Source organism: Trachurus japonicus, chromosome 8 (genome assembly GCF_045865225.1).
Source record: "Trachurus japonicus isolate A0001 chromosome 8, Traja_1.0".
NCBI classification, from domain to species: domain Eukaryota; kingdom Metazoa; phylum Chordata; class Actinopteri; order Carangiformes; family Carangidae; genus Trachurus; species Trachurus japonicus.
In genome coordinates this window covers 21,472,417-21,536,659 of record NC_140914.1, presented here as the reverse complement: position 1 = coordinate 21,536,659, position 64,243 = coordinate 21,472,417, and the positions used below count along the sequence as shown (strand labels likewise).

Below are 64,243 nucleotides of genomic sequence, written 5' to 3'. Positions count from 1 at the left end.
TTTTATTCTGGTTATGTAGAGAACCTTAGTGGAACTAAACTCTTCCTGCTATGTTGGGCGGACAGGATAAGCCAGAGCAAGCCTAAGCCGAGCTGATTGAGAGAGTGAGAAAGAAAGAGAAGCTTGGACTTTCTGAAGCAAACAGACACAGTTTAAACCATTATCAGCTACATAATCTTTGATTCTTAAACTATTTTAAAATCAGGATGCATGAAAAAGCAACTAAATTTCACCACACTCTGTAGTGAAAGTAAGTAGAAAGTTAATGGGGATATGATAGGTTGTCACCAACTTCCAGGAAATAGACGGTTACCTAGTTATTACTCCTTATTAAGTCAAGACCTTCACCAAATAGGATTTAATTCAATTGTAGCTATACTGATAGTTTTTTTTTTTAACTTACACCATGGTCTCCTTTTGCACTGAGACTTTACCGTTGCTCCTTACTTGTAAGTCACATTGAAGAATCTGCATAACTGACTCATCGCACAAGATTACATTAAAAAGTATAAACACATTACAATAGTCAATATTTAGGTCTGATTTGATCCTCTTTAAAGGACAGGATTATACAACCAAGTGTTCTTGGCCAACAACACTAGCGATGACAACTGGAATTCCGCAAACAAGTGTGATAAGCAATGTCATCAGAGGCAACTCTGAATGTGAAGTTCAAGGGCAGTTCAGTCCTCAATATTTTTGCAAAGCACACATTCATTAATATTCAAAAAATGTGACCTTGGCTTGGCATATTAAACCAGTTTACTAACTTGTTATCAATTCATCCCACAATGGGGTTGTGCTTACCCTGTCTGCTTTAGTGTTATCCCTCTTGTGTTAAAGTCTTGCTTCAGTTCTTTATCAGGTCCATTCAAGCCTGTGTAAACATGAACTGTGTTACTCGACTCAATACAAAAACACTTTAATTGCGTGTGATTGCTTTACAGAGAAACATGCCGTTGGAAGGCTCCTGCATCAGATCCCGTCCTCCTCCTGCAGGTCCAGTTTCAGCCAGTAGAGGTCAGCAGTTGTTCATTTTTCATGCGTTGTAATGTGTCGGGTACTTTGGGAGGTCTGTCTAACTGAGCCCCTGCAGCTATGTGTGTCCTTTAATATGTGCCTAGCACTGGTGACCCTTGATTTAAAAAGTCATTATAGCTAATTAACATTAAACTCCACATCCCGCCTGCTTTCATGTAATTCCTCCCATTTACAAAGCTCATCTCCTCTTGGAGACTCATTTAGCCTGTAGATTTCCCTCAACCTTAAATCTAATGCTGTTCCTATAGTCAAACAGAACAAAGCCACTTACACAGGTCTGGTTGACTAGCTAAACACAAAGTGGTCTAATTTTCAACTCCCTGGTCTTATTTTACAGTCATTTCTCTATACATGAAGGAAAGTGACATCATTGTTTTCGGGTGTTTATTTTGAATCACTGTCACTAAAATATACAAATCAAGCCAGAAATCTTGGACACATGGACTTGTGTAAATTTCAGCCACATTAGGACGATTAAAACTGCTACCCATTAACAATCATGTAGACCTCACAGGTCATCGGGAGAGGTTTAATGCATAAAGCAGCCTTTAGTCTGTCTGCTCCCCATGTGTGGAACAATCCTCTTGCTGAAACCATTCGCACAATGAACCAGGGATTAAATATTATCACAATATGCTGGATTTACTAATAAATTACAAATGTAATATCTTGTTAATCCTGTGTCAACAGAGATTACAGCCCCACAACCCCACCACAGCTCTCATCTTTTTAATCTTTAAGTCCTTGACTTATTGCTTTATCTGTGGATTGTTTTTAATGTATTTTATTACTGCAACACTTCCTAAAAAAATGCTAATGCAAGTAATGACGTCAATGTGTGGTTGATCAATTGGAAGCAAAGGCAGATTCATGTTTTACTAGTTGTACTAAAACCCCACAGTGAGAGAGAGTGCATCCCAAGGGAAGCTACTGTACTGTGTCGTGGCTATAAGAGGTTGTGATTAAAAGCTGTGGTTCACGTGTGTCCAGCTGAGATGCCAACAGAAGAGAGTAGTCAGTCAAAAAACAAGTTTTTGTCTTAAACAGAAAGTTTCCAGATTGATTTTATATGGAATCATGGTATATCTAATTTGTTCAAATTGGTTTTAAATCCCTGTCTGAGTGTTGCTATCTAAATACACTTGTGGAAACATATTGCCAAATGCTGCATGTGCTTCCCAACCTAAAATTGGCAGAGAACTGAGCAGTGTTTGCACAGGACATTTTCTGAAACCAATCTCGTTCTCCCTCAATTTCAATATGCATTAGTTTCAACAAATACTGTTACTGGTCACCACCATGTCCCAAGATGTCAACGCTCTCAGCCAAGTGTTTGACTGCACATACATTATCCTTCCCGTGTCTTGAAGGCTTATTTACCTCAGCTGGTCCAAACATTTTCCATTTTTCTCATGAATTAGCATCAGGCATTTGACAACATGACAGACATTTATCCTCTACCGTTTCCTTTTCAAACTTGAATTATAAAGAATCATTATGGTCAAAATAACAGAAACACCAGAGAATGTATTAGAGTCGTCTCTGCCAGAGAATTGTTTTCCATATCTCATCCACATTATATAACTGCGCAGTGTTTATCACACACCAGCAATTCAGGCATCCGCCACAGTAAACCGCAGACACAATGGCAGCGTCACATGTGACTCATATTAATTTGAATAGCATTCAGCGCCGTGTGTGTGAACAAACAGGGTCACATCAGGAACCTGACAGATGTGCAAAGAGGCCCGACAGTCGCTGCACGAACAACCGGCGCATCAGTTTCGAAACCTACAAAGTTACGTAATGTAGAAAGGGGAGGTGAAGGCCTGCAGGATTCAGTCTTTGGCCTGCAGTGGCACACGTGGTTCCGGACGGAGCCCGCCATCAGCAGAAAAGCAAGCGACGACAGAAAGCATGAAACAGGATCACGTATAAAACTTGCCACTCCTGCCAGCTTATTAGCTAAATCTTTTCATATATGCAAATTGCATTATGCTCGCTGGGGGCTGGTGTTGAGTCTATACCTGAAGAAGGTGAGCAAGGAGAAAAAGTGCTTGGCAGCTTTAACAGTTGATATTTACACTTGCAGACACCTGGAGGGAGTTCACTTTTGAGATTTTAACTTTTTAATTACCAACATATAGATGTTTTTCAGTTTCTAATGTTATTTTAGTGGTAGCCAGACACAATTATATCTTGAAGTCTATAATTCATTTACATTCAGGGCATCAGATTTGCCTCTATGTCAGCGGACATTAAGCGGTGATCCTTTGAACAAACTCTCTGACGGGATCACACACACACACCACAAAACAATGTGTGTGATGTGATCTGAGCCAACAGTTATAGAGAGGGGACATTAATAATATAGCGTTAGTCTTACTCTGCCACAAAGAACTATATTAACTCAAACAGACACCTTTCTGCATAACTTGATGCCAAATTTAAGTTTTTATGTTTAATTCACTGGGAAGTACAAAAGCAAAAGACAGTGATGTTTAATTTAGAATTCGAAACTTTTTTTGTACAAGATTTCTCACAGTTTTGCACCCACCATGGTTTCTGTTTCACTGCTGCCAACGCCTTCATCCTTGTGAAACTGCTGCAGACAGAGTTGAAACATGAGTGATCATGAGTGTCATGATAAACATGAGTGTGGAGGGGAGAGAGAGGCGTGGATGTTTTCAAATCTGATTTCTTTGCAGCCAATCAGTGAAAGAAGAGGGCAAGAAGAAAGAGAGAGAGAAAAAGAAAGTGTCACAGGGACGATACAGCGTAAGGAGAATGAGAGGAGGAAGAGAAGAAGTGGACAGAGACAGCTGACTTTTTTTCAGATCATGGTGGCAGGGAAAAAAAAGGAAAGACATATTGAGAGCAAACTGATGGAAAACTGGGCTTCAGACTAAACAGATGGAGAGAGGCAGTGTTGTCATCGCCTTTGAAGGGAAGTTGAGAGACTTTGTGCCCACCTGCTTTTCCGCTGTTGCCCACTTGCTTCCGCTGACACACACACACACATACACACACACACTCCTTCATACTCTCTGCATCAGTGCCCCTGACAACACGAAATGTTAGTGTCACTCAGGCAGAACAGCACAGATGTACCTCTGTGTTGTGTGTAACATAATAATAGTTGTGCTGAATTTGTTGAAAACTGGCAATGAGAAAAAAAATGACACAATAGTTTATGGAAAGACTCCACGCCATTATTAGAAAATGTGTCACTGATATAACGCTGTGATAAGAAAGTACTTGCTGTTGAAAACATCCGGTGCTGGCCTTTCCTGGAAGTGATGTAACTGCATCAGCTGAGTGGACTCAACACAAGATAAGGATGTGAGCTGTTGTCAACAACTGTGGCTCAGCGGACAAAGAACAGAACCAGAATTGGGACAAACAGAAAATCCGATGGAAAAACCTTAAAGTATCGCCCACACAGTCTGACAAGTGAGGCCGGCAGAGACTGATCGACTGGCTCTTATTTTCAACATAAAACGCAGAAGGTCAAAAGTAAAGGGCCAGATTGTGCGTCGGCCCCTGAGCTGAAAGCCAGTTCCCCTTCCTTTCCTCCTCTTCCTCTTCTATTGTCCCATCATCACATATCCAGCCCTCCTCTCTTCCTCCCTCAATCCTTCTCATGGCTGAGTCAAAGCGAGCAGCTGACTGGGGATTTCCTGCACAGGTCATGCTATTGAAACCACAGTCTCTTCTATAAATGATGTCCTGCTGTACCGCTCTGACCACTTCTGTTCTGTTCGTTTTCCTCTGAAGTTTCTTCTCTCACTGCTCGCTGCCTCAGCTGGTGTCTGTCCCGAGGTGTGCTTGATAATGTGGTAATTATCTGCTGGTCATGTTTTGCTAAAACGTTGGGCAGTTTCTGGGCTGAATTCACACCGTACGCACCACCAGGCAAACCACGTTCCTACACTTGCTGCCTGTCAGCATTTGTGATCTAAACCTAAACTAGACCCTCAAATCTCTGACCAGTCTAGACTTAAATACATTTTAATCAAATGTACATTTTTTAAAGGTTTGGAGCTGCAGAATATTTGATAAAGAATAAAAACACAAAAGTCAGGATTTTGAATGGCTACAAGACAGCTGTAACATTTCCCATTAGAAATTCTGACAAGGCAAAGGGGCGACTGCTTTCTCACTCTGTGGCAGCTTTTGGCCTCAGAGCATTTTGGAAAATTCAGACCATATAAACAATGGGACCTGTCCTCCTGTAAAAAAAAAAAAAAAAAAGGAGCACATAGGTTGTTTGTTCAGCAGCTTTTTAAGGCCCATAATTAAGTTATTTTTAAAGGTGACATCAAGTGGCTGTACTTGATGCTGTAGTAATCACAACAAGATCAGAGGGAAGAGTGCAGCACCAAAGATCAAGGGATCTTGGGATGGATGGCTTGGTCACTTAAGCACAAGACTTTAACAGAAGAGAGTTTAATTCCCACATAAAACTAGCAGTTAAAGCCCCTACACCCACAGGGAACTTAAAGTTTGTGTTGATTTTGGTGGTCCCTGTGGACAAAGCCGTAGCGTTTTGCCGGAATAAAGACTGCATTTCCCATGAGCTTTAGCGCGTATTGTCGTAAAGACGCTTATCTGGCTCACGCGTCAGGGCTCCAGACTATAACTTTTTTGTGAGCAGTTTTAGGTAAATTACTTTGGAAATGCACTTACAGTAAAATACTTTAGAGCAGCCTCTAGCAGGACAGCGGAGCAGACTGACGTTATAGCCCAGGACGGGTTCTCTGTGGGTGAGAGGAGCAGAGAGACTCGGCTGGCTGGAGCATAAACCAGCCGCCTCGCTTTCACTTGCCGGGTGTTTGAAACTCGGGGCCGAGGAGGAGAACCGAGTCTCGGTCAGCCGGCTGTGTCGTCTGATCGGCCAAGACAGACTGTCTCCGGTGCAGAGGAGCTTCTCACTCCGTGGCTGCAGCTGTGGCACGACACGGTAGTCTGCAGGAGTCTCTTGCTGCAAGAAGTTGCGCACTGTTTGTCTAGTGACAGTGATAACTGCATTTTCAGTGAAAAAACAAACAAACTTTGTCCCGACTGTGCCCCGGGGTTATTAACTAATAAAAACATCTTTTACGGGGACGGTCTTGAGCCCTGCCGCGCGTGCCGTCTCCGGTCTGAATACCGTAAATTGTTTCGTCCATGGTCCGACCCGACCACTGCCTCCCGGTTTCACTATTTAGAAATAGCTTATCTTCACACCGATGGCCTCATTTGCTGTTGTAGGTCACACATAGACATCAGCAGAAACTAGAGACTTTTTCAGATCCTGTTAAAAGTTCCATGTAGAGGCTTTAAGTTGCTCTCAACAAAGTTGTGTGTTGAGGAAGTGCAGCACTTATTTTGACCTGACCAAGTAATTTGTGTACCAACACCCTAACCATGACCGTTACTATAATATACTATCAGTATGCTTTTCTTATAAAATGCTGTATTTATTGTGGTACCCATGACAACACAACCATAGCCCAGCATGTATGCCACTGTAGGTGTGCTACTGCATGAGTGCTAATTGCAGCATTAGGGCAAACTCACAACATTCAGGGGAATAGGTGACACAAAATCCTAATTGATGTTCCTCACAAGATGTAAACAGGAGCCAGGTTGTGATTTTTAGTTTAGCAGCAGATTCCTGATTTGTTCTCAACTCTAACAGTTTCTCACTGCATTTCCGATACTCGTGACAGGAGGGAATATGAGACTATTATGTTCCATGGCTGCATTTCCGTTCTGTCACCCGCTGCCGTTAAAGGCAGTGAACTCAAAGTTTGCAGAGGAAATGGTTTGGTGGCTGGATGTTTGTTAGTTCAAAGGAAATAAGTCAGTCTACCTGTTTGTAGTTTGCTTCATGTTGGTTTTCACTCTTAAAAATCTCTGCGGGCATCAGCAACCCACCCTGACCAATCAGTGTATGTGCATCTCCAAAGTCATCTTAGCCCTGATGCGGTACATACTTCATGAAGCACCTCCAGCGATCCACAGGCTGGCCACCACTGAAGTAACTGTTGTATTTTACACACATTATTAATCTTCATATAAAAATCTATCAATAATTATCAACATGTTTATGGTTGTTCTCAGGATAGAGTCAAAGGCACTGTAAATTATTAATCCGACATGTTCAAATGTGTTAGAGGATGGAAATTAAGAAAAGGGAAGTGGCGCTTCTGTTTTAGCTGCAGCAGCTTCTGACTAAATCTGAAATAGAAGATAGTCATCATCTTGCCATGTGCCAACCTGACGCACCGGACGGTTTGTTTAACGCACAGATCCAGCACAACTTCATGCTTCATCAGTAGATAAACATAATGTATAGTATATTCTCACATGTGAGTGAGTTGTTCCTTTATTTCTCACCCTCTCCTCCTGACCTCACCTTAAAGTTTCAGTCTTAAAACTCTGACAAGGGAGAGCAGGGGTAAACGTGAGCTCACTTTTCTCATGCATGTGAAGGTGTGAAAACAACACTTCAGAGCAGTTTTGCACAGTGAAAGAGGTGCAACGACAAACCACACTGAATACGGAATCCACAGAAGCCACATTGAGTGTATGAGACGAATATATACACAGGAAGTGCCTCCCACTCCTATGCCTCTCTCTCTGTGTGTCTCTCTCTCTCTCTCTCTCTCTAAGCATTACTCATGGCAGTGTGTTGCTGAGCAGCAGCCAGTCGTGTTTTTCCCCTCACCGAGCTCACTCTCTCGCTCTCATCCTCTGCTCTGACTCTCTCGTGCGCTCTTTGCCTCGGCGGACGCACAGGACCTTTTTCTCTTCTTCTCTGTCTTCTCTTCCTGTCTCTTCTTTCATTGTATCATCTTCCTTCATCTGTTTTATTCATTTAAAAGAAATAGACATTTTTTTCCCTTTTTCTCCCCCACCCCCCTACTCCCCGTGCCAGGGAGGTTAGTGGGGGTCCCTGAAGTGTGTGTTTGAGAGTGTGTGAGTGTGAGTGTTGGGGGTTTCAGCATGGAAGCAGTGGCACTGTACACGTTTCGTGCCACTGAGGGCGATGAACTCAGTTTCAACAAGGGGGACTTGCTCAAGGTAAGACATCTATCTATCTATCTATCTATCTATCTATCTATCTATCTATCTATCTATCTATCTATCTATCTATCTATCTATCTATCTATCTATCTATCTATCTATCTATCTATCTATCTATCTATCTATCTATCTTCACACATTACTCATACTTGGACCAACAAATCAACCACCTCTCTCTCTCTCTCTCTCTCACCGCCTCTGCTGTGATAATTACAACAATTATAACTTTAGCATGTACAGCTCTTGACACTCTGTATCCATGTGCTGCTGTTGTTCACTAAAGAAAGATCTGGATGAAAAAGAAAAAACTAACCACTGTATCAGTGGCGTGAACTTGTTTTGACTGTTACAAACACTGAACATTTTCCATTGAGAAAGAGATTTGATGCAGCTGGAAGCTGAGAAGTGCCGAGATGTGTTTTTATTTTATCTAAACAGTACTTGCTTTTTCTTAAAAATGCTTTTTTTTCCTTTAACTGCAAAAAAAATTTTTGACTAGTGTTATTGATTGATTGATTGATTGATTGATTGATTGATTGATTGATTGATTGATTGATTGATTGATTGATTGATTGATTGATTGATTGACTGATTGATAATTTGGGGTAGCAGCTAGCTAGTTTACCTTAGCATAACAGAGCGAAGGGACACCAGATCAGAAACTGGTGGCAACATCTGTCAAACCAACAAATTTAGAGCTCACTGATTAATGAGCCATATCTTGTTTGTTTAATTAATACAACAACCCAAATGTCCTTTTGCAGAAATTTTACAGACATAATGCAACAGACCATATCTTGACTGGGAGTAGTAACTTCCTGGACTTTCTGTTTTGCCTTGCCCAGAAACTGGTCCTGGCCAAGTATAGTCTGATACATAACCTCTTGTAAAATGGCATATTCGTCATTATTGTGTTTTCAGCTAGCTGTCCCACCCTAGTTTTCACAGTGCGAGGCTAAGATGGCCACCTCAGGGCCGTAACGTCATATTTTGTGTCTTAACAGACCGTCCCAAAATGAAAAGCTGTTCCGATTTCTTAAGCAGTTTTTGCGTTTAGATGCAAATCAAATATTCTTTTAAGATGCTGCTTTTGTATTTCTTCAATGGCTAACAGGCGAAACCCAGAGCAGAGATAGTTTCATACAGCTAGAAGTTATTGTCGTAGAATATCGTTCCTTTAAGTCATCAGCAGTGAACCTCGTAATTAAAGAGTAAGAGCTTCTTTCTTGACTTAGCACCTTATTCCACAGTCATAAGCTAGAAGACACAGTGAAATAAATTACTCCTTTAGATTTAGCTTCAGTGGACTACAATGCTGCTGGCAAAAAGATTTATTTTTTCTATTTATATTATTACTCTAGCATATGAATATAGTATTGTCATCTATACTATCTCTATGGCCACTTGTACTAATTTGCCACCATTCTCCATGAGTTTTCCTATTTTGAGAAATGTAAGAAACCACTTCAGGATGATGAGGTAGGAAGATGGAACCATTTCACATCAGATATACAAAATAACCCATGACATGTAATTGGTGACATCTAATAGGATAGTTATGCTAGAGGGAGGAATTCATCTGTTGTGTGCCATAGCCTGCAATATTATTCATCCCAGACTCAGTTCCAATATTGGACAACAGATGAATAGAGCAGCTCCTCATTTCCTGTGTCTGCTAAATCTTTATTTATGTGTTTAATTCAGTATGAGTGTCAGTATGGAGCCAGTGGCATTTAGTTAATGTTGCTGTCAGTGTGTGGTTATAGTGTAGCCTATTATGTGATTTTTGTTATTGCGTGCAGTTTTTTATGCCCAGATACAACTTGGTAAATTATTATTTTGGGCTTGTGATTTGAAAATCCTTTTTTTTATTTTACTTTTTTTTCTCTAAATAATCCATTTGTGAATCCTGATGTATTTAGCTGTAGGGTTTTATCAGAAGACTGGAAAAAAAGTCTCCTTTTAAGCTGAGGGCTAAGTCAACAGCATCAAAGTCCCAATGACGTTTATTTATTGTAACTAAAATGGGACTCGCTTAAAACGCTGTTCACTTTATGTGCCATGTTTTCTTTCCTCCCACTGGGATAAACTGCTCTCTTGACTCAGCCAAACAGCTCTGGTTCACACTTAGGTCAGAGTTTTAAATAATTCTTCACATTTGCTCTTTCCCGCCTGCAGCACAGATGGCCTGAACTTTACAAAATCACAACATTTAATTTACTATTATGTAAAATGTCCATCATTTAAAAAGACTCCAAACTGACTGTCAGACACCTATTGTGCCAAACCTACTTTTCTATATAACCTGCTGTATTTTGCTCCCAGAGCTGCTCTTGATGATCACATGGATGAAAGCTTGTTTTTTTTTGAGAGTGTTATTCTTTTGGAGTAGCATTGTTTCATTGTTTCATGCCCTGTTGTGCAGTATAACCATGTGATAAATACATGATCAATCAGTCTGAGGCGAGCAGATAGTTGTGAAGAAATGATAAAAATAGACTCTCGGTTCAATAAAAAAGTAGCTGCTCTGACATTCTATTTCAAGCCAGAAGACAGCATGGACAAGGTTGACACAGGGGACACACACAAAAGTGGGGCGTTTCTTTTGTTCCACAACCGAATGTGACAATCATGTCACTCCTCTATCAGGGAGTGGCACAACTAAAATCATGTAATCATGTAGTAGAATGGGCGCTCTCATCACCTAATGATAAACATTTCAAAACTGTACTCACTTAAATAAAAAATCCTTGGGGACAAAGTTTTTTATTGTTGGACTTCCTGTGCCAACAAAAAAGGACCTAAGCACAGTCTGTCTTTATGTGAGCAAGTGAGGCACGCACATACAGATGAGATATTTAGTGTATGTCTGTGAATATTCTCATTCATACAGGTCATCGTTATCTCTGGGCAACAAATTGAATCGAAGGCAACTGGACTTGTATTTGTCTGACTAGTCCTCACTAGTCTGACAAAGTGAGGACTAGTCAGACCGATGCGTCACAAACTGCTGAAGCCCCTTGGATAATTTGTCTTCCGAGACAAATTCAAGTCCAGTTGCCTTCGATTCAATTTTTTTTGCCCAGAGGTATGTCTAATTTCTAAGTTTAATATTTTGTGTCATCCCATCATTTACATAATTATGTACTAATGACATAATATTATATTATAATATTGAACATAACATAATACTTTACGGTCCAGAAGGATGTGCGTCAGTCACAACTCGGATCTGAGGACGCTGTTAATAAAAGAGCAAGAGCCACAGTTTCTAGTAACAATGTAGATGTAGTCATAAAGCATGGGAAGGTTGAGAGGAAGAAATTATGAATAGGTTTGGCTGATTACAGACTCACTGCGTTCTCTCCAATGATGAGCAACAAAAAAAAATAACAACCGGGGATTTAGAACGCTTCAGTGATCCAGGATTCGACAAAGCTTTAGGACTCATATAACTTTTGATTATTGTTTTATGGTGGAGGGTGACGGTGAAGTGTCCTGTCTGCGAGAGGTCGAGAGGAAAAAGAGAGGAAAAGCTGCTTTTATCGCAGAGTGAAGTGCTTCAGATGGATCTGTAATGAGGCCCCTGGGAAAGTGGAATTAAGATGCAAAATCAAAAAGGACAGCGAGAGGGGGAGGGGGTCATGAGAGGTGGGGGAAATTTTAGTTTCGAAAAGTTAATGTGTGGGTTGCAGAGTCAGAGTGATGAATGAACCGAGGCTGTGGCTCGGTGGGTTGAGTCAGTGACTGCAGTGCGGAGGGAGAGAAAACATCCAGTTGAGCTTATGTGGATGTGATATTCTTTCAACAGTGCAACATGACATTTAACCCACTTAACAATACAACAAAGTGTTGTTTAAGTGGGACTTCTTTTTCAAGTCATATATAACCTCTGTCTTATGGGCCATCATTGAAACTGATCATTCTGAGGACAATCACTTAGCTCTGTGAGTGAATAAGTCATTCTACAGCCTGCAACACATTTTAAAATGCCCATACAAATGTGCAGTGTAACCATTAGAATAGCTGGTGCATGAAATAAAGTTCCTGAAGGGAGAGAAGGAAACGGGGCAGTGTCTTGACATATGGGCAACATCGGCCAGGGAGTTCTCCATCCATGAATGCTTACTGGCAGGATGCATTTCATCTGTACCGTTCTTTACTACCTATATGCTGCACTTTACCTGTTTGGCTTCACTGATAAAATGCAGGGGGCTATGTGTGAAAAAAAGTGATGACAAAGTGACCTGAGGTCTGCAGGGAGATAAAGAAAGAGGGTATATGAAATGTGTCTCTGCAGGCAGCCGAGCAGAGCAAACAAAACAGCAGCTTAAAAAATCAACATGACAAGGAATGTCACAACAGGATTAGAATACTGAAAGAGATATAGCACTGGAAAAAGAAACAGACCAGAACAAAGAAATGCGAAATGCGAGTGGATAAAACAGCTACTGTCTACATATTAAACAGATGACAATGTGTCTCGCTCACAATTAAAGGCTGTCCTCCACCGCCCTTCACTACTTTGTTGTCTCTGAGCTCGTCTAAAACAGACTGTCAAAATAATATCAATGATGAAAATAGAAACGGTTTACCATGGCCTATCGCTGCTCTATTCAAAATGAAGCTAAGTTCTGGAGAGAACAACAATCACCTGAGGGATGAGTTGGTCACTTGCTTCAATCATCTTCTGTCTGGAGAAAATGATTTGAAAACCAATGTACTTGCAAATATATCTGCGTCTTATTTGTTTGCGACGTACGTATACACAATGCAACTGCATGCAGGACGTAGAGGCACTCACTGTTTTTCTTGGCTGACATGAATGCCCCTTCCTTGTTTATTAGTTTTTTATAAATCTGACATAATGTGACTGTGGAAACTGCCCCTGAGAGCAAATTTGTAGGTGTAAATTCATTACTGGTAGATCTTAATCAAAGGCTTAAAGCAAAATTGTGAATCTTTGGTTAAACAGTGGTCACTGCAGCCACTCACTCTGACATGCGTGTCTTGTTTCCTGTGGCTTGCTATAGTGTCATAAGACAGTAGGGCTGCAAACTAACGATCATTTTCATTATCGATTAATCTGTCGATTATTTAACACGATTAATCGATTAGTTGTTTGGTCACAAACCACAAAATGACGTCCTCAAATGTCTTGTTTTGTCCACAAACCAAAGAGATACTCAGTATATTGTCATAAAGCAACAAAGAAACCAGAAATATTCACATTTAAGAAGCAGAAATCAGAGAATTTTAACTTTCTTTTCTTCACAAACTACTCAAACCGATTATTCAATTATCAAAATAGTTGATGATTAATTTAATAATTGATTATTGTTCGATTAATTGTTGCGGTTCTATAAGACAGCAGCGCATATAGTCAGTGAACTTACTGTCATGTCGGTTTCGAAGTCTGTTATGAGCAGTAAAATCTCAGTGTGCTCAATTGAGAGGAGTCGGGTTTGAATGTGTATGAACTTTGATTTGTCAGGGGAGGAGTGTATTATTATAACACAAAGCCCAATTTTAAATGGTCCGTGTGAACTGATCCTGCAGTGAGAGAAAACGCTTGAAAACACTTGAAATGAAGCTTATACCGTGACATTATGATGAAATTTCTGGGTTAATGCAGAGCAGGCCAGATCTGTTGGCTGCCCCTCCAAGTGTGTGTTATGACAAAGGTCTTCATGTGACATTTTGAACTTGCCAATAATATTATGTGCTTTGGAATTTGTGTGAATCACGAGTTCACACAAATATGGATAAAAGCCACTGTGGAGGATAATAGAAGAAGAGAAGCCTGGCGAGGAGAGTGAAATAGTGGCCTAGCCTATAATAACATCATTATGGGCAGTATTACATCTGTGTGTGTCTGTGTGTGTGTGTGCGTGCTAAATCCTAGATCACCAACATGGAGGATGATCCTAACTGGTACACAGCTGAGCTCCACAACAGAAAAGGCTTTGTGCCAAAAAACTACATCAACCTGCGACCACACGCGTAAGTACACAGTCACACACACATGCATCTTCAACTTGATCTAGTAAAGCAGATGAATGCATTTCACACGTCCAGCACTAGTCTATCTAAACAGCTCATCAGTGAGCGTGTGCACCTCTGGGCGTTTTCTGCTCCGCTTTGGACATCTGCACTCTGGCATAAGGCAGCCTACCCATAGGGACACACTCACTGGCTGCCTTACGTAATCACGCAAAATACAGCCGTAGCTATGTGTGCGTGTGTGTGCCAGAGTGTGTGTGTTTTCATAGTGAAGCTGCTGGTACACCCTGAATCTCCATCAGATGGTCATACACCAGCTGGGTTCTACTTTTCACAGTGACAAACACTAAACTGACAGCGCAGCCATTACAGCAGCTCTGGCTCATTAATGAACACTGATATACGTCCCACTTAAAAACTTGCATGTTGTCAGTTGGGAAATGTGTGTGTGAGTGTTTTTAGCTCATCCATATGTCTTCACAGCGTCATGAAATTATAATTTAAAAAAAAAAGAAAAGAAAGAAAACTGGGAACGCTGACCCTTTCACCTGAACTGAGAGACCTGAACTCAATCTGAGTCATCAGATGAGGAGAACAGGTTCATGAAAGCAGAGCACCACTTATGCAAGCCTCCCATCAAAGCAAACTGCTCTACTAAGCAAAACTAATGAGAAAAAAAAAACATGAAAAATGACATTATTACTACCGCTCCACTGCTGACAACTGAAATCTGGCATTTTGGGATTTGTGTTGCGTGCATATTTAGCAGCATGTTTAAAAATACTTTCAGCGATGTGCTAGTTTTATTCTTTTTGTTCACCCCGCTCTCAACCTCTCTTTTATCTGTCAGCACTGATCTGTACTGTGCGCCTAAAATACAAACAACTGAACACACTCCCTCCTCAGGTTCATGTGCTAAATCGTATAGTGGCTGCTCATTAATCTGAACACAGATCGTAGTCATAAAGCAGTGGCATCGCTGACTGCCTCTTTTTCTTTATGTTCTCTTCTCTCTGGCCTGCAGCTGGTTTGCAGGTCGTATATCTCGCGGCGTGGCAGAAAGCCGACTCAGACACAGGGAGTGTGGAGCGTTTCTGGTCAGAGAGAGTGAGAGCGCTCCCGGAGAGTTCTCCATGTCCGTCAGGTAGGTGATAATTCATAATCAAATGTTTCGCACTCTTAACTTTTCCCCCTAAAATTCACATAGGTTCCTACAACCAACTTTGATCCATGTTTTTCCTTCTCCATTACACATCTATCCATTTATTAATGCAAAAATTAGTCCTGTTTCTCCACAGGGTTGATTAAAGTTTCATCCCACCTCATCTAATGCAATCACATTTAATTAGCAGATCTACGCATGTGTCAGCATTGTGTTACGCCAGGAACACTGACTCACACTTAAAGGAGCCTCCTCTTGTGTGGCAGAGGCTGTATTACTCCTTTCAGTCAGGTTTCCACAAACTACACCCAACAGAAACCGCTCTTCTAAAAGTCACCAATGTGTTCTCGTTTACAGCAGAGTATGTATTTTCTGCGCAGACATGTTTTTATTTTACCAGGCAGTATTAGAGAGCTTAGTCCGATATGGGATGACATCCTGGTATGGCAACCTTACTGCAAAACTAAAAGCTAAACTCACTCGTTTGGCGCACACGGCCATGAAGGTGATAGGAAAAAGCGTCTATCAGACCTTTCAGTTTATTTATGAACAATCTGTTCTTAGTCAAGCCCAGAGGATAGTAAATGACCCTTCCCATATTCTTCATTTAGTATACGAGTCCCTCACTGCAAACTCAATCGTTTTAAGAATTCATTTGTTCCAACGTCCATCAAACTCCTTAACAATGCTTGAGGCCGAAGTTTGTGCAATAATTTGTATAGTGCTTATATTATGGTGATCTTTTAGCTTTTAGTATTATTTATGAAGTGTATGTATTTGTTATGTTATGGGATATGTGCAATACTGTTATTTAATTGTCAGTTATGGTATGGCTGAGGATGTATTGTTTGCTGTCATTGTGGCTGTCAAGACATTTATGGCACAGCTGCATAGTCCAAAACAAATTTCCCTGAGCAGGACAATAAAGTATATTGTATTGCCTCGTATGACGGCTGCAGATAACTGTCCTCAATCAAATTCCATATGCATTGTAAAATACTGTTGCTCACCTCTGGAGCATTTTACATGGTTTGCAAGGTCTACTGAGCAAAAATTACTGGTTGTCCCTCAAACCTACTATTAGTCTTGAGGTGACTGTAGGCTGTGGCACCCAAATGCTCTCTCCTTATCCTTGTTATCCATTATTATCCTGTCTTGTGAAGCTATTGAAACTTTTTTTGGGGGGGGTCTGGCTTTTGATTGGTGTGTCTGAATACACCCTGTCCTTTCTTGCTTTTTGAAAAAATGTTATTCCATTGGAAGGTGCTACATAAACACATTTTACTTACTTTTAATTAAACATACACTCTGTGCACACGCCCCCTCCCCACACAGTATAATTGTGCCTTGTTTGTTAATTAATATATTTGGAATATGCAGATGCATGAGTGTGTGTGTGTGTGTGTGTGTGTGTGTGTGTGTGTGTGTGTGTGTGTGTGTGTGTGTGTGTGTGTGTGTGTGTGTGCAGCGTTGATGATGGTGGTGGCAGGGGATCAGAGGAGCAGTCAGAGGAAGAGGGTTTAGAGGATAAGGTGTGGGGTGGAGGGTAAGAGGGAGGATCTGCAACCCCTCTGGCCGGATGTGAGCTAATCTTGTCTGGCACACTGCGGCATCTGGAGCTGCTGATGGGGCCGATCGGTTGTTTTGTTGGGGGATGACGGTCAGAGATGCAGCTGAGGCTTGGTGTTGTTCTCCCAGGGGCTGTGAAGATATTGGAATCGGAGAGGCAGGGTGTGTATGTGTGCGTTTGCCCGGGCGGGAGATTATAGAGTCTGTAATTTGGCGTTAATATAGGCCAGGTCTGGAGCAGAGGGTCACTTACAACTGGGGCTGTGAGATGACTCATGTTAGGGGTTCAGAGTTCTATTTTTGGGGGTGTTCTGTCTTTGTCTCTGAGAGTTTTGAAAGGATCAATACAGGACAGGACAGGACAGGAGAAGAGAAGGAAGGAGAGGAGAGGAGAGGAGAGGAGAGGAGAGGAGAGGAGAGGAGAGGAGAGGAGAGGAGAGGAGAGGAGAGGAGAGGACAGGAGAGGAGAAGAGTGGAGAGGAGAGGAAAAACAGGTTGACTTTGCATCAGGGGAATCAAAATGTAAAATTACAGCAGAGTGAGGGAGTGAAGGGAGGTGCAGTGTGTAAAACAGGATTGCCAAGAGGGGACAGAGAGGATTTTGATGCTACTTGTTTTCTTGGCTGTTTGTTGATGTCTCTCTGGCTGTTGTTGTTGGCTGGATGGTGGAGGAGCTTTAAAATTGGGTCAGGTGTTTGTCTGAGCACGTGTATGTGTGTGTGTGTGTGTTTGTGTGTGTGTTTGTTTGTGTGTGTGTGTGTGTGTGTGTGTGTGTGTGTGTGTGTGTGTGTGGTCCTTGTGTACAGACAGCTCAACTGTCAGTGAAGACGTCCTGACAGGAGTAACTGTGGAGCTGCAGCTCAGCATTGTCCGGCTTTGACGTCACATCAGTCCGTGAAAATCGGATCCATGGACGGGTTCAGGGAAGGGTCTTTGTTTCTTGGTTTACTGGAAAACTGCAGGTGGAGTTTGGAACCACTGTGAATATGGTTTATGAAAATGGATATGTGGCATTTTTAAATAGAAAACAGCATTTATAATTTATTTTTCAATATAACATTGAGTATTTGTTGATATCTTAGAACTAAACTTCAGTTTAACCTCCATCTAATATTACTTGGTGATGTAGGGTTATTATTGCCACCCTAAAATCAAGATGCATACCTGGATTGCCTTTTCACTATTCATTTACTTTTTCCAGACATGTTTCCTTTTCCTATTAGCGAGTTGATCAGTGCCGGTCAAACTCAATATGACTGGTTTGCTCTCCAAACAATCAGAGACCTTGGGATTTTTAGCCTGGTTTTTACAAACGCTCAAAACCTTGGGTGTCACCGAGATGGAAAATTTTTGCAGGTTTTTGAAATCCCCAAAGAAATTGGGACCTCAGTGTCCTCAGTGGTAGATATCATTGTGATTGTGGATCTTCAGTCTGAGGGGTGTGTGGTCTGGAGTAGGAGACAGAGTAGAAGATTAATGTTTTTACAGCATGTTTATAGTAGAATCCTTTTGAAATGTGGGTGTAGAGTATGTGGCAGGGGACGAACAGTGAAACTGTCCCAATGGGTTATTTAGTAGCTTATTTTTGGAAAGTGGAACAAAGTGACGCCAACGTGGACTTTGATGGAGAGATGAAGAATCCATTGTGCTTAGCTGGGCTTTCACAGTTTCTCTTTGACTCAGCAGCAGATGCACCCAAAGGATGTATTTCGTCTTTTCTGAGTCCTCCACAATGGTACAGTATATCGATCTATTGCGAAAAAAGAAAAAAGTTAAGAGAAAGAGCGGAGGCACATTGACACAGTTTTAAATAAAGGCAGCGTGTCGTGTACCTGTGTGGTATTTCACAGATTCTTTTAGAGGTGAGATGTAACTGTCACTTTTTCTCTAATGGAAAAATCTCACTTCCTGATTCATTCTTTGCCACTCTCACTATCAATGTCAGCCCCCCACAACCTGCACCTTCACAGCTGAAAGTAACAACTGTTCTCAGGCGTTATGCGTCATCAACACACATTCTAGGAAATCAGTTGCAAAAGCATGTTTACAATTACATTAGATTGGATTTAATTATAATTACAACACAAAAGAGAGAGGCTCTGTGAATTGATTTTAAGGCTAATTTCATTTTGTCTTTTTCAATTGGTTACCTCTTTTCTGTTAAAACAGTAGGCTACAAGATGTTTCTTTTTCTTTCCCTTAAATTGTACAGGCAGGACGTCACTTTCCACTAGATTGCTGCTCATCTTGTTGTGCGCTCGAGCTCAACGTTGTTTCACCACAGCTACGTCCTGCTTCACGCATTTTAATTGTGAGCACAGAGGTCACCCCATGCACGTGTACACAAAGCTTGCAAACACTGATATGATTTCCCCATGGCCTTTGCCTTTGTTGTTCATCGGTAAAAGACATCTTCTTTGCTTTAGTAGTCAAATGGTTCGTCTGTGCTGGATGGCTGTCACAAATTGTGTGTCTGTGTGATGCGCGTAAGAACATTTGTTTTCTTGTGCCTGATCTAAATTGACGTTTTCAGCCAAAAAAACAAAAATCCTCCTGGCCACCATCTTTGACATGGCTCGATATCACTCATGTTCCAGTAGCTGATGGCTCATACAGTAAGTGCAGGGATGAGCTGTTCGGCCCCCTTGTCATCAGTCATAGTTGGTCACTTATCAGGGCCATTAGTCTAAAGAGGAACTGTTAAAAGAGAAATGACCTTTGGGCTTATAGTACTGATTTTACAGCTACATTGTCTCTGCGTGTTCAGTGTTGTGTGAATGTCATCACTTGGGGTGCAATTTCACACTAAGTGACTCTTGATAACTTCTCAGATTGTAGCTACATTAGTTTAGTTTACTTGGACAAATTAATGCATGGGGGGCGGGGGGGGGTGCATCAAAGACTTGACTCAAGAAGTGACTCATTGAGTTATGTAACACAATTTTGGAATAGTAAATACATGAGGCAGGGAGGAAATAGCTTCAGCTTTTTTTTTCAGGTGAATTTCTCAAAGTTGTGTTCTCGCTTTATGCATCCACAAATCACTGCAGCAAAGTTTTGACTATTTGGGAAGGAGGCAATCAATAATATAACTCGAGGAAGCATACCCAGCAGCCAGTTAGCTTAGCTTAGCGCAAAGCCTCTTAATCTTATTAACATGTTATCTCATTTGTTACCCTGACACAGCCAGGCTAGATGTCTCCTCTCTCTAGTCTTTATGCTAAGCTAAGCTAACCGACTGCAGGCTGTAGCCTCACACAGACATGACAATGGTATCAATCTTCTCAGTTTAGCTCTTGGCAAGAAAAGCGAATAAGCTAACTCTTCCTTTAAAGCTGTTTGCATATGATGAATAAATGGGCGCTGCAGGGATTTGAAAACATCCCTATAGTGAATTCATCCTTCTCAAAATGTGTAGCAACCATAGAAACCATAGAAAGCTGGTGCATTGGTCTTCTTAGGCTTACACCACATCTCAATGGCACATTTTAATACCACAGTTCAGTGACCAAATCACAGCTGAGAGAGGCTCGAGAGAGACAGAGACATAAATACCGAGAGAAATACAGAGGAGTGGGGAAAATATACAGAGAGATGAAGAGAGACAGAGGGAAAGAGCAAGCAGCGACAGCAGATAAAATAGGCAGGAGAGGGAAAAGCTTACAGTGGATGGGGTGGGGGATGGATGGTGGGGGTCTGCTTTAAGTTCTTATTTCTCTATTTTCTCATACTGACAGTAGAGATGAAATAAAACCAGTCAGTCCTCCTCTGGGAGACAAACCCTCCAGAAGGTCTCCTCCTTTCCTTTCTCCATCTCTCTTTTTTTATTCAATTTTTTTTCAGACTTAATTCTATCTTTACCCTGGCCTTTTATCTCTGTCCCTCTCTTCTCTGGATCAACTGCATGGGGAACAAAAAAGTTGAAAACAATCTGTAGCAACTCCAAAAAATATTTGGAGATCTACACTATGCACTTTCTTGATGAGAAATATATGAGAAAACTGAGCAACTAGCACTTAGTTAGCTTAACACAGGACTGGTAGTAAAATAGAAAAAATGGAAAACTCATTAAAACACAGAAAACATTTGAATACAGATTAAAACAAATACAACAATAGCCTATATCAATAAGTAGACCTACTACATGTTAAAAGCAGAGCGGAATAGGTGGGTTTTGAGTAGTGACTTAAATGATGTGGGGTCAGTGGTGTCTCGGATGTGTTTGAGGAGAGAGTTCCAGAGGGTGGGGGTAGCAACAAAGAAGGCTCTGCGCCGCCAGGTTCTGTGCTTGGTCTTAGGGACAGTGAGGAGAATGGCATCAGAAGAGCAGAGGGTACGTGGAGGGATGTAAGGGTGGAGAAGGTCCGAGAGGCCTGGTTGTGGAGTGCTTTATGGGTGAGGAGGAGGATTTTAAATTCTATCCGTTGTGATAATTGAGCCAGTGGAAGTTCTGGAGGACAGGGGTGATGTGGTCACGGGAGCGGGTGTGCGTGAGGAGGCGTGCAGCAGAGTTTTGAATGTACTGGAGTTTATTGAGTTTGGAGGTTGTACCATAGGATTCTGTTGAGTGGGTATGAGACAGATTTGAATTTGGTGGGAGCTAGTTGATCCAGAAAGGAGGAGAGGATGCTGTTGTAGTGGTTAACTAGTTCGTCGGGGTCTTTAGACAGTGGGGAAGGGGAAGTTGACAGAGTGTTGGAAAGGGAGGCTGAGAAGTCCTGGCGGGATAAAGATTTTAAGTTCCTGAAAGATATGGTTCGCTTGTCCTTGGGGAGGGGAGTGGGAAGGTGGATGTCCATGGTGATAGCAGGGACTCAGAGATGTGGAGGTGGATGCTGGAAAGTTGCTGGATGGTGAGACCAGTGGAGCAGACTAGGTCCAGAATGTGGCAGAAATGATGGGTTGGGCTTTGGAGGGCGATAGATAACTGCAATGACCAGGGGAGCAAGACCAGGAAGTTTAAGGGCAATATTTTCAAGCAGGAGGAGTGGATATGGCGATGACTTTGAGGTCTTTTTTATGGGTTGAGGCCACACGGGGTTGGTCAATGTGTGTATCCAGAGGGGGTGGCTTGGTTGAGTGAAAAATAGTCCAAATGTTTGTGCCAGGTTTCAGTGATGCAGAGGAAGTCCAACTTGTTATCAGCGATGAATTTGTTTAGAATAAGTGCTTTGTTGAGTGAACGATTGTTTAGTAGAGGCAGTTTGAGGAAATGATGCTGTGTGATAGGGTGTGAGGAGTGAGGGAGTGGGCGGAGGTTGGGATTTGACTGTTTCCTATTTTTCATTGAAAGGTTGTTTTTTTTGCATAGTTGAGCCTGTTAGGATGGTGGGATCTGGCTGAGATCATAGGCTGAATGGGGAGAGCAGCAGCAGCAGGAGGTGGAAATGACTGATGGTTGGAAGAATGGATGAACAAGTGCGCGTGGTATATAGTCAATCACGTGCGTAACGCAACTGTTAAGTTTGTTAAGTCCACAAAAAATGTAATTATTATGATCATTTTTGAGTAATTTCATTACCCTGGGCAAAGCCTTGTTGTTTACACCAGTTTCAAGAGTCTGTGCTAAGCTAATCTCACAGGCTACGGGCTAGCTTCACATTCATCGATCATGTTTATGTAACCAAACTCTCACCAAACTCTCTGCAAGAAACTTTATAGCCTATTTCCCAACTTGTTTAATTACTCCTTTTAAGAATAGGACTGCTAACTATCTTAAATCGCTACAGGCCAGTTCAACTAATCTCTTGGAGACACTGCAAACCTGCCAGAACAAGTAGGCCTACTTCTTTTTTTTTTTTGTTTAAGTAAATTATCTCTGTGACGTCTTGACTTGAGGGTTTGTGTCACATCACACAGCCAAAAAAACCTGTGGCTCTTTGGCCTCTGTCTGTTGAGAATTATCTCCATGACTTATGATTATTGTATTTCCCTCAGAGCAGCTCTGGCTCTGAGACTCTATTATGTAACTACTCGCATACAGGGATTCCTTTATTACAGTTAAAAGTTGCCTGTTGTTGCTGATATGGACCCAATCTCCTGAAATAACCAGCAGCTCTTAATCATAAATGCGTACCGATCTGTCCTAATTTTCAAGATTTTGTGGTGTGAATTCATTGTATGAGGTGGTTCAAAGTTACACAGACACTGTGTGTTTTCAAAAGCTAAAGACAATTTTTCTTTTCTCTTTTTAAGTATAAATAATGTTTGTTTTCTCCCTGAGAGATAACTGACCTGAGAAGAGGAGAGACTTCTTCTTACTTTACAGTGCTCATATCATTTCTCTGTGAGAGGCTCCTTATTGAGCCGTCAACACACTACACGACTAAATTGCCTACACCAAGCATCTTTTGTCATTCTTCCCCTCATTCGCTCCGTCTCAGCTCCCTAACTGTGCTCACACACACACACACACACTTACTCCCTCCTCATTCATCCACTGTGGCAGGCGGGCCGTGCTTCTTTAATGCTGCAGGAGGAGCTGAACCTCTCACTCTTTCACTGACATGCAAGCATCACACGCATGCAAGGGAATGATACACACTTACTTACAAATTCACATGTGTGCATCAAAAACACACACACACACACCCTGTTCTGGTCACTATGGTCACAGACAAGCTGTCATACATGAGACCTGTAAGCCATGGATGGGCGGTCACACCGTCACACCAACAGACACACACCGATGTGTCGACACAAGATATAATCTGTGATTTGCAGTGAGCATGCATACTGATAACGCCTTGACACGACCATCGGTTACTGACACACGCACGTCGCGCTCAACTGACAGCTGGAGGTGTCAGTGTGTCTGTGTGAAGTATTGCAGACATCTGCAGCAGTTTAGAAACTGAACAGCAGATTAGAGAAGGAGGGGTTGGGGCAGAATGAGAGAACGGCGAGATCAGGGAAGTGAGAATAAACTGGAGGAAGTCTAGAGTGAGAGAGATAGATGGATGACCTTCGCTCATCTTGAATTGTGCTGGCACAGAGTAAAAGTTTTAAAAATAACTCCGCTACTCATCTACAGTATATCTCATCTCGCCGTGTGTTCCATCTCTACAATCTATTTCATTTTCCCTCCTTCAGTCTTTCTCATTCTTGTTCTCTCTTAATCTCCCTCTCTCTCGTTTTTCTTTTACTTGGAAAAAGAACATAATCTCTCAATCGCTGTGGGCCTTAATTACACTGGATCAGGGAGATGACAGGGCACTTGGAGAGTGTTCTTTGTGTGTGTGTGTGTGCGATGAAGTTGAGACAGATGTTGTCTGTGTTGTTAAAGCACACAGGTTCTCTCATGTCTCTGGGTAATAATTAATAAAACCTTCATCATCTGATATTCATCTACGTTATCCTCTTTTTCTTCCTCTTAAAAAACCTTTTACTTTCATAAACCCTTGCTGCTGATAGCTGGAGTGAATTATAGTTTTTAATTGATCGAAATTAGATAGATATAAAAAGCTCCTGAGCTGAGGAAAAGTAAATACAATATAGTTTCTAAAAAAAAATCATTAAGCCTCCATTGTTATTCTATAGCATTTGAATGGATTCTGATCAGCTGTGTGGAGATGGGCAGCAACAGTCCACTGTCTCATCTCTCACAATGTGTAGACTTTTTAAAGTTATTCTTTGGTCATTTAGCCTTTATTTAAACATGTGGATTTTAATTTGAAAAGCAAATTTTTCCCCCCAGATTCTTTTTTATCTTTTTTCTTAAACACATACTCGTACCATTACACATGTATGGAGGGTTTTTCATGAAAGGTCAGACATCAGACAGCTTTTAACATATGCTGTCAGTCCAAAATAGTGGTAACATAGAGTTTCATGTGTGAATATGAAAACCAGCTTTAATATCACACCGTCCCAGACTTTAAAATGGTCATATCAGAGCATGGGGGTGCTAACAACCGCCTTTTAGCTAGTAGGAGACAACATTTCATTTCGAGATGGGCCTGGTGTGACGTCCATAACAAAAAGAAAATGCTAGATGAAGCAAGGTTGCAATTGCATAACACCTGCAGGAAATGTGAGCTGGATGTGGTGAACAGTCACCCAGACACACTTGAAATGTTTTGTTTCCCTTTTCCTTTCCTCAGTATTTGCTATGTAATGTTAATGCATTACATTATTGGTGAATCCCTAGAGGGAAAGTCCTTGCTCCGTCTACATCCTTTCCTTAATCTTTACTCTTCTCTTCACCTTCTTCACTCTGTGGCTCCATAAATCCTCACTTATTAAGGTTTTGGCATGCAGTGCACACACTGGCCCACGCCTTGTTGCCCCCAGACAAACAGCTGGTGGCAGTCACAGAGCCCCGCCAGCAGGGTGCAGCAGAGGGTGCCGGACAACTAGGGACAGCGGTGGGGCTAATGGAGATCGTTCACAGACGGTCAGGATTTTGTGCTCAGTGTGTGTGTGTCAGTGCAGGGCTAAGGCTGAATGGAGTAAGGCAACGTAGACACAATGGTGCTCGTAATTGCAATAGGGAGGGAAAAGTTAGACAGAAATCAGATAATAGAGAGGAGTGAGAACTCAGAAGAATACAAACCCAGAAGCAAAGCAAAATAAAAAAGGGAGACAGATAACACTGCTGCTCAGACAGAATGACTTAATTTTCAAAGAGTACGGAGGCTAGAACTGTGTCAATCCAAAAGTCAGTCAAAAAACTTCACATTTAGATTTAAGTATACGCCGATTTTCTCTTTTTCTTTTTCTCCACAATATGGCCTCATCATTTTTGGGACACTGACTGAGGGTGAGAGAGGAGAAAAATGAGGACATACAGAGTGAAACTGAGAAGGCAGAGAAAGAAGGGCAGGGTGGAGGTGTCGCTGAATGCCATCCAGTCATCAGGGAGTCGGTCCTGCTTGTTCACAGAGCTCGGCGGCTGAATAGAGAAAAGAAATTCTGGGACGAAACAAGCCCATGCTCATTTACTTTCTCTGAGCTTGGAGCGGTGCCCATCAGACTAGATTCAGGAGGAGTTTGGTGAGCTTGAATGCCAAACTGTGCTTGTTCTACGGAAAGATGGATCACTTATAGCAATCTGCCAAAGATGTTTCAATAAAAAAACATCATGATGACATCAACACTGTTTCCAGCACCACTCTATTATCATTTCTTTTTACAAACAGGGGAAATTAGAGTTTTACATCATTAAAGGCTGACACACACACACACACACACCTACTCTGTGATGTGTTTAGAAATATGGGGGAGTTGTATTGACTTCCGTTGCATATTAGGTCCAGTTATATAACAGTGCGATCACGGTGAGATGTCCAGATTTCTAAAGATAAGCTGGCAAGTTACTTAGCAACCACCACGGAGCAGGATAGGGGAGCAGGTTTGATTGCCAATGAACACTGGCCAAACTCTCTTAATCACAGCAACAAGGCACATTCCACTCCAAAAGTGGCTATTTTTATTTGTGCCATTGGCCTCATTTCATTGTATTTCACAGTGTTGTTAAATTATTGTTTCCCAATCAACACGGAATTCATCAAAATCTCTGGTACAATTTTTTTATACAGTGCGAAAAAATGTAAGTCATACACATTTAAATCTTACTTACATTTGTCTGGCATCATCTGCTTTGCACAGACTCCCCAAGACCCACAGTGAAACCCCTGTAAATGTCATCGCCTGCTCTTTTAATTCCAAAATATGACTCACACATACTAAAAAAAGGCTCCACTGATAATCGCCTCTATTCTTCACTAATTCTATTGATTTAGATTTTCAATAGACTTTCCATATTGTGGACTTGTCTTTATAAATCCTGCATCAGCTCAGCTGCCATGGTCTTGCTTTGTATTGTTTTCTTAGTGAGCACAGGCCTAAATTAAGACTTAACTAGTAACACACACAAAAACACAAATCAAAGTAAAAGAAAATAGGAAATAAAAGCTCCTGCAGTATTTTGGAGGAGAAAAATGAACAGGACAGCACTGAACGCAAGCCAGCTCTGACAGCTGACAGCTGTGGAGTTAAAGGGGCGGATGAGAGGACCAAAGGCCAAGAGTGTTGTTATCAACCCAAAGCTGTTCCACATTATTATTGTATGCTAAATGCAGATTGTGATGTGATGTGCTGCACCCAGGGGAGATCAGATGATGACAATGTTGTTTTAATCTTCACTGTTGCTACCCATATGACAATACTTGTTTTTTTCTTTGGTCTGACCAGAGCGCCATCGAACTCAGAGAGGAGTCAAACGTTTTTAACACAACTCCATGAACCCACTAAGAAGATGAGGGAGCTCGTGTCCTTATAAAGTTCTCTCTCTGTATTTGGTTTGCAGCTACGGGGACCATGTTCAGCATTTCAAGGTGCTGCAGGATCGCTGCGGTCAGTACTACGTGTGGGACGAGCTCTTCTCCTCTCTCAACGAGCTGGTGGAGTTCTACCATAGCAACAGCATCGCTAAGGAGAGGACCGTCTTTCTGAGAGACCCCGAGCAATTTGCCAGGGTGAGCATGTGAGCCCTTGTTTGTTTTTTGTTTTTTTTTGTGGGTTTTCTTAATGCCATTCAACTGCCTGAATTCCTTACAACATTTTTTTTCCATATCTCTGTTTACCATAGCAACTACAGCAAATGAGACAAATAACTAATTTTACAAAATAAGCAAACAACAAAATAGGATGACAACATCTATTAGTTAAATAACAGGTTGATCAAGTATCAATAAACAAAGTGATTAGAGAAATTCAAACACTTTCAAACGTAACTGTGAGTGATTCATATTCTAACAATAGAATAAACTTGGTTTTTGGGACCATAAATTACATCAAATCTGATTATCACCCAATTCATTTCTGATTATCTTTACAATTTTCGGTATATATAACATACACAAATATATTAAACACCTGGCAATGTTTTGCTTTTCTTACTTGTTTTTATTCACACTGTAAGTCAGCAGTAAGTGCTGCTGCTTCTATCTCTGAACCGCCTCCTTCTGTCTCACTTTGCAGGGACTCACCTAAGTCCTTATCTCTTGTTTGCACTGTCATTTTACATCTACTCTCCAAACCTTTTAAAACGCACCGCTCTTGTCGTCATCTGTCTCCATCTCTCTCCATTTCCCCTCTCCTATATATGCTGCCAGTGAAACTGCATTTTGACAAATGGGATTTATTTATTTATTTTTTACCAATCTGTTGTAAAATCAGTATGTTAGGACAAATATAACAAGCTACCCAGGTGTTCATATTTCATTTCGTGGTGACTTGAAGGCATAACCAGTTTTTTTAATGGAGCTGACAGCTACGGGAACAGCCCATATGTTGGCCAAATTTCGGGAGCTGAGACTGTTGCAGTGCGGTTTTGCTGTAGAGGTGCAGCTTGTAATGAAAGATCACAGGGCTGCCGCCGGTTAGGAGCACAGCCAAATCAGTCATCTTAGGCCCTGAGCCAGAGGAAGTGAGCACTGCTGTGCTAAAGAAAACATATTTTAAAGGCAATTAGGAGCTTTTTTTTTTTACTTCAGACATGATTTAAGTGTTTCATACGAGGTATGGACAGAATGTTACTTTTAATTTGTTGAGATTAGTCCAGTTTCCCTCAGTAGGTCAGGCTGTCATAGTTTTATTCTCATCTGGCTCTCATGCTCTTGGATAATTAATAACAACATGGTGTATTAGAATATGTTATTTAGATTACTTTAAGTGCACAATAACGCTCTGGAAGGAGTCATCAAAGACAAAGATCACAACAACGACTAACTCTAACCCACCATGGGGGAAGCTGCTGTTGTTAAACTCATTATGCAGACAAGATAACGCTGCATGGTAACTATGCCTGGGAGTGTCAGGGAAGCCAGCCGCACCTGCGGGCAAACATGGCGAACCGGGCCGCCGCAGAGCAATTTGATGCACAGCGATCCTGACGTGGCGGCATGTTTGTATCACTGTTAACACCAGCCACGTGCTAATACTCATCACATCCCACTCACTGCTGTAGCTTGGCACCTGAGAATAGACCACCAGTTGTTTTAGAGAGGAGTTGTGAGAGAAGTGTTAGTGAGGTAAGAAAAAAAGCTGCCTTGTGGAGTGGAGAGCGTATTTGATTTCCAACGGGGAGGCCTAACTCTTATTTAAACGATAAGAAGTTCAACAAAGTGACCCGGGGTTCCCAGGAGTAGGTTAGACTGTGTGCCTTTGGTCTAACTCCTGTTTCCATGGCAATACCCACCCCCCACTCTCCTTTTTTTGATAATGTACAGCCCATACTGCTGAGTATTTAGTGATTTAGTGCAGCAGCATACTGAGCTGCAAAGCATGCTCTGTTTTTAGCAATTGCTAGCTACAGTGCATGACGCCACACTGTGTACTGTTTTAGCTCTTCACTACATCTGTGTTCACTCACGCTAAAGTGCCTCTTTTGCTACTTCCAAACAATGTAATAATACATGATTTAAAATGCTCCTGAGATTTCTTTCAAGGGAAAAGACTGAAATGACTCTTTCAGTCTCTGCCTGGTGTCATCTGGGTTCAGTCTAGTCTCTGTTTTGCTTCTTTTCCCATTCTCTGTGCTTATACAGTATTTTAATTCAGCCAGACTTCCTGTAAAGCTGCTCTCATTAATGTGTTGTTTTTCATGTGCGAAGTAGTCACTAAAACACAACCCATTGAATCACATATTGATCAGCACTGACCTTGTAATCTGAATAGCAAGTCAGATTTCTTTAAAAAAAAAAAAAAGAGTACAAGACTGTTTTGGGGACGTTAAACATCTCAGACTTGTTGTGTTTGTCCTCAGTTGAAAAATCGGTGGCCATCCTAACGGTGTTTGGAAGCTGTTAATGTCCTTTAAAAGGCATCAGCCCAAAGCAACTCTAAAACAGATGAGAACAGCTTCCAGGTTTCTTTGCCCATCATGCTACCATCTGTTTCCCTCCTGCAGATGGGGATCTATTTGTGACCGCTGCTTTGAATCGTCTGGCTCACTTTGCTGCAAAACGGCCCACAGCTTTAAAGCTCACAACTCTGCATACTCTGCAAAAAGACACTATGTGGCCTCTAAGGTGTTGGAGACCAACCACGGCTGCTTTGTGGTTTTCTGAGGTAGTTGGAAAGGAAGTGATATTAGTCTAATGAGACCTTTATGGAAATGACACTTGTGCACACATCCTACTGTGTGGGTGGCCTTTCCCACAGAGGGATTTTTAGAGTTTATTATTATTATTATTATTATTATTATCATTATCATTATTATTATTATTATTATTATTATTATTATTATTAATAATAATAATCATACATTTTATTTGATTAAAGCAGATAACAGCGGCACGGCCGTTTCGGCTAATGCTGTGTTCAAGGCAGGCTTTTGAAACCGTAAGTTACAGCTTCAAGTCACAACTACGACTTGGTAGCGTTCCAGGTAACCCGTAGCTCGTGTTTTTACCGTCCTGTTGTCTGTGAAAGTTCCCTATAACGGCCACTCGTAACTTCCGACCCGTGAACTCGTACCAGATCGAACTGGTATGACTTCACAGGAAGGAAAAACACAAAGTACGAGTTTCCTTGAACGCACCATGAGTTAGCAGCCCCCGCCCTTGTCAGGCATCAATTGGTCCTCGTGCTACGTCACCACATTCACGCGCATCCCTTGGCTGCACACACAGCCCTTCATGCCGTTCTCTCCCCTCATTGGATAACACTTGTATCCCACAAGGAAAATTTTCTCCTCGGGTTACAGCAGAGCAGAGTGACGGAGAGACTCGTGTTTAGGCTGAAATACTTCATGTAAGTGATTGCTGACGGAAAATAGGACTATTTAGGACTTATATTAACAAAAACATTCCACTGATATCTGCTTTAAGCTATTTTTTCAAACACTCAAAGCTGCTTTACAAAGACAAAATTATAAAATAGAACAAAGTTAAAATAAAATAGGTGAAACTTAACAGTACTAGACAAATAGTCATACATTAAAAACGTATTCAAAAATTTGCGTAATGATCATGGATTTTGACTTTTCATTCTGATGTGTTTTCCATTACTTCCTAAAAGCTTGGAGCAATAATGTCTTCATAAATATAAAGTAGAGACCTGGAAGTTTGAGCCACGTATGGTTTAGAAAAACATTATCTTGAATAGTCTCATGCATTTTAAAGAACACAGGAAATAAATAAGCCAACAAATACAGAGATACAGCATCAGTGAAGATGAATAGGATCGTGACCACAAGCGACACTTGAAAATGTGATTGGTTGAAATGTGTTGAGTGCGTAAGCCTGTCTGAACCTCATGGTCTTCTGAAGACAATCCACATGTATTGATCTTTGTGACGTGTGAGCTTTACTTCAATAAGTCTGCTCTTTTTTCCCCTTCATCTACTTGCTGTTATGTAACTGTAACGGAGTAGATTGAAGTTCACTAGCCGGCAGCATTTGAGCTTTTCATCAACTTTTATGTTCTTAAACTTGATTTTATGACTAAGATGGTGTTGTGCTGTGACTTGAAATAGCACGGTTTTATCTGGTAGAGCAGCAGGCTTTCAGATGAAGATGACAGGTTTTTGATCCTAAAAATAGGCTTCTGATTCACACAGCAGCACCTCACAAACCTATTTCTTGTTGAGCAACATCTGTTCTCACAGGTAAATGGTCTCAGGGTGTTTGACAAACTTTTTCCACTGGTAGAACTGGAGCTTCCAGAATTTTAGGAGAAATAGCACAAAATTAGAGCGCCACTTATGCAACACATAATATATACACTGTTGGTCATAAAGTTGGAATCATTTTGTTTTAAGATACATTCCTCTTTTTACTCCTTTTATAAAGGATAATTGTGGGCTATCAAGAATAAATCACATTGTCACAATCATTTTATGAGAAGAGGTAAAACAAAATGTTTTATTCCAACTTCAAGGTTCTTCTAATAAATTAGTCATGTGCTTTTGATTTTAACTGGATGACTTGTGGGTGCTCTGGTAGTAAATTGACAATTTACAGATTATTTTTTAATGTTTCCTGTTTAAAGCAAACACAAACTGTGTCCCAATTCAACGGCCTATGAACTTGTTTCACCTCTTAGCCATTGTGCTAACATGCATATAGGATAGTGAACTGAAATGAGACAACCTTTCAGGTACTGTTGCAAAACAGTGCATGGCTCCTTGTGCTTAGCTATGACAACCCTTAGGTTGCTCAAGGCTTTGTATGGTTTAACTGGTTGGTTTTATTACTGGTGCAGAGTGAATCTTGTGATAGGTTGGGCCATGAAGGATCTACCCGTTTGCATCCTTAATTGCCCAGGATGAAAATGCTGCGTTCTGTATGTTGTAGTTGAAGGAGGCAGCCAATCGGCTTTGAGATGGATCCTCCGAGGTATGCATCCTCAGATAGACAAGCTTTAGTTGACTTTATGTATCTCACGTACACACATAAACGCGTGCTCTTGGATATAAAATTTTGCAGCCCTGACTCCAAAAAACGTTCTGAAGATGTAATTAAATGGTCGCAGTCTGCAGCCCTATAGTTTCATGCATGTTGTAAATCACTGGGGAGTCAATGCAGCTGGAGCAGGTGCAAGCCAGGAATTTAGCTCTAGGGCGTTATGAAGGTAGTTAAATGAAAGATAATAACGGCCATCCCATGGGAGTGAGATAAAGTGTATGACCTACATACTGTTACATTTTAAATCTGTTAATATGAACAGCTACAGGAAAATATTTTCTCGTGTTTATAAAGATATTTACGTCGTTCTGCCACCAACACTGGCTAGCACCGTAGCTTGGATGAGGTGTGGGTGTCCAGAGCTCAAATCGCTCATGTATAATTAACAATCATTCTGTGACCATTAAAATGATCCACTGGATCTATGGTCTGCCATGACTGATGAGCTCAAGCCAAATAATACTGACAGATGTATGAATTATGAACAGTGGGTAAGGAGCTGAGAGAGATTCTGCATTATTTTCCAGTTTTATGGGCAATTGTTGTCTAATAAATCTGACTGAAGACTTAAAAAGATGTTCATGCTCATTAATTTTATTGCTATTTTACACTTCATATATTCGCTCTACTGATGTCAGACCCAGTTAGTCAGCTGGGTGTAAGTTTCTGAGTGAGTGAACAGACATTACCACTCATCTCTTTGGTCATGACTCTTCAGGTATCTTTGGATAATATTGTGAAATGGAGCTCTTCCAGTGATTTAATCAATGGCTGCCCTTTATGATAGCTTTAACATAGCTGCAGCTAATTGTCCAACAATCTGCAGATTATTTACCCTGTGCATTGATTAATAGTTTTGTCTGTAAACTGTGAGAGGACAGATTAAAAAACGAAGAGGAAAAAAAAGAAAGAAAAACTCCACTGAAATACCCAAGAATTATCCTCTTGCTGTGTCTAACTGTCAGTTTTCACATTTTTTGGCACTTTTAATTGAAAAACGACTGAAACTAATCAACAAATAAGCTGCCAATTAATTTCTTGTTCACTGATTAACTGACTAATCATTTCAGCTTTATTCCTCAGGCTGTTGCTGCTCTATTAACAAAACTCTCAGTATGATGAGTCATTAAAGACTTCTCTGCACATTTTGGAAATCACATCAGGAATGAGATACACAAAAATAATCACAGCTCTGCTGTTCAGTCTAAGAGCTCAGACTGTGGCATCAGATGGGACGATACAACAAGCTTCCTTCTATTTAATTCTATTACATTTTACATCAATTCAAATGCTTTCAGTGTCCTATGATGTGATACATCCAAGATGAATTCCATATAAAAATGGACTCTGCCACATTATACATAGCCCACTGTTATTAGCTCTGGGTCAGAAGTAATGCCATCACGTCATTAACATGATTATTTAAGGTTCATTGTGACAGTACAGTACTTATTGTAGTGTTATTAATGTGGTCATACTGTAGGTCACCATGCTGTTCTGCATTATTGTTTAGACAGAGAGGCGCTTGCGTGCCAGTTGGGCTTTGTTTACATACATGACTACAGATGAATATGTTTTCCGACTTTTACCCGTAATTCTCATGGGAATACGTGAACTAACACTGAGGCAGCAGATGTGATGGAGAGAAATACAAAAGCAGCAATCACTGATTTTTCTTTAAAAATCTCCTCTAAATTTTCTTAAGGTACGTGCCTTGTTTTAAATCCTGACTGCAAACCTTATTGACCACTGCAAGGAAAGCACCAATGTAATAACTGATTTAACAATTATTAAAATGATTTGAATTTACATTTTGCAGGTCATATAGACTCAGCAACCTTGTATCACTTCAACATCAGCACACTCCCGTGTGACTTTTCCTGAACTGTAGGTCACCATGCTGCTTCATCATGACCTGGAGATAAGGTCACACATGTCCCATAGCTGAGGGTGGCGTGCTGAAGGTGCTGTGTTTACCTACATGACTTTGTGGCCTTAGTCTTAATCTGTCTTTCCACATCACATCACATCACAGCAGCTTAGTCATACCTTTATGTCTCGTAACTGTTTTAATTTATCTTAAGGGGTCAATTATTTTTTCTATGATCTAGCTTTTACACAATTAACAAACAATTGCAACTCACTGTCAAAAACAGGTTACACTGATTAGGTTTGTTGCTGACACCAGGAGTACAATGGGAACGGTCGCGATGCGATACGTAAGCGGGGCGGAGCAGAGTTTTTTAACTAGGGACGCGACACGACACGGCGTTGTTGCAGCTGCCAGCTTCACCTTGTCAAGCCTACAGCAAATGAGTGCACTTTATGTATCTCAACACATTTTTACATCCCTCCTGTTAAGATGGGTTGACAGTACCTTTTTCACAGGTAATTTGCTGACTATGTAGGTTCTCTCTCAGTATTCAATTATTTCAAAGTGCTCCTCAATTTATTTCTACAAATTCCCTGTTTTAGTTGATGAGGAAACCTGATCATATAAACATCCTCACTCTGCATTGTCTTCTTAGAGACGTGACAGATTACAGATGAGCATGGTGTACATGTATCTCAGTCATGTTATCTAACCCCTGAAAAGCCCCTGGATCATGTTACTATGTTACCATGTCAACAAATATTGTCTAATCACAGCAATCTAGTGGCAGCTTGTCATTGGCTAAACACCAAGACAAAAGACCTAGGTGTATCTGAATTATCTGTTTGACTCCCTGATGAAGGCTTGATGCCGAAACGCGTCGTAGTCATTTTAAACATGTCACTGTGACAATGCCAGATTAATTAAAGCCCCAGTATGTAACTTATTTGGCTTTTCATTAGCAAAAATAAAATATTGCTTTCATAAATACATATTTCACTGAAGTTGAATCACACCCGCATACAAATGAAAGCTTTCTCGTACCTTAGAATGAGTTGTTACAAGTCGTTACAAATATACAAGGGGCGACGCACTGAACCGAGGCTGCCATGTTGCATCGCCATTTTTTACGTTGAGTGGCAGCGTGACCGTAGGTAACCATAGAAACTCACCGGAGCTGTCGGCTCGGGGAGAAAGTTTTCCAGGTAACGCCTGTTAAAACTGTCACCACTGTGTAGTGTGAGGAAGGACGGAGGCACTGATGTTGCATTCAGGTGCAGTCAGGTGCAGTCAGGCAGACGGCCGTCGGCAAACCAACCGGATGTCATTTTACTTGACGAGAGAAAGACAGTAAAACGTGGGTCAGGTAAACAATACCACATCACCATGACAACATATTGTCACGCCTGTATTGTTTTGCCTCGTGCTGGCGGACCACTTGTTTACATAGAGGCTTGTTTATCCTGTTACATGCAGCATCTGTTGTCTGTCGGAGGTCTGCCCGATTTCACGTGAATGCAACATCAAGAATACGTTCAGATAACCGCACCGCTAGATGGTGGTAATTCCTACAATACCTTTAAAGGCTTTTTTATGAACTCAAGAATGCCTTGGAGTTTTTCTTTGTTTTTCCAAATATTGTCTAATGTTGAGAGAGAACTGTCTTATTTTAAGCAATATTATGATCTTTTCCTAAACCGCAGGTAGTTTTAGTATCAAAAGGCATGACTGTTATTGTAACCACAGCAAAGACCAGTAGGCCTAGTGGCGGTCTGGTAAGAGTGCTGTTGGTGTGTTATTTGTGGACACCCATATGAGTCATATGGGAAGGTTGAAAGAATGACCCGTATTGTTGATTAGGTTGAGGGACTTATTGTTCATAACATTAAAGTTTAGTTTTTAAATATTTTCATTATTTATAAAGTCACTGTTGGGCTTTGTCCTGGCACCCAATTGAGCCCACGACATGCTCTTACACATATAACTCAGCAGCCTTCACTTTATTAAGGAGTCACTTGCAGAAACGTTGATGTCAGAGAGAAGACAGGACGACTTCAATGGTAGATGCATTAAACCTTTTCCATCCTTTTATATTACTGTTGTACCTATGATCACCCTAATAATATTATTCCTCTTCATTCAGCAGTACTCTTCCCTGCCTTTGTGTTCTAATAGTGTATGCTCTCTGTCAAGTATATATAGTATGGCAACACTATTAATTATTAACGGCATATACTCGGTTCTTCAGTTGCCCATGTACCATCGCTTGCTTTAAGCAGGGACGCTAAAAGCACAATAACACAAAGAGAAATGAGTCCTTACGTCGCTCTCTTTAGACCTTTATATAATTAATTGAATTGAGCACAGAGAAGTCCTTTTAACTTCAAACCACATACTGTAAATGATTCATGCAAACATTGTCTTAGGCTGATTATTCCCGGTTTGACTCATCTTTCTCGCTGTCTCTGACACCACCACATGATCACAGAGACAAAGTCTGTTGAGGACTGGTTTAATCTATGAATCGTGTTCCAGCGCTCTCTGTGTTGTCCCTCCCATTGTGCGATTAGTCTTTCCAAAGTAATTCCACATCAGCTCATTACATGGCCCTGGATCATTTCTTATCTCGCAACGGCAGGATGGGAAATAACTCTCGGTCTTTTCTCTTTTTTCATTCTCCAACCAGCGTATCCCCCTATATCCTTGTGTCTTGAAGCTTTTCCTTCAAACCCAAAGCTTGTGCAAAACTTTGCCCTCTTCTTGACACCTTGTCATTTTCAAGCGGAAACAGAGACAGTGTCACAGTTTCTCTTCTTCTTTTTTTTCAATTTAAAAGCTCTGTGCGCGTGTTTGTATGAGTGTGTGGAGAGACAAATCTAGTACAAAGCTGCAGTCAATTGATGTTATGGAGTAATTTGTTCCACTGCCAGCTCTCGCTGTGGGTTGGAACGGGCGCCGGAGAGGACGCTGATCACAGGGCAGCCGAGTGCAGCTGATATAGAGGGACCATATTTCTCCTCCCAAACTACTATTCCTCACAGCAAACCATGAATGAATGGGTTCTTCCTGTGCTTTCTCTTTTTGTCACACACACACTAGCGGTGGATTGATTCACAAAATCCACAGTTCAATTAGTATCACAGTGCTGTGTTCATGGGTCTCGGTTGTTTCTTTTATTTTCAATTTTTATTACACTCCAGACATACCATAAGGCAGCATAAGACTGACATGTTAATATAGTTGTATTTTTAATTCACTTCTTCTATGGAGTGCATGTTGCACCCAATCCTCTTGTCATGCACTAGTGTGTGTGTGTATACCTCATTACCCAGTTAACCTATGGTCTACCTATATAATAATAATAATAATAATAATAATAATAATACAAAAATATTACATTAGCTGTCATGGGTAAATATAGTCATAGTCACCAGAACTAAATATATTCCATCGTCTTATGTCTGCCCTTAAAGGGATAGTTCAACATTTTGGCAAATTGTCCCATTATCATAATCCCTATAGTCATAGCAGTAGGTTCATTACCTTTAATTGTCGGTGCAAGCTTTTTTTAGAACGGTGGGGCAGAGCCGCGAGCTGCTCAGAGCTACGCTACGGAGGCTCATGGGATTTCTTGGTTTTCCTCATCAAACTCATCAAATACACAATCCAACAACTCCAAAACGCTCTCATGGACAAGTTGTGACCTGCACATTCACCACTCTATGAGATAATAACAGAACGTTACGAGACAGAGTTGTTTTAGAGGCAAATGCTTGTCGAAAAACCACCCTCGACAGGAACGCGCATCAACGGCTCATAATCTGGAGTTGGTCCCCGGGCGCTGCACCGTGGCTGGCCACTGCTCCTCAGGAATGGGTTAAATGCAGAGAAAGAATTTCACTGTACTAGCTGTATATGTGACAAATAAAGTACCTTAGTACCTTATTAAAGGTTTTGCATGAATTTACCTCAAAAACAACTCCATCTCATAACGTTCCGTTATTATCTCATAGCGTGGTGAATGTGCAGGTCACAACTTGTCCACAAGAGCGTTTTGGAGTTGTTGGATTGTGTATTTGATGAGTTTGATGAGGAAAACCAAGAAATCCCATGAGCCTCCGTAGCGTAGCTCTGAGCAGCTCGCGGCTCTGCCCCACCATTCTAAAAATAGCTTGCACCGAAAATTAAAGGTAATGAACCTACTGCTATAACTATAGGGATTATGATAATGGGCCAATTTGCCAAAATGTTGAACTATCCCTTTAAGGGCAGACATAAGACGATGGAATATATTTAGTTCTGGTGACTATGGCTATATTTACCCATTATTATTATTATTATTATTATTATTATTATTACATAGGTAGACCATATATGAGGTATGCTATGACTATAGGGATTATGGCAATGGGCCAATTTGCCAAAATGTTGAACAATCCCTTAAAGCATTTTGATGGTATATCTGCCCTTTTGATGCATACTATCGCCACAGCTACATATAAACTCACTGCACATACTTGCAAGAGGCACCAGCCTGCACAGAGGCCTGCACACACATGCTCACTCACACCCAAACGCTCATGCAGTGTGAACATGTACGCACCCACAAACTGGAGGACTAGACTAGATCAGTGGAACAATAGAGGATAACACCGTGAGGATTTTATAGATTTGTGGGACTGATAGATTGTGTCTGCGTCTCTTGATCCTAATCCTACTGTCTGGTTTGTGAGTGTATTTGTGTGTTTGCTGGTGTGTGTGTGTGTGTGTGTGTGTGTGTGTGTGTGTGTGTGTGTGTGTGTGTGTGTGTGTGTGTGTATGTGTGTGCGCGCGCCTGCCTCTGCCCGGATGCCATTACTGCAGGCCTCGGTCTAAAACTTAGCACTCCGCACCAAGTGAAGCCCAGAATTGCAACACCCATCACACACACACACATAAGGCATTCTTTCCCATCTCTCTGCTCTCCTCCCTGTTTATATCGCATCCACGTAACGTTTCTCTGTGGGAGTGCAACTGACAGCTAAGAGGTTAGTTAAGTTCAAGACACTCTCCTTAAAATAGCTGCTTTTATTCTGCTACTCTTAAACTGCTTTTACTTCTGTAGTCAGCGGAGATCAGAGGGGGTCGGCTATCAGGGGAGCAGGAAAAAACGCTACTTCTTGCGATCTCAAAGAAAACACAGGGAGACGGAGAAAGTGCATCGTCTGAGGGCTGAATTGAAAGCAGCACACCTTGCCTTGCGGTTGTTTTAGTAGGTGTGCGTGCGTAGATGTGTACTCTCATCACGGCCTCACATCATCACACTGTCTACCTGTCTGCCTTTCTCTATTCTCTTTCAGTCTCCTATGATTTCCTAATCTGCACATAACCATTTTTGTTATTTATTCTGTTTAAAACTCAGCGCTAATGAAGCCCAACTGGAGTCAATAATGAACAAAGTTTATGAGGACAGGAGCTGTGTGGCGAGATTTACATGTTTCATGAAGGTGTACATGATGAAATACACAGCTTATTTACCAGCTTAAACCACAGCATGCAGCTGCAATCTAAAATACCCTAACTTACTGGTGTTTGGCATGTGAAAACAAACTTCTGCGGCCCAGGTATAAGTTACATTTTATACCATCATATCACCAGGTGTGGGGGTGGACAAGAAGTCGTTTATAAATATGACATGACTGTCTCTTTTTAAAGACTACCTGTCCTCTGTCTGACTCTCACTGTCTTGTCTGTGTGTCGGTGTCACATATTCAAACACATGTCCCTTTGTGTTTCTTTCTCCTTGTAATTCTGTCTGACAGCCTTTTTAGGCGCTATCATATCAAATGTCCCTGAAGATACAAAATCTTACGGAAGGAAGGGTGTGATTTGTTTTTTGGGGGAGATGGGTGGTCTGATTTGCAAAAGCTTGAAGCTGGTTAGCAAAACTGAAGACAGTGAGGAGCAATTAGCCTGACAATAGGAGATTTGTCAGGTTTACACATTTGGATGAGAAAGCATATTATGTTGAGACTTTGATGATGAGTTGGATCTAAATCAGACAACTAACTGATACCTGTCTTTTTTTCTTCCCTATTGTATTAAAGTGTTACACTATACAGTATAAAGCACAGCTGTCATGTCATGTCAGGCCTCACACATAATCAGTTGGCGGAGGAGTGTTTATAACTATCAATTAGCACTGAGTATCTGTGCATAGTATCTTTAATGAGTGCGGTACTCATTAAATCTCATCTAAACTCTCTGAGGCATATGCTTCCATATAATGTTTTTAAAAGTTGTTTTTTTTTGTTGTTTTTTTGTTATATAGAAATGACTGAGGCAACGAGAGTGATGCTTCAAAGAAACATTCAATTTAAAAATTAATCAGTTGTATGGCTGTTCAATTGAAGAATACCTCAGAATACATTGCAGGAGCTGAGAAAAACAACTCTATTCACCACAGTGAATTTTTTAATCAAAGGGAATTTTTACAAATCAATAGTAAACCATTTCCTTTAACGTATGTATGAACAACTTATTTTGTATAAGAGTAATACAGTCATATGTTGCCTATGTATGTATTTTAGTAAGGAAGGAAGAGAAATATTTTTTTCTTTGAAGAGAAATTCCAAATTCTTTAGACATAGAAATGCATATAGCAGGTGAGATGTGAGATGGAGGTGAAATTTAACAAAATTTTAAAGAAATGCAACAGTGAAACAAAGCAGGTATCTATTTAGGCTACAGTGCAGCCAAACAAACTATATTTCATCATGCAATTACATTTTAAACATGATGTGAACAGGTTAATGCACAACAGAACACCTGGATAAATCTGTAATTGCAGGTGTGCAGGCTGTCGCCGCATGATTAGAACACTTTTAACATGAAAGAGCAGGAGGAAATGTTCTAGTGAGCAGTATACAGACTGTTACAGAAAGTTATTAACTCTCTCTTTTCTTTTGTCCCCTCCCGCCCTGTTTTTCTCCTTCTCCTCCGCAGCGCCCCCATCACGCACACGCTCTCTTCGACTTCAACCCCCACCACCCGTCACAGCTACGCTTCCTGCGCGGTGACGTCATCGAACTCATTGACTGCTCGGATTCGCTGCGCTGGCGGGGCCGTTGCCATGGGCACGTGGGCTACTTCCCGCCGGAGTACGTCCAGCCTATTTACCAGTGCCAATGACCTGACCCGTCAGTCGAACCGAGGGCCGTCTTGACCCCAGCCCCACCTCACACTGCTCCCCTGCTTGGCACTTGCCCACTCATTTCTGGAGCAGATGACTTATAGGAGCTGCTGCTGAACTGTTCATATGTTACTGGCTCCTCTCATCTTTTTTCTGTGGCATCACATGCCAATCACAAGCCTCGCCCAATCAGCTGCTACAGGCTCATAAATTGTCTCCACTTGAACCCACAACTCCATGCCACTTAAATCATGTAAATAATAATAATGATAATATAATATAAAAAAAAAATCCAGATATGGACCTAAACACTGTGGAGAACTCACACACTTATACACAAGACTAACTTACACACACACACTTCCTCCCAGCCAGGCATAATCATTTATTACAGCTTATCAGCACTGGTGCAGGCGAAGTATAAGCACACAACACACACATACACACTAACCTGTTGGAAAAAAAACCTGTGGCCCATGGGAGCTTGTAGAGGAAGGGCAGGGGGTTTCTCCGCTGCAGATGAGTCAGGATTTGCTCCAGTATTTTGCAGCCGTTCCCACGAGGAGATCCGGTGAGCTGAGCAGAGAGACACAGAGTCATTGTGTTGTGAATATTTGGGCCAGACACTCAGTGGATACTGACACAGCAAATTCCTTTCTGTGTCTCTCTCTCTCTCTCTCTCTCTCTCTCTCTCTCTCTCTCTCTCTCTCTTTCGGTGGACTGGTGTGGTTTTGAGCGTGTGTGTGAAGAGATCTGTGTTTAAAAAGTGGGTTCGAACATGTGTATATCTGCAAACTCTATGTGTGTGTTCAAAGGGATTGAATGTGTGGATGAGTATGTGAATGCTGAGTATTTGCGTGTGTTGATGCTGAGCGTGTGTGTGTGTGTGTACATCCCTGTGGTGTGTGGACAATAGTAAAGGAGGTTGCTGTGCTCCAGTGACCAGTGAGATGCACACTGCCCAGATGCCACTTTGTTTTATAATAGGCTACATAGCTTACAATGTAATACGCCCCACTGAATTTATGGATCATTTGTTTGTTTCTATGTATTTATTCTTATTCATGTATAACCACAGAATATCCATATATTACAAGTAAAATAAAACATTGTATAAAGCCTTTGTTTCTGTTGCATCAAAGACTTTAAGTGATAACTAAGGCCGGTCTTCCTTAACCTGTAATGACAAATAATTTCAATAAAGTGATACATTTACCTCTTTGAACTTGAACCTTGGACGTTATTGTTCAATGATGGTTGGAATTTCTGTCATGTATTTGTCTACAGAAATATAACACAGGGAGCACAGGGTTCACACATAACCATGACATATTGCTTTATTTCTGTAGCTAACCATCTCAGTGTGTGTGTCTTTTGTGACTTTTCTCTTTTTCTAATACACATGAATTAAGTGCACACAGTGCCATTTAATGCAAGTCTATATTGCAATTTCATGACATTTGAGGTGGTATTTGACACAGAGAGGAGAAATAATCCCTGCATTTTGTCCACTACTGTAAAAGCTTCCTGTCCTGGACCCGTCACTGCATCTGAAAAGGTTTTAAATCATCGTAAAATGGGAGAAAATTACTCTACGAATATTTTAATTATCCATTGATCCATCTTCATGTCACTTTTAGGTAAAATGTGTTTCTAGTTTCTCTGGATCTCATCATTGTGAAAAAATGTCTTTGTATTTTGTTAAGGCGCTTTTTCTTTTCTTTTTTTGACATTTTATATGTAGATGAGTGGTTTTTTTAAGCATTTCCAACTCATGGCCCACTTGAAAATCTCAAAAATGCTTGCAGCCCACACTTGACCACTTACTGTAACAGTACAGAGGCCAAATGATGCCCTCTCAGAGCACTTCTTTTCAGGGATAATGATCAGACATCCAGGTCTGAACTGAAAACAGGAGAACCTCACTTTTCCTTTTTTGTGTGATAGGGAGAGACCACTTGTTTCACTCAATTCACCATCTGCCTCTTCCCTTTCAATCTCCCCTGTTGCTAACCAGCTATCCATTTTCATACTCCAGTTTCTGCTACGGATGAATGCCATGCCATGAATCCTTGAGCGCACCATCAAACACATTTAGTAAAAATGATTACAAAGCAAAAATGAATACAAAGTGTTCCAATGGCAAAGTGTTCAACAACATTAAAACTGTTATTATTGTCTTATTGTCCATGGACTACAGTATGAGAAAAAATAGAATAAAACTACCTTAATTTCTTTTTTTCCATTTCATTTTATAATATTCCTCAGTGGGCCAACAGTGGGCCACAACCCAAACGTTGGGAACCATTGATATAGACAGAACTAATAATACAATAAAAAAATAATGGTAACACTTTATTTGATGCCTATCTCTATAAGGCATTGTAACCATATAACCATACTTATAATGAGTTATAATGCTGTTATAGCACTGTATAACTATAGTTATAAACACTCATAAATGATCATAAGACTTTATAACAATAATCATAACACAGTATAAAGCATTTTATCATAGCTTATAAGGTATTATCAAGTAGTATAATAGAGTTAGAATGCTCTATAATGTGTTATGCTTATTGTTATAAAGCCTTATGATAATTTTTGAGTGTTTATAATGATAGTTATACACGTTTATAAGACAATTATAACACATTATAACTATATTTATGATGCATTATCGATGTAAGCATTGTCAGTGAGTTACTAACAATTATAACGTATTATAATACTTGACCTTATAAGTCATGATAAAATGCTTATTGTTATAAAGCATTATGATCATTTATGAGTGTTTCTAACTATAGTTATACAGTGCTATAACTGCATTATAACTCATTATAAGTATGGTTATAATGTGTCAAATAAAGTGTTATTATACAATAATGATTCATTTGGTCTTAAAACTATCATTAGTGACAGGACATACTAAAGTCGAAGTCTTATACCATATTAATCTTCTGATTGCATTAACATCTGCGACGGAGCAGCACGTCAACTGATGACAGATAGGCAGACGCCAACACTGAATGTATGTCATCAAGAATGTAAGCACAGTGTGCTGACAGCTGACTGCTGCTATGCCAGGAATGGTTCATCTCTCACTAAGATGTAATATTTGAAATGACGCAGGAAACAGAAAACATCCTAACTACTGAATCATCTCTGTTTTATTTCACTCCCCCCCCACCCCCCAATAATCCACTATTTCTCCCCTCCTGACAGAGTCACCTCTGGCTCGTCAGTGACAGTTAGTCAATACACCAGAGGCACTCAGAAGCAAAGAAGAAAAAGGAGTTAAAGGTGTTACCAGAAATAGTACTACTGTTTTCTGTTTCCTCTTTTTTCTACACTGCAGAGTCACTTTGAAGTGTGTGCAGTAGATAAAGGGGTTGCGGTATACGTGTGTGAGACAGACTGACACATTTATGACGGCATATTTGTGTCATACACTAGAAGCGTGAGACAGCATAAGAATACTAAACATCACTGACGCGCCGTCGCAATGCAAATGTCTCGGTTCAAAGCAACCGATGAGAGCGGGAAGTGATGCAGACAGAGACAAAGTGGTGAGACAGCAGTGAAATGAGACAGGATAGAGAGTGAGAAATATGTGGAGAGGCGAGAGACGAGACAACGAAGAAGTAGCATACCGATGAGGGATGGAAAGGCAAGCTGAGGGGGCAATGTGTCAACTGTGTGAATGAGAGACACAGTAAAAGAGCAAGGGTAGGGGGAGGGCGTGTGAGCTGTGACATCGGAGACATTCACAAGCGTTGGAGGCAAATTCTACGAAACAGTTGAACCAGTCTGACGGCTGCAGGCTGTTTACCCCAGACAGTGGAAGGAGAAATCGCCACAACTGACCTCACAACACCTGCAACTACACAAGCACACTGCAAAAAAAAAAATTCACAACACAACAAACGTGCTAAATGTAGAAAACTTCATCAATTTGACAACACATGCTCTGCACAAAACTCACAACGAAACGGTTTCGGGTGACACAAAAACAAACCTGGAACTTTTCACCAGTTTGCGGTGATGTTGTGTTACTTCATCAGTGTGACAAACATTTAACCGCATTCCTATTGTTTCTCTTTTCCCTGTTAGCCTGTGGGCTACAACGCACCCTGTGCAACCACTGCAAAAATTAATAATTTATGTTCATGTAGACATACTGACTAATGAATACCTCACAGTGAGCACCATGCCACAGTGCATCCATACTGCATATGTCAACCTTCACGCATCAGTGCGATCTATTTTTCTCCCTCCATCTCGTGGAGCAACACATTGTCAATACATCACACACAGCTGCCTTGACAAGAATCCACTGATAATGAAGTTCACTGTTAAGTAATTTCACCCTTTCTCCTTTTTTTTAAAGGGGAACTATGTAAGTCCAGTCTCTTTTCCTCTGTTTTGCTAACCCTCCTCTCGGCCAAGTGCATTTTTTTTTTTTACAACAAAGCCGGCGAGAAATCAATCCATGGAATGGCGGATAACATTATTTATCATATACGGTGTTACCATGTGTATAGTCTTATCTGTCATAAACAAGAGATTACGGGTTACGGGGCGCGTTTGTGTCGTGGTGCCAATCTTGCAAGTTGCATGGTTTTCAGCCAAGAGTTGCTAGGTGGAAGGCAGGGGGCCTCAATTTTCCCTGTAACAAGTTACAAGTCATTTATTTAACCATCACAATGACTCTTAAGCTGTTAAATTGGTACAAATAAACTAAAGTGAAATCTGGCACAGTTCCTCTTTAAACATGTCAGCCTAAAGGCGTTTGATTTGGCTGCTGTCCTTCTGTCCTTGTCTTTCACTGTAAAATGACACATTTCACTGGGATTAATTTATTAGCATTATCAAGACCTGACATGATCCTCAATTACTGTGGGACATCAAACCAGTTTCAAAGCTATTGTCTTGATGTTCAGAGTCATGATGACCTACATAGCAGAGACTGAACTTAACTGATTTTTCTACATTGTGATGAATGTTTTGACATCTGAACCTGATCTCCTCGTGTTATGATTGCTTTAGTTTAAAATAATTATGGTATTAACTTTGAACCTAGCTAGGGCTCTCCCATCCTGGCAGGAGTGTTAAGAAACATGACAGGACAGGACAGGTAAAACATCACCAAGCAGGTTTAAATGTGTGAGCATTATCCACTGATGGTTATTGTCCGATGATTGATGTGTGTGATGATGTGTTTGACAGCAACTGGCAGGGTAATAATCTACTGCCGTTTTTGATATAGGAGGAGGAATGGGTTCATTTCAGGTCTCTGGTCAAACCATATACTTAAAGGTTAAACACACAAAAAACTGTCTTTTCATTCATACCACAAACAAGCACACACACAGACACACACAAGGAGGGAGAGAGAGAGAGCGATAGAGTTAATGGTGAAGGGGGGAGTTGTTGGAAAGCCCTGCAGGTCACGTGGCAAAGGTGTGGGTGTTTTTCATACGTATGGGGTGGGTGTGTTTAGGTCACACCTGTCGGGCGGTGCCATTGTCACTCAAACTCACATTATCTCTCAGACCGGCGACGACTTCACTCGGCGGCAGGATGACAGCGGCCGGGTGTTAATGCACCATGTCCGGTCACAGGAATTTCAAGGTTGACCTCAGCAGCGGACCACATCATGTACTGACTACCACGTCACGAGGAGAAGTGCTGAGCTGCTTCACAGCACTTTAATTGTCTTCACCCAGAGCCTGGATAAGTTCAGGAGGAGAAAGTGTCCCGTGAGATTTGTTGGCTTCCTAAAGTTTTGTTGTTGTTTCTTCTTCAGTGTTTTGGGCTCTAGACATGGCTCTGTCCCAGATACAGTGCCTCGACGATAACCATGTGAACCCGCGGACGCACGAGTCCAAACCGGAGTTTTTATACTGCGAAGACCAGCGGCTCGCGCTGGAGGCTCTCCTCCGGGATGGTCGCGAGGCGTTTTTCAAGTACCTGCAGGACCGCGGCCTACGGGGTTTCCTGTCGGACCCGGAGCTGGACGCCCTTGTCGGGGAGTTGGAGACCTATGACCCGGGCTCTGAGCTGTTCCCGGGGAATGCGGGGGACGACGACCCCGCACTGTCACTGCATTACTGGCCCGACCTCTCGGACACATCTGTAGCCCAAATGGACCTGGGCTGGCCGGACTGCGATGCTTATCGGGGGGTGACGCGCACCACAGTTTACACGCAGCCTCCCCTGGATGGTGGGGCGCACATCAAAGAGGTTGTTAGAAAAATGATTGCGCAGGCGCAAAAGGTATGTTGGACCAGTGGTTCTGGACACTCACTTTACAGCTATTGGGCTATAATATAGTACATTTTACTTTCTTAAAGCATGCAAAGCACTTAAAGCATTTAAAGGCACTTCAAATGTCAAAATTTTACCTATGGGCCAATGTATGCTTGGGGTCTCGGTCCAAGTCTGGCTCATATAGCTACTGGAAGATTTTACAGTGTGCTCCAAAATTGGTCCAGATATGGGTTAGGGTCTGTAGTGTATGTGGGCCAGATTTGGGCAGTGGAACTGGGCATAAACTGGTCTAGGAGAAAACAAGCATGCGGGCCAGATTTGTTTTTCTATCTGGGACTAAAAATGACCAATAATAAGGCGGCTACAGGCAAGTCAGTTGAGGTTGTTTTTCCTTTATTTACTGGCTTTATAATGAAATATGAATGTCTATTAAGCAATGTCTGCTTGCTGGGTATTTCTTCTACATGTGTGCATCTGTGCTGTTTCTATGCTCTTTGGCTCTGATGTGTTGCATCAAAGCCGTCCGTCCTATCATCCTGTCATAATGTAAACCCATGCAACTCTTGCTCAAGTTTCATGCGGCTGGATAAATGTCTAAATATTGGTTCTCAATCAGTAAAAGAATCCCACAGGCCTCTGAAATGCTCTAATGACTGTTGACTTTCAGGGATTTATCAGCTGCTTATTTATGTGATCTATATTCATTCTAAAGATTACCTGTAATTTGACACTATGTGAGCACTGAGCAGCCATGGCTCTGGGAGAGTATGAGGTCAGAGTACAGGCTGCAATCAAGAGTAAAGTGCACCTTGTTTTATCAGGGACTGAAAGAAGCAACACAGGAGCGTTATGCTGGATATTTGCATATGTGTGTGACTGGCAGGGTGCATGTGCATGTGAGTGTGTGCTTGTCTGGGTTCTTGCAGCTGACTCATCTTAGGGCACAAGTTTATGACGTTTTATTTCAGGGAAGCTTTTCTCAGTGGCATGTGTTTTTTCACTGGAACATCCTATGGGCGTTTTTCTTGGAGAGATTCCAACAGGGAAAACAGATATGGTTCATATAAGAAGAGCGCTTGGGAATTACCAAAGCCCTTAATTATTGCCTTAGTCTCACTCAAACACCTGGAACTTGAATCTTATAATATGCCAAAAGAGGGTAAACACTATAATGTTTGCATGCACAAATATAGGACTTGACAGTGACATCAGCGCTGTGACAGCTGTGTGCATGTACTCATACATTTGCATGCAGAAACTACAGTATACATTCACATCTGTATTTTCCAATGTGAGGGAACTAATTTTGTGTGTCCATGTGTGTGTGTCCAGGTGATAGCAGTGGTGATGGACGTCTTCACTGACGTAGACATCTTTAGAGATTTGCTAGATGCAGGTTTCAAGAGGAGGGTGTCTGTCTACATCCTGCTGGAACACACAACACTACCTCATTTCCTGTCCATGTGTCAGAGGGCCAACATGCACATTGGACACCTCAAGGTGAGTCAGCATCTCCCCCTCTATCAGTTTGGCCCCAAGTCAGAAAATGAAAAGCCTTCATCCAGTTGAGTCAAAATGTCATCAATGTTTAATGGATTGTTATACTTCCATTGCACAAGTGAAAATTGTAATCTTCTAAGGACTGAGTCATACTGACCAACAAGTATCACCATTTTTGGGTTCCACCTGATATAAGATTTCCAAAAATGTACATTCAGTTCCTTAAAGGGATAGTTCAACATTTTGGCAAATCCCTATAGTCTTAGGAGAGACTATACAACAAATCCAAAATGCTCTTGTGGACAAGTTGTGACCTGCACATTCACCACGCTATGAGATAGTAAGAGAACGTTATGAGATAGAGTTGTTTTAGAGGCAAATACAGAGGCTGCTTGCCGAAAAACTGTCCCTGACGGGAACACGTATCAGCGGTTTTTCATGAATTTACTCTGAAAAGTGTGGTGAATGTGCAGGTCACAACTTGTCCACGACAGCGTTTTGTTGGATTGTGTATTTGATGAGTTTGATGAGGGAAACCAAGAAATACCATGAGCCTCCGCTCTGCTCCGCCATTCTAAAAATAGCTTGCACCGACAATTAAAGGTAACAAACCTACTCCTAAAACTATAAGGATTATGGCAATGGGCGAATTTGTCAAAATGTTGAACTATCCCTTCATGGTATAAATAGTTATCTTCATCAAGTCATCAAGAGCCAATATTTGATCTTTAGCTACCAGGGAGAATTCCAGGATATAAGGATATGCAGAGAGATTAGTTTTAAAATACACACTTTTGTGCAAAAGAGAATCATTTCGATCTCAGACTGAAATACACAACAAGATGACAAAGCACAAGTACAAATCATTTTGTGAAAGAAAGATGTGCAATTGACGCATGGGTAAGTGAAAGCACATGCAGATGGCATGTGCTTTCACTTACCATGCATCTCTCTCTCTCTCTCTCTCTCTCTCTCTCTCTCTCTCTCAAACACACACACACATACACACAAGGATTCAAACAACAAGCAAAGCCTGACAGCTGGCACTGTACCATATGAACCTTTTACCTCATGTGTACCTTGAATGTTCTTCGCCATAACTGGCCATTTACAATGAAAAACACATTGTATTACAGATCAGAGTTTCGAGTTTCGAGTCGGGACAAGTGATAATACAACCGTGTTTTTGGTTAAATCAATTATTAAGACATAAATCTTTTTATTAAGCTGCCAAACCAGCAAACATAATTATCTGTCTCAAGTCAGCCAATACAAATATCTCTGGAGAGGTGTCATTATCTCCCAAGAACACAGCATATGATACATAATGGTTAGCAGCATCTCACAGTTTTTAACTTTTTAATTGCTTGTCCTCCTTCCTCTCAGGAGAAAGTTTAGAAAATGGTACATCCATTAGAGGCTCCCAAGGTGTTAAACTAATTATGTTCAAAATGATACTTAGTGTTGAGTATACACAGCTTAACAGGCAGAAGAAAGACACTATTTTGTTAATTAATAAAAGTATCACAGCACAAGTTATCTGTACATTGGGGTTTATCTGTACATGCTGAAACCACTGATGCACACTTATGCATTGTGGAGATATAAAGGAACAGATACAGGCACAGATTAATGTAACACACAAACACAAACACGCACACACAAAGACAATCTCCCCTCTGTCATTTTACAGTAATGCCTTGGAAGAACTAAAGTGAAACACCAAGAGAGTAACAGCCTGACAGACATTCAGTACCATCTGGATAAGAATTGGATTATAAGCACAACAGCAGAAAGTCCCACATGTCTTAAGTGGCAGTTTGTTTTTTATACATATAAACATATTGTTTATATGACAAGTGAGTGAGGCAGTAAAGCAAGTTTATTTCACTGAGTATCTGCAAGAATCATGTGCAAACTTGTCCACAGCGAAACAGCTGCACAGTTCCAACTTAGCCTCAAGTTACTAGATAGTATATACATTAAACACATATTTCATAGCAGAAAATATAGCCCACGCAATGACTTTCTTTAATGGTTTTTGCAAGAATGGATCTGTTATAACTGGAAGGTTTTTTGAGTTGTCAGCCAACACAGGTAGGCTACTGTACAGCTTCCACATGACACTACACCTGACGCACATCAGAGCCCATTAACTGTGACAGCTGGTTGATGTTTATTCGTTAGCTGTGTGGCTGACAGAGTTCTGTGTCAAGAAGCAGATTCAGTGTTAAATGGCGCTCGGTGAGGTGTGTTTGACAGCTAGGTAGAGCGTACTTGGTCACAACAACTTCATATTTTACTTTGTAAGCAGCAGCGTCTGAAGCAGATCTGGGTTTTTTTTCCAAAGAGAAGCGTATACAGCCATCTACATAACAAGTGGTTCTCCGGCATGATGGAAGCTGTTGGTACTATGTTGTATCCCAGGAAATTTGGTAGCCAAATGATAGCTGTACTGAGCAGTTAACATGAAATTTCCCCAAGTAACAAGTGTCATAGAGCTATTAGCTTTGGCTGCTGAATGACAGGTGGATTGTCAGGAAGCAGAGAGGACAAGTGTGACAGTTACACAGCAGATAGTATCAGGGGGGTTTATGCAGGCAAATAGGCGCCTGGTTTTGGATATATTACACTTTTATTACAGTGACCCTTCAACCTGATAACCTGTGGACTTAAGAGATGAATATTTTCACAAAATCCACATTATCTCTATTTATGACACTATGTACTTTGTGATCAAAGCTCATTAGCTGGTTGTATTTTCACATGAAATCTTGTCATGACAACTTAAGTGCTCATCATCCACAGCTTGCAGGTGAACACACACAAAAGCAATTTACTGATTTTATCTAATCAGGTAGCCAAAGGAATGTTCCGAGGGAAAGAGCAAGCCAAGGGAGGGGCAAAAACAAGTGTTTCTTGAAGGAAGAAAGCCATAATCTGATTTATTGAGATAACTGGTTATATCATAACTACAAAGTTAACATCAAAGGTCAGGGCATGTCCGATCCAAGAGACCTGGCACGAGGTTGCATCTTTCAGGGCCCTAAAGGCCAGACTGAACCTGTGCTCCACCCAAATGAGACGGTCTAAGTCTAAATCTAAAACAACCAAAAATAGTGGTCTGTTTAGGTGTCCCCGGGGCAAATCAGTGAGTCAAATATGTCCATGGGTAATGGCAACTACAGCCAGCCACATAAACAAAATTCATCCGTAAGAGTTGTTAACTGTCAACATAACCAGGCGCCAAGAACAAACAGGAGTTTCCTGGTTCCCCGAGGGCTACCACTGTCACTACCACTGACAATGACAAACAAGAACTAATACCTTGAAACACTTGAATCACATCATTTCCAGTTGGTTTAAGTTCATTTAACAAATGTGTACAGGCAATGGCTTATGTGACACTGAACACTGACAATAGATCCGTCATGTCACAATGGCTGCATATTTCTGATGCGTGTGGAAGAGCTTTTTAATAGGACACATTTTTGGCCCGTAATGACACATTCCATTAAGAAATACAGACGTTGGAGTCAACAGAGATGTAGCTTTTGAATTCTTGGTGCTTATTCTTCACATTATCTTCCATACTCACTTCTGGGCTGTCCTAAAGAAATTAAGGAAGTAACAAAGAAACATCAAGACATTTAACAGAGTCTTTAATCTCGAGCAACCTTTCATGTCTGGTCTCTTATCTAAAACATCGTAAAAGTTTTTTTATGAGCACAACAGTGTACACCATTACACCCACTTATTATCATGAATCTTGGCTCAGCCACTCACTGAATATATTGCTTTATAGCCATAGTTTCACACCTGAAAACCAATCACAATATGCTGTGTTTACATGTGCATGATGCAGAAAAGTAAATAAATAAACAAATGAATATGTGTATGCAATGTGCAACACACATACTCTACACATGTAGGGCAACTTTACATAAAGGCTTAGTGAACAAATTCTATAGACGATATAGGATTAAATATTATACTTATATTCTCATTTCTGTGATTGTAGCATTGAGCAGCCATTAAGGTCTATGGAGACTGTTGCAAAAGCAACCAGCATCTATCAGCTGTTCAGTTTTCTTTCATATTTGCCTTCATGACAGACAACTGACCCCTGTGGGACACCAGAGTTTATTCTTTAAATATTTCTGACACTATAGTCTGCTGTGTTTTTTCCTGACAAATAGGTAAAACAGACAAGTTCCAACAAAGCCCAAAAAGTTGGTCAAGATGATCAAGAATGGTGACATAGCTGGGATCAAGATACTGAAACCATGGCATGTTGTGGGTTGTGTAAGATTTAATCACAGCGCTTACCCTGGATGTGGTATGTGTAGCTGTTCAGCAGTTTGAAAATGTCAAGCAGTCTGCTGGCAGTAAAGTGGGAAATTGCTGTTGCTACTTTCTCTGTGTAAAAACCCTTTGTAATAATGATGCTGATAAAAGTACCAAAAGTTTATACACTAAGCAGTTGTCCTGAATGGTAGTTTTTGCACTTTTTTATTACATGCAGGCCGATCATCAAACATTGAACAAGTGTTCAAAGCACAATAAGATCACATCATCTTTGTTCTTTCTATACTTGACACCAGGGGTTATGAATCTTTGTTGTGACTGTAATTCCAAGTAATCTTTCTTCTTCTTCTCGTAAATAAAATGGCACAATGTCATGATGGAGATGGATTAACTGCTGTGTATGTTGTGCAGCCTTACATTACACAGATGGCAGATGATGAGGGATGATGAATATCTTTTTGTGTGTGTGTGTGTTACAGCACCTTCGCGTTCGCTGTGCTGAAGGCGGAGACTTCTTCACTCGGTCGTGCACCAGGGTCAAAGGAAAACTGGGGCACAGATTTATGTTCATAGATGGAGACAAAGCAATGTCTGGGTCGTACAGGTAAGTGTTCTTTTGTGTGTGCGCATTGGTGTGTGTACGTGCATTTGTTTGTGTATGTGCATGAGGGTGTGAGAGGGAGATAAACTGACTGAAAGAAAAACAGATTATCTCTTTGTGCTCCACCTCTCTTTGGTCCAATGAACACTGGATATGAATAAAGAATGCACTGTGTCCATCGTGTAGCATTCCCTACAAACTAGATAAACTGGTTGGGCGCATATCCAGTGTTCAAGACAAATCAATGTGCGTATAGTACAGTTTCTACTTAAGTGGCACATGACACATTTATTTTGGGCTCTGTACTTAAGGTTAATTTCACACATGTAAACATCCGCATCACACACACACACATCTGAGTTTCTCCAGAAACTGATAGGACAGATGTGTCACTTAACAAACTGTATGTAATATGAGAAGTTGCCTAATTGTTCAGTTATTGCTGTTTACTTGGACACAGTATATTTTCACGGATATGGCGGGGTCTAATTTTGTTTGCTTTGTCTTGCGTAGTTTCACTTGGATGTCCTCGAGGCTGGACAGGAACCTCATCACCGTGATTACAGGCCAGGCAGTGGAGGCCTTCGACCGGCTGTTTCGCTTCCTTTTTGCCAACTCAAGGTCCGTTGACCTCCGGCAGGTCGCCACAGAGCCAGAACCTGAGCAGGAGCCTCTCCCACTGGTCGCTCCTGCCCTGCCTTCTGCTGCTCTTGCTAGGAAACTGTACAGCCCCAAATATTCCCTGGTTGTTTCTGGCAATCCCAGCTCGATTACTTCTTCTGGCCAAAACAGCCTCAAAGATTCAGTGAACACCAAGGACCTGAACACCAAGAGGAGGAGGAAGAGGAGGGAAGACAGTATACAGGAGGCTCCTCCCCTCCATCCTGGACTTGTTGGTTTAGAAAAGGCGCAGCTGATCTCATACCTGCCCACCTGGCCAGAGCCTGACCCCCCCAGTGATGTAATTGGTTTCATTAACATTCGGGATGCCAGCAGACCAACTCAGGTCCATCTGCAGCGATCTGAGATGTTTGAAACAAGTCAAGCGATCAGGTTCAGCAGTCCATTCAGCATGCCCGAGGAAACCCTGCCAGAGGTTGCCCAACCCAGACAGTTTACTGCTAAACACCAGGAGGTGAACAAACCAAGTGGGAAACAAGCAGGAGAGTCTGTGGTGGACAAAGTTCAGTCAACACAATGCACTGAAGATCCTGGTGACAAGTCTAAACCTGACACAACTGAGGCTCTTGACACTGAGACTAAACTGCATTCAGACACACCCACCAACCAAGATGCAGACCACAACACCACACCTCACCTCACCGCAACCACGCCTTGTCTGTCCAGTGATGGGACATCCACTCCTAACGATACTCCAAAAGAAACAAAGACTAGTGTAAATGCACAGTATGGTGATGAGTACAGGACTCTGCAGTTGAGCATCCTCACTAATTCAAACTCAAACCCGGAACAACACACAAAAACAAAGACAGAGCTGTCACAGACAGATTCAAACACACAGGATGTTTATATTCAGCCACAAAGCTTCTCTAAAATGACTCCCACTGACCACAGCCACACTTCCTCTGTCAGCTCCACCTCCCCCTCTCCAAAAAATAATAATAATAATAACAATTTCGATTTATATAGCGCCTTTCAAGACACCCAAGGAAGGACCAAAAAGCACATCCCTGTTCCTGCAGAGGACTCAAGGACAGCGAACATTTCCACGAATGAGCCTCTGGCCTGCATATCCTCTTCTTTGACCTCAACTCCTCCCATCCCTAAACCTCGAACTGTCCAGCTGGTTTTCAGAGAGGACAGCACCAGCAACGGCATGACGCTGCCTAAGATCAGTGTTGTCAGGAGTCCTGAGAGACACGCCAGCCCGGAGCCACCAGTGGTCAACAGTAAGCCAGATGTGGCAAATTTGGTGCACACACCACAAGAAAAAGACCTGGAGATGGTCCCACAAGCACAGAACGGCAGTGGAAACGAAAGAGAAGCTGAAAAACACAGTGATGACACAGAAAATCCTGAAGAAGCTCCACAGGAAACGCAGAATGTGACTTCCCCTGAGATAAAGCATGAGGAAACAGTTGGACTGCAAGATGACAGAGCAGAAGTGCCATCAGCCTCTGAAACCAAACCACAGGCCCGATCAGATCTTTTGATTTCTGATGCAGCAAAGGCAGATAGTGTGAATATTCAAGAAATAATTCTGAAACGAGTTGAGCCAAAGAGTTTGACGTCAACAGATTGCAAAATAAACCCAAAGACAGAAACAGACAGTGAAGCCACAGCACAGAAAGACACTGAGGCCCCAGAAAAAACCCTCACAAGTTGTGAGTTTTCTGAAGTGGCAAATGAAAAAAGTGAGAATGTGATACAAGGCAAAACAAACCATGTGAGAGCTCATGAACCCCAGAGAATATCATATTGTGAGGAGAATCCAGCTGATTCAGATGTGTTGGAAACTGTGGACTCTCCCTCACCCTCCCCTGCTTCTGCCGTAAATAACAGTGAGACGGATATGACAAAGCAGAACACGCACGTCGATTTCACTTCTCGAGATACCCGGCAGACCCCCAAAACACGGGAAAGCACACACACACCTGAAAGACCCCTGCTCTTGCATGTCTACGACACACACGTGCCAGACCTGCGTTCGGCGACACACACGCGAGAACTGCGTCCCGTCAATGCCCCGGCACGCACTCCAGCCCTAGACAGATTTTATTCATGCATGTCCATCCCAGACTTACAGACCCACACGTCTGTCGGTCCAGATTTCCGAATGCTTACGCCCACCAGTGACGGGTCAAGGGAGGACTCCACTCCCACTTCCACCACTTCGGAGGAGTTTTATGAATGTAGTGACACTCCTTTCCATGACCCAGCTTTTCGCACCAATGGGACGCAGGTGGATAATGAAAACATGACACTAACAAATACCCCAAATGCTACAACCAGCACCACCACTACCACTAGGCCTGTATGTATCGGTAATACCACTAGTGATGAAACACAGAGTTCCTCTGGGCCTTCACGACTTTCCACTTCTCCCTCCTCACCTGAGAAAGTGGAAACAGGAGAGGAGACAGAGGACACCAATGAAGAGAATGACAAGGGGAAGAAACTGAGTTTAGCAGAGAAGAAGACAGAGCCAGACTCCAAGGTGGTGAAGAAGAGAGGCGGACCCAGTGGAGTGGAGAGACGAGACGGACCACAGTCAACAAAAGACATCAGCAAACAGAAGGTATGAACAGTCCTCATCTTCATATTCAAAATATTTTTTAATCTAACAAAAAATAGTACAAACCGTTTTATGTAATCACAATTAATTCTGTTTTCTAAACACTAGTGACATAATAGTTAAGCACAGAGGTGTAGGCTACATTTCGTCAAAAAGTTATCAAAGTAGTAAAGGTTTAAAATCGTTTTTTACCTGGTTGGCAGTGAAAATGAAGGTTTATTAATATTAACATGTTATTTGTTGAGTTGATTAAGGTAGTTTCTGAACAGCACATTTATTTCTCCATCTGTTTTTCAATACACTCCACCATCACAAAAATAAGACTGAAAAAATAATAATTTCAAGTTTAAAGAGTTTAAGACTGATACTGGACCGATACACGCACCGTAGACTGTGGCTCTGTAAACTAGATATGAAGCTATCTTAACAGACTGGAAACAGTTAATCTGGTGTACAGAGCATCCACAGGTAACAAAATCACAACTTTTGTAGCTCACTGATGATTAAGATGTTTTCGAAGTTTTATTTTTGAGTGAGTTATCCAGTGAGTCGTACCAGTCGTACCTATTTGCCTTTGCATGACAATAGCCATGTTTCCATCCACCTATTTTAATGCACAAAAAACCTGAGTGGAAACACCAAATATGCACATCACATTTTTTTGTGCAAAGAGTAGGTGGAAAATTTGCTGTATCCAGACAGATAAATGCGCTTTAGTGCTATTAAAACGGATAAGCGAACAGGTTATGTGCGCAAGTGATGACGTGTACCTACGTTCCCATGTATAGGGACGGCGACGACGTGCCGGTATTGTGGCCATCTGGGCAGCCATTGCTATAGCAACCGTTTGCCTTCTCCGACGTCTCTGAACTGCTCCTAACACGGCCAAGTAAGCAGACATGGCTGTTATTATAACTCTTCCAAGACCACATGTCTGGAATATTATTTCTTCAAAACTCTCCATTATCTTCTCTCTTTTGCCACCTTGTTTTCCCTTAGCCACGGCTTTCCCGTTTGTTTACCTTTTTGTCATCGTGCTTATGACGTCATCGCGTGCACCGTCTTCTTTTTCCTGCAGATTGGCAGCGGAATTGAGAATTAGTGCATAACTGCGGCAGATGGAAATGTGTACAAATGTGCTTTTCCGCTTACCGCAGTAAAAAAAAATTGCTTAGGATTTGGGATACAAATTGGATGGAAACATGACTAATGACTCCCTGCTGATGCATACATAATTAACATATTTGTCATTTTACACTCATCTTTAGAGGTGCTGGTAGGTGGTTTATGTTTCCTTAACACAAAGTCAAACTGTTATAATTTAAACTATTTCCCCATTTTCAGTGATGGGGCAAAGCTATCTATCTACCTATCTGTCTGTCTATGAAGTGCAATGTACAAGCTCCTGTCTTTGTCTAGGTCCTGTGAGTATGCACCAGCAGAGCATCACTAAGTCGAAACACACGACACTGGTTCATAATTGAACAAGGTGACTGTGTGTGAATTAAAGTGACATACTTTTAATGAAGCGGCACGCATGCTCGCACTGGTGAAATATTAATGAGTCTGTAAAAGATTTATAGTCCCACGTCCAACTCGCTCACTGTTGCCCTGAGTCTACACTTTTCATCTAACAATAGTGTGTTGAAGTCAGTGAGGTGTTGAGGTGGCATGTTTTAACTCAGGCCAGTCATGTAATATTAACACAAGTGACAGTAAAACAGAGCTCTCATTTGCACCCAGGAACCTCTCTTTTCCATTTGCAACAAAGCTGTTATATCACTCAGCAATTCTTCTGAGAGTTGTCAAATTCTCAGTATATTGCAAGCACACTCTTGTATAGTAAACCCTAAATCTTATCTTCTCTTCCATCCTCATGTCAAGAGAGGAGCATCCTCCCCTTCTCGACCATCCAGACCCCTCTCAGCCACCCAGCCAGTAGGAGCTCAGGCTCAGGAAAACCACCAGCCGAACCAAGCAGAAAGCAAGGCATCTCAGGAGAGTTCCCAAGTCTTGATAAACGCCTCTCCTCCTCGCAAAGCTCCCTCCAGGCCACCGCCTCCAACGGCAGCGGGTGCTGTCAAGTCTGCACCTGTGCGGAAGCAGGGCGAGGTATCCCAGCAGGTCGAGAGCAAGTCACAAACTGGACAGTCACAGAATAAACAACCTAGCCAAAAACCTCGGACCTCCTCTCTCAGCACAAATTCGAACATGGATTTCAAGAATCAGGCGGTAGAGCAGGAAGAGGGAAAGGCTCCATTCAACTTCACCTTTGGCAGGTTGTACACGCTTAAAGACCTGAAGGACAAGATGAGCAAGCTGCCAGCGAGGAGTAAGAAAAGCAAGACCAGCTCTCCAGGACAAGGACACAAGAGCACAAGCTAGTCCTGTCATGTCTTTCCAAAGCAGGCCTGCCCTCATTTTTGGTACACTCACCTTCAAGAAAAGCTTCATAAAGTCATGACCTGGTAACACAGAGTGGACTCTACTTTAAGGTCTAAACTATGACCCATTACTTGTCTGGTTGACCTGCTGCTGTCTCATCTAATGGAGGGTGATGAGTACAAGTTGATTTCTACAGGGCAGTTATCAGGATGAAACCACCCATGTGCATTATGATAATCTTTACTGAACCAAAGGAAGTGTGACTGGAGAAGAGTTTGTCTTCCTCTATGTTTCTTTTTCTTAACAGACTCATACTCAGATGCCTTCATCTTAAACCTTACAACATTCTTCTCATGTTGAATACCAAACTGCCCGACTGACTGAACTCTGAGCTTTGTTCTTTTGGAGGTCGTAGCCTTTGACGTTACCAAAGGCTGTGATATCTGGAGTTGAAACACAGGTGCCTCTTTGAAATGATTGTGATGCTACCAAAAGTCAGTCGGTCAGCCTCCAAATTTCTCATTGTTTTTTCACCTATCTGACATCAGTTATCAAAAACTGAATACAGATTTATTGCGAAACTTTTTTAAATCTCCAGGATCAACCAAAAACCATATAGACCAAGAATGTATATAGATCATGTAAAGCACCCTCAAATGTTTGGCTTTTCTATCGGTGCTGCTCATTGCACATTGAATAGGCTGCTTTGGTCTTGTGTCATTCAACTGTAATGTGACAAAGATGAACTGTTGTTCTACATTAACCACTCTGTACAGTATTTCATCAGCCCTGGGACTTACCTCAGCAAATGTGAACGTTGTGCATCTGTGTTTACAGTAAACTGTTTGAGCGACTGAGTGTAAATGTACAGACCTACTGTATCTATAGATTACTGCACTTTGTGTGATACTGAACAATGTGTTAAACTACTGACAGTAACTCTCCCAACATGGTGTTCTCCACCACTGCTTCACATCCTGTGTGGACCAATAAGTAAAATTCAAATGGCTTCTATTGTGACAGATAAACCCTAACAGAAAAAAAGTTGATATTGTTTTATGGGTCGAATGGGAGCATTTGACCCACGTCTGTTTCGTAAGTTTGTCATCTTTTGTGTATTCAAAAAGTGTTTACGATGCCAATTTGAATAATGAAACTGTTAATGTGATATGTTGTCTGATTGACTTTGACATCTCAGACCTTTATTTTGGCCATTTTGTATTTTTCCATTATGGGCTGTACATTGAAAGACTAAAGCAGACAAGTTATTGATTTTTTTTCTTTGTTTACACAAAATCCTATTTACATTTAAAATGCTTTTAGCCCAGAAGACAAAGTCACAGCAACTGCGGCCAAAAGAAAGTGAGAGTTATTTGCAGAGATGAGCTGTCAACACTGCGCAGGACGGACGGGTTTGTGACAGCAGATTGCGACGACAATGAGGGTTTTTTTGAAGGAAACATGGAGAGTTGCTGTTTGCAGGACAAATAAACTCATCAGTAACATCAAAGATGTTTATATGATTCATATATTGTCAAGCAGTAAAATGTCTATTTACAATGTGAAAGATTACACGAGCTGCAGTCCGTCACGTTGCCATGGGAGATGCACATTATTGTGCAGACTTACTGAATGTTTGTTTGTGTCTTTATTACTAAACCAGCACTGTTTGTTACAGCGGGTGGTTACAACTGTCTCAGAAACATGTTGTAGTGTGTGTTTACAAATGTTCAAATTTTTTACTTTTTTCTTTTGTCCAAAGTAGAATTGATAACCTTTTTTCATGAAATAAAGATTATAGAGCTGAAAACTGAGCACCATACAGGATGACGTTTTTATCCTTCCCTTTATAATAAAGGTTCATATATATATATGACAGGTATGATTTGTTTGAAGTTGTCTGTTCTGACTGAGGTACACCAATCAGGCATTACATCAAAACCGATTATTGTTTTTGTTGATAAGCTTGATTGGTAGATCCATGTTCTGTTTTAAGACTTTATTTTTAATGATTAGTTGTAGTTTCCATGATTTTCTCCAGCTTCACTTGTCTTATAAACTCAGATAAGTTTATATGATTGACTGACTCAACTCACCTGAATTTGCATACAAGAGGAAAAGTAAACAGAAGGGAGATCTCTTTATAGCAGGTAAACATGCTGTGAAAACCACACACACACACACACTAACTTTCAGGCTGCTAATTATTCCTCATGTGGCTTCTCTCCACACGTGAGGAGTAAAGTTCATCTGAATCCTGAAATAAAACTACACAGTTTCATGTGATGTTATTGAGATGTGAACACATCATAGTCACAAACGCTGCTACAAATGTGACTTATATTTAGCTGAATACCAGTTAGAAGCATTATTTTCATTAATCAGTTTTGTTGATCTTGATTTCATGTTTTGCATTTTCCCCAGAAAACTGAAACAAATGATACAAAAACTAATGGAAGTTTCTAAAGTTTATTTCATGAAGTGAAGGGTTAATTTGATTTTGTTTACCCGTCCAGACAGTGAGCCAGTGTCAGAATGTAAGAACCACAACATGAACAAAAATTCATCGCCATATAGACATGAGATGAAATATGCTTTATGAATAGTTTTCTAGGTCACGCATCCAGATTTAGAATGAGTCAGAGGCAGTCAAACACACACACACACACACACACACACACACACACACTCATATCACACAAGAAGGATGTGGAGGGGGGTGGGGAGGAGGTGGTGGTGGTGGTGGTGATTGAGATGCAGAAAGCGGAGAGATAGAAAAAGAGAGGGAAACAGACAATCCCTCCTTATCTGAAGTGACTGAGAGGCAAAAAGAAACTGAATAAAGCAAGAGGCAGGGAATGATGGAGGGTCGGAAATACACATAAGAGACACAGGAACATGAAGTCTGCAAAATAAAACTGTCGACTTCAGCATGGCCCGTAGCTAACAGAGTCCGCTGAGCAAGTCTCTGTGGGCTAATTCTGATATTTCCATTTAAAGACTTGCAGTAAACCCATGAGATATTTAGCTTAGATTCAGGCTGTTAGTCCAGTTGTGGAGCACTTTACCACTTTACAGCCTTGTGTGGTGTAAATCCTAATGTTGTTTTTAGCCAATAGGAATACATTGTGCGTTTGTTGGACCTATATTCAGCTGTGGATAAATATTCAATAGGTGATGTACAGCAGCAAGACTGAGAGTATGAGGGATTGACTCAAAATGAACAACAGCGCTCAGGTTGATGATAATTACGGAACATGACAGTTCATTATTGGGTTTGGTCTTTTCATAAGATTGTTGGCAGTGACAGAAATATAGAATATGGACAACTTTGTATTGTTGTGCGCTGTTTACAAAGCAGACAAAACAAAAGGAAGATAAAGAATACATTTCATTAACAATTAGAGAATAAAGACAAACTTGCTGTATTTTCTTGTCTGGTGGTTGTGTTTACTGCTCACTGTTATCTCTGTCTGCAACCACTAAATTCAAAAAATGAGCAAGGAGGAGCCTAGATGGTATTTAGATGGGATGGGCAGCCACCCCAAAAAAAGAGAGCTAACTGTGATGTGAATGTGAAACAGACCTGGGGAACCTGTTCTGTCAAACCTGTACTGTCAACGTTAACACTCAACACACTGCAACACTCCATTAGATATCCTACTCATGTCGAACCTCATGCAAATCTCTCTACTGGTAAAATCTCACACACATGTGCACACACACACACAGTTGCCTTCATGAAAGAGGAAGGTCTCGTCATGACTTGTTTTGTCATTGAGGATGATTGGACACCATGATAGCGGTGGCTCATACTCAGAATAGCACATAGACATTCAAACACACTACAATTTAAATAGAAACTGCCCCCTCTCCCTCAGACCATCTATATGGAGATGAGAGACCGGGTTACCAGGCAGAGATACACACACACTAAAGTGTCACATAGGGCTCATCGTAGCATCATCCACTCAGTTGAGTCCTCCAAGCTCATCATAAATGATAATGCCAGACTACCACTCAGCCCCAGGGGTCTCCATACAGACATGGATGACACAATGGGCTCTCTTTTTCTCTTCCAGTGTCTCTCTCTCTCTCTCATGTGCACGCACACACACACACAAAGCAGTGACTCAGCCCTCTTTTGGGTCTCTCTGCTGCGTGGACTGCCCTTTGGGTCCTCCAGCTGCCGAGCAATTCACACACGAACACACAGGCACTGGTGTGTGTGTGTTTAGGAAGGTGTAGGTGGACTACAAGCTTAGCCAAGGCGTCCTCTGATGTCAACAATTTCCGACACATGACATGAGTCATTCTCTAATTAGTGTATTTTTGTGCCAACTCGGCCCTCTGGGTAATGAAGTGCCCCATTGACCTGTTTGGACTTGATTAAAAACACACACACGTGTCAGTTCCATTGTCTTTATGTGACACTGGGTGTTGATGGAAGATAAAGACATTAAGTTTCATTGCCACCCCTTCATGGTGTTTTTAATTTATTGCCTGTAGAGAAGCAACAGCTGGAGAAAGGTCAGTCCTATGGCCTCACATATAGGTGTGATCCATAGGCTTCGCTATGGGGAAGTGACGGGAAACAAACATGCAAATTTAGTA

At 41.4% G+C, this 64,243-nt stretch overlaps 2 protein-coding genes across 2 annotated transcripts; both read left to right on the top strand.

Annotated features, from left to right (window-relative positions):
- The first annotated feature begins 7,710 nt into the window (after window positions 1-7,710).
- grapa (GRB2 related adaptor protein a) lies at window positions 7,711-41,573 on the top strand. The gene is made up of 5 exons (XM_085784656.1): window positions 7,711-8,112; window positions 14,021-14,118; window positions 15,143-15,262; window positions 27,159-27,327; window positions 41,120-41,573. Exons 1-5 carry the CDS (start codon window positions 8,035-8,037, stop codon window positions 41,303-41,305), a joined length of 651 nt encoding a protein of 216 aa, XP_085640782.1. The 5' UTR covers window positions 7,711-8,034; the 3' UTR covers window positions 41,306-41,573.
- A 5,494-nt stretch (window positions 41,574-47,067) lies between these two features.
- On the top strand, window positions 47,068-60,563 carry LOC146983193 (uncharacterized). The gene is made up of 5 exons (XM_085784643.1): window positions 47,068-47,585; window positions 48,912-49,079; window positions 53,867-53,991; window positions 54,502-57,247; window positions 59,129-60,563. Exons 1-5 carry the CDS (start codon window positions 47,133-47,135, stop codon window positions 59,627-59,629), a joined length of 3,993 nt encoding a protein of 1,330 aa, XP_085640769.1. The 5' UTR covers window positions 47,068-47,132; the 3' UTR covers window positions 59,630-60,563.
- Window positions 60,564-64,243: the final 3,680 nt, after the last annotated feature.

What these genes read in the sequence shown, in the direction of transcription:
- grapa (XM_085784656.1), top strand. Translation starts at nt 8,035, where the DNA reads ATGGAAGCAGTGGCACTGTACACGTTTCGTGCCACTGAGGGCGATGAA. An exon ending in ACAAGGGGGACTTGCTCAAG is followed by an intron (nt 8,113 to 14,020) that starts GTAAGACATCTA and finishes GCTAAATCCTAG; the next exon opens with ATCACCAACATGGAGGATGA. An exon ending in GAGTTCTCCATGTCCGTCAG is followed by an intron (nt 15,263 to 27,158) that starts GTAGGTGATAAT and finishes TTTGGTTTGCAG; the next exon opens with CTACGGGGACCATGTTCAGC.
- LOC146983193 (XM_085784643.1), top strand. Translation starts at nt 47,133, where the DNA reads ATGGCTCTGTCCCAGATACAGTGCCTCGACGATAACCATGTGAACCCG. An exon ending in TGATTGCGCAGGCGCAAAAG is followed by an intron (nt 47,586 to 48,911) that starts GTATGTTGGACC and finishes GTGTGTGTCCAG; the next exon opens with GTGATAGCAGTGGTGATGGA. An exon ending in GCAATGTCTGGGTCGTACAG is followed by an intron (nt 53,992 to 54,501) that starts GTAAGTGTTCTT and finishes TGTCTTGCGTAG; the next exon opens with TTTCACTTGGATGTCCTCGA.